Source organism: Coregonus clupeaformis, unplaced genomic scaffold (assembly GCF_020615455.1).
Source record: "Coregonus clupeaformis isolate EN_2021a unplaced genomic scaffold, ASM2061545v1 scaf0128, whole genome shotgun sequence".
NCBI lineage: Eukaryota > Metazoa > Chordata > Actinopteri > Salmoniformes > Salmonidae > Coregonus > Coregonus clupeaformis.
In genome coordinates this window covers 213,651-284,714 of record NW_025533583.1, presented here as the reverse complement: position 1 = coordinate 284,714, position 71,064 = coordinate 213,651, and the positions used below count along the sequence as shown (strand labels likewise).

At 44.4% G+C, this 71,064-nt stretch overlaps 4 protein-coding genes across 7 annotated transcripts; 3 read left to right on the top strand and 1 right to left on the bottom strand.

Moving 5' to 3' along the window:
• Positions 1–25,186: 25,186 nt before the first annotated feature.
• Positions 25,187–26,174, top strand: LOC121576354. Its single transcript, XM_041889437.1, has 4 exons — positions 25,187–25,322; positions 25,534–25,638; positions 25,726–25,817; positions 25,934–26,174. Exons 1-4 carry the CDS (start codon positions 25,191–25,193, stop codon positions 26,034–26,036), a joined length of 432 nt encoding a protein of 143 aa, XP_041745371.1. The 5' UTR covers positions 25,187–25,190; the 3' UTR covers positions 26,037–26,174.
• Positions 26,175–26,273: 99 nt separating this feature from the next.
• LOC121576353 (dnaJ homolog subfamily A member 2-like) lies at positions 26,274–41,024 on the bottom strand. The gene is made up of 9 exons (XM_045213616.1): positions 40,859–41,024; positions 40,055–40,114; positions 39,254–39,489; positions 39,081–39,161; positions 38,811–38,944; positions 38,516–38,712; positions 38,125–38,269; positions 37,916–38,043; positions 26,274–27,865 (listed from the first exon to the last, which is right to left on the bottom strand). The coding sequence occupies exons 1-9, from the start codon at positions 40,934–40,936 to the stop codon at positions 27,677–27,679; spliced, it is 1,248 nt and encodes a 415-aa protein (XP_045069551.1). The 5' UTR covers positions 40,937–41,024; the 3' UTR covers positions 26,274–27,676.
• A 57-nt stretch (positions 41,025–41,081) lies between these two features.
• On the top strand, positions 41,082–57,946 carry LOC121576352 (serine/threonine-protein phosphatase 6 regulatory subunit 2). Of its 4 annotated transcripts, none has more exons than XM_041889434.2 (26): positions 41,082–41,715; positions 41,992–42,107; positions 44,030–44,165; positions 44,295–44,393; positions 46,586–46,772; positions 49,622–49,759; positions 49,857–49,922; positions 50,003–50,115; positions 50,185–50,298; positions 51,428–51,548; positions 51,739–51,930; positions 52,011–52,244; positions 52,333–52,397; positions 52,569–52,684; positions 52,793–52,878; positions 52,976–53,053; positions 53,159–53,256; positions 53,336–53,390; positions 53,536–53,660; positions 54,803–54,990; positions 55,179–55,542; positions 55,625–55,710; positions 55,804–56,029; positions 56,305–56,328; positions 57,063–57,173; positions 57,250–57,946. In XM_041889434.2, exons 3-26 carry the CDS (start codon positions 44,038–44,040, stop codon positions 57,281–57,283), a joined length of 3,048 nt encoding a protein of 1,015 aa, XP_041745368.1. In that variant the 5' UTR covers positions 41,082–41,715; positions 41,992–42,107; positions 44,030–44,037; the 3' UTR covers positions 57,284–57,946. The 4 variants fall into 4 exon arrangements, with proteins under 4 accessions (XP_041745368.1, XP_041745367.1, XP_041745370.1 ...); XM_041889433.2 differs by having other exon boundaries at positions 41,083–41,715; positions 44,027–44,165; XM_041889436.2 differs by having other exon boundaries at positions 41,087–41,715; positions 44,027–44,165; positions 54,803–54,966.
• A 2,158-nt stretch (positions 57,947–60,104) lies between these two features.
• Positions 60,105–67,830, top strand: LOC121576351 (MOB kinase activator 2). Its single transcript, XM_041889432.1, has 5 exons — positions 60,105–60,513; positions 65,667–65,812; positions 66,441–66,537; positions 66,628–66,752; positions 67,022–67,830. The coding sequence occupies exons 1-5, from the start codon at positions 60,440–60,442 to the stop codon at positions 67,264–67,266; spliced, it is 687 nt and encodes a 228-aa protein (XP_041745366.1). The 5' UTR covers positions 60,105–60,439; the 3' UTR covers positions 67,267–67,830.
• Positions 67,831–71,064: the final 3,234 nt, after the last annotated feature.

The following is a 71,064-nucleotide window of genomic DNA, read 5'->3' as shown; positions in this document are numbered from 1 at the left end:
TCTGATGATTTAGGTGACCTACACACATTTTAAAAAAGATATGTCCAGCAACAACATGAAGACAGGGGCAGCATATAAGTCAATACCAGAAGCATTTATTGACTGATCTCAAAAGTGTTGGCTTACCAGGGTTGGTGGAGCCCTCAGTTTCATCTTTGCCTCGCAAAGCTAACTCAAACACTCCGCAAAACTTCACACACTGGATTAGCCGGCTGAGGATGTGGCGGTTCTTGCTAATGTCGTAGTAAATATATTTGTTATAGTGAATATGGAATATGATATGTTGAGTAAAATGTTGTGCTAAGATCTATTTAGGTCAGGAGCTGGTTATAAGTTCTGTTCCTATCCAATAACAATGGACAAAAGGGTCCTATCTTGTCAGCCTTGTCAGCAGGTGGCCAAGGACAACACCCACGCCATAGGCCTCTCAGTTCTTCCAACTCACGAGTTCTTGCTCTGAGGACACACACACACACACACACAAACACACACACACACACATCATCACTGTTAAACACACACACACACACACACACACACACACATCATCACTGTTAAACACACACACACACACACACACACAAAATCCCCTCTCTTAGGCTGAACATTTGAAGACAGAGAACCCGACTCAGAGCCAATGCAACAGTGACAGTAGCCTGGAGGGGACCTCGCCCAACTCATCAGGACCAATCAGAAGATCAGAACTACTAGATTCAACCTACTTCATTTATTGCATAAAATGTCTGCACACAATGTTTCGGGGCTCTCTTCAGATAATAATAATAATAATAATAATAATAATGCCATTTAGCAGACGCTTTTATCCAAAGCGACTTACAGTCATGCGTGCATACATTTTTGTGTATGGGTGGTCCCGGGGATCGAACCCACTACCTTGGCGTTACAAGCGCCGTGCTCTACCAGCTGAGCTACAGAAAGTGGATACTCATGGATGCGCATCGCAATTGTAAAATGTCAACACAATTGGAGACACCACGTCATTTTTGGAGACATGTTATTGACAGTAAACTATTGTAGATGCGACTGCTAACTAAATAAAACATTTTAGCTGGCTAGCTAATCATCTTAGCTAAATGTGGGGCAAACAATTCAGTTATTTACCGTTAATTTGAGGGATTGGGGTGAAAGAAATCGAGTTACATAGTGATACTTTACGATATACTGTATTGACAATATCGCAATATTTTAGCGCTAGTTGGCTGTACCTGCACCAAAACACCATTATTGTTCCTTCATAGCTTGTTCTCAATCTTTTCACATTGGGAGCCAATTTGTTTTCAGCACTTTTATTTCCATGACTGATCAAAACTCGTTCTCATGGCTTTCTGATCCCTCTGCAACAGACATATGGTGCGCAATAAAATCACAGTATCGAATCGCAATACGTATAGAATCATGAGACTCGCAATGCATATATCTTATCGTGAGGTTCCTGGCAATTCCCAGCCCAAGTTCATTTGCCACAACAAATCTCTTCGCTAGCAAACGCGATGTCTTCTCCAAAACGGCAATGTGTCTCCAGCAATGTTTACTTTTTTGACGTTCTATGGCATCTCCACTTTCCAAGCATATATGACCACATGTAATATTTTGGTAAGTGATGCAAATAGTGAACTATGTAGGGCCAGGATGTAAAATATATGTAGCTGCAGCAATTTCTCTTATCTGATATGGTAAGTAATGGGGCTTAATGTATAGCTCCCTAAGAGTTTGACGAATGGGTCCGTGCACGCGATTCCAGATATCTTTACCTCTGAATAAACTGCCTTTATTATACCATATCCACCCTGTCCAAAGTCTCTACTTGGTCTCAGTTCTCCAGTAAACTTGTGATTATCAACACTAACCTCATCGTTGTGGCGGCGGACAGCTAGCCTGTATCCCTCATCCAGTTGAGTGGCAATGTTATTTTTCGTTCGACCAATTTTTGGAAAATCCTCGGGTGTAGGACTTTCCGCCTTTAGTAGAAACCTGTTGAATTATTAAATTTGGTCTGGGAGGTCCTAATTGTTTCGTTGCCAATTTATCTTCATTTGTTCGCCGACAAAAAGGAACTTCTTTCAAAGACACAATCCGCTCTTTTCTTAGTTACGTTCATGGTTACGTTACGTATGACGAAAGCGCGTAAGTGCAAGCCCTCAGACACCCATAGAGATTGTATTGAAAGCTCTGAAATTTGAAAAAAATAGATTTTACATGGGAGTCTATGACAGACTTCTGGGCGATTTTCAACCTGACTGAAATCGCCCCAAAAGGGGGGGGAGCCATTTGAAGCACGACTTTAGCCTGATTGGACATTACAACACTGATAACTACTGTTGCCGTGATATAATTGATTAGAAAAAAAATCCCTTCCTTTTCCCGTTTGGCAGTGCGTCGCCCATATCGCCCTATTGAACACACCGCCCCTGCCAACAACCACTGTGTATCGCCAGAGACATGCCTCAAGATCATACATGGCAAATCCTAACGCACGCACACACACATACATACATTTCTAAGGACTGCATGGACCTCTCCCAGCTCTGACAGTGTGAATGAACTGTCTGAGGAGGAACCTCACTCACTCACCTTGTTGTTGTTTTATTAACATTCTGTGAAGCTGAATGCATTTTTATCAACATTGTAATGCATGCTCTGTATTTTAGGACTGTACTGTAAGTGTTTGTGATGTGACCACTCCCTGCCTCTGTAGCACTCAGGATAGGGCTGCTGGTACACTATGGTGCTCTGCAGGGATGTAGTGGGAAAATAAAAAGGTGGGTTAACATGTTGTTACTCCACTACATCCCAGGAGCTTTTACTGTAGAAACCTCCTCCTCCTCTGGAATATATTTGAATACATTATTTTTCTTTGTCACTTAATGTGTAGAGTCGTGGTCAAAAGTTTTGAGAATGACACAAATATTTATTTTCACAAAGTATGCTGCCTCAGTTTTTATGATGGCAATTTGCATATACTCCAGAATATTATGAAGAGTGATCAGATGAATTGCAATTAATTGCAAAGTCCCTCTTTGCCATGAAAATGAACTTAATCCCCAAAAAACATTTCCACTGCATTTCAGCCTCGTTAACACAGGTGAGAGGGTTGACGAGGACAAGGCTGGAGATCACTCTGTCATGTTGACTGAGTTAGAATAACAGACAGTCTGTTATTCTAACTCGTGTTAACGAGAGAATCACTGACATGATGTCAGCTGGTCCTTTTGCGGCATGGCTGAAATGCAGTGGAAATGTTTTTGGGGGAATAAGTTCCAGTCTTTAAAAGGAGGGTGGTGCTTGAAATCATTGTTCTTCCTCTGTTAACCATGCTTACCTGCAAGAAAACACGTGCCGTCATCATTGCTTTGCACAAAAAGGGCTTCACAGGCAAGGATATTGCTGATAGTAAGATTGCACCTAAATCAACCATGGAGAGAGGTTCAATTGTTGTGAAGAAGGCTTCAGGGCACCCAAGAAAGTCCAGCAAGCGCCAGAACCGTCTCCTAAAGTTGATTAAGCTGCGGGATCGGGGCACCACCAGTGCAGAGCTTGCTCAGGAATGGCAGCAGGCAGGTATGAGTGCATCTGCACGCACAGTGAGATTGGACTGCTGAGGACTGGGGTAAAGTCATTTTCTCTGATGAATCCCCTTTCCGATTGTTTGGGGCATCCGGAAAAAAGCTTGTCCGGAGAAGACAACGTGAGCGCTACCATCAGTCCTGTGTCATGCCAACAGTAATGCATCCTGAGACCATTCATGTGTGGGGTTGCTTCTCAGCCAAGGGAGTGGGCTCACTCACAATTTTGCCTAAGAACACAGCCATGAATAAAGAATGGTACCAACACAGCCTCCGAGAGCAACTTCTCCCAACCATCCAAGAACAGTTTGGTGACGAACAATGCCTTTTTCAGCATGATGGAGCACCTTGCCATAAGGCAAAAGTGATAACTAAGTGGCTCGGGGAACAAAACATCGACATTTTGGGTCCATGGCCAGGAAACTCCCCAGACCTTAATCCCACTGAGAACTTGTGGTCAATCCTCAACAGGCGGGTGGACAAACAAAAACCCACAAATTCTGACAACTCCAAGCATTGATTATGCAAGAATGGGCTGCCATCAGTCAGGATGTGGCCCAGAAGTTAATTGACAGCATGCCAGGGCGGATTGCAGAGGTCTTGAAAAATAAGGGTCAACACTGCAAATATTGACTCTTTGCATAAACTTAATGTAATTGTCAATAAAAGCATTTGATACTTATGGAATGCTTGTAATTATATACCATAGTAACATCTGACAAAAATATCTAAAAACACTGAAACAGCAAACTTTGTGAAGACCAATACTTGTGTCATTCACAAAACTTTTGTCCACGACTGTATGTAACGTGTTATGCCGGACACAGACTGACAATATTGGACACATTCCCTCTGCCATTTCACTTCAAATAAAGATGACTGTCCAACGTGTGGTTTCTGGGCATGTTTTAATACTTTATACAGGCCAGGGGAACTAATTGCTCCTAGGTGAGACCAGTAACATGGTCAGGTGTCACCTGTCTGAGTTAGGCTGACAGACAACTTTCGGTATTGTTGCCTGATAACCTGATCTGGCTGTTGTCAGGGCGACTGATGTAACCATGGCGATAGTGTGTATAATTAATCAGTCTACAGCGTAAACATGGAGCAGGTAAGACACTATAGCTGGCTGATAATATTTATTTCCTTCAGTACTGTCTTATTAGTATTGTGTGTGTGTATCTGTGTGTGTAATGTGTGATGTGTACTGTGTGTGATCTCTCCAGGGTGTGATGGAGCAGTGTGTGGCTGGTCTGTACCAGTCTTTAGGTCATTCTCTGGGAGGACAGCTCTCTCCTCAGGATGTGTGTGTTCTGTTCCACAAAGTGTTCCATCTACACACCGGCTTGGAGGATGCACAAACAGCCATAAAGAAGGTGACACACACAAACAAACACACAGCTATAATGAAGTTAGAACTACACACAAACACGCCCTATCTCTTTCTGTTTCTCCTCCTCTCTAAATTCAAATAGCCTGGTTGACGTCTCTGTTCAGCTATTACATTCTACTCCTTCCCACTCCTGTCTTTGGCAAATTAAAGAAGTGGCAACACACTGGGTACAGACCGTCAATTCAACGTCTATTCTACATCGATTCAACGTAATTTCATTGAAATGACGTGGAAACAATGTTGATTCAACAAGTATGTGACCAGTGGAAAGGAGTGGAATGTTAGCTAAAACGACTGGTACCCAGACAAAAAGTCTATAGGTTTGACAGGCAAACAAGTTAGTATTGCCAAGCTGTATTGTTAAGACCTATTCCCCTCCCTCACTTAGGTTGCAGGGGATGATGAGGGTTGGTCCTGCAGTGATGGAAAGGTTTTAGAAGTTCTCCTGGAGATGGAGAGAGAGAGAGAAAGGAGAGATGAGGTATAGTAGCTATTGCAGCTCTGTGTGTGTGTGTGTGTGTGTGTGTGTGTGTGTGTGTGTGTGTGTGTGTGTGTGTGTGTGTGTGTGTGTGTGTGTGTGTGTGTGTGTGTGTGTGTGTGTGTGTGTGCGTGTGCGTGTGCATGGATATCTGTGTATTACACCTGGGTTCAAATATATTTCAAATTCGTAATGTTTGAGCGTAAAAAAACGTTGAATAAGGTTTGTTTCTGAACCCTGATTCTGCAGATCTACTGGGACCTTCAGTTGCTCAACACAGGAAAACTCAGAGACATGTACCACACATACACACACACAGACACCACAGACACACATACAAGAGACATGCACACCACACACCTCAACCAAGCCCTGTACCACACCACCAGTCACACTCAGTACGAAAGAGACACACAGAACATACCCAAAGAGAATGAAAAGGGAAAGGAGAGAAAAGAGAGAGGAGTGTGTGAGTGGAGACTGAGGAGAGCAGTTAGACAGCGCTGGGCCAGGTAAGCTGTTAGTTTGTAAGTCTCTCTCTGTCTCCCTCCCTCTGTCTTTCTCTCCCTCCCTCTGTCCCTCCTTCTCTCTCTCTCTCCCTCTCATTCACCTCTGATCACACATCACACTGTGTGTGTGTGTGTGTGTGTGTGTGTGTGTGTGTGTGTGTGTGTGTATGTCTGTCCCCAGGCTGGTGCAGGAGGGTGTGTGTGGAGCCCTGCCGTCTTTAAGCGGTGGTCGGGGGTCAGGGGTGGAAGGTCAGGCGTTGGGGTGTGTCTCTCTGTCAGAGCTACTCCTACTGGTCGGAGTGAAGTATGATGCCGTCACACACATACTCTACACAGAGATGCTGCAGGAAAACCACGGTGAGACACACACACACACACACACACACACAGTACATCACATTTGTATACTTAGTACATCCCATCATGTTTATGATATTACAGGGCTGGTTGCCTGGAGGACACTGTTGCCAAGGGAGCGTGAGGAGAGGGAGGCGGAGCTAGGTTTGCTATGGGAGGAGACTCAGGAGTCAGGTGACATGCTGAGTCTGTCTGACCTACCTGGAGCCTTCAGGATATACAGGTAACACACACACTCAGAATAGTTTTAGGCTGTGCATAACAAAGATGCACACTGAGTTTATATAGACGAGTGATCTAATTGATTGGCAACCCTGAGGATGAGCAGGTGTGTGAGCAGCACATGGCTACGCCTCTGACAAGGTGATGACATGATTGACAGGTGCAGTGAGGGTGTGTCCCTGAGGGGCTGTCCTGATTGGGTGAAACCCAGGGAGCAGTCTTGGTCAGCCATCTCTCTCCTCACTGAAATACACACCAGCCTTGAGCACGAGACAAACACACTCACTGCCCTGGCCAAGAGGTACAAACACACACACACACACACACACCAATTCCACAATAGCAGCCCTGACAAGAGGCAAGCACAACATTTTCCAGGTCCTGCAATAAGCCAATTACAACTTTGACTGTCAGAGTGTGTCCTTCTGCCCCTGCAGGCTGGACAGGGAAACCCTGAAGTTGATGGGTCTGTATGCCAGCCTGGCCACTATCAGAGCTCAGAGGGAGACACTGTCCCATGGTGCACTGCTGGCAGCCAGACAGGACTGGGAGACATGGTGAGGCCTTCATGACAACCACAATTGGAATAAGTCTCTGACTTTACTGTGTCAATTATTTCATACATCTGCCTTGTTTCCAGGCCCAGTATTATAGGGTCCTGCAGGAGAGATCAGGCCCTGCTCTGGCTTCAGGAGGAGAAGGAGGAAGAGGAGGAGGAGGAAGAAGAAGACGAATCCTCTGTCTTTCAACAACAGGTTCTGTCTAGTATCTGTCAGTAACACTGCTGTTGCCTCTTTGTTATACTGTTACAGTGCATTCAAAAAGTATTCAGACCCGTTGACTTTTTTTTAAAGTTACAGCCTTATTCTAAAATTGATTAAATTGTTTTTTTCCCCTCATCAATCTACACACAAAGCAAAAACAGGTTTTTAGAAATTTTAGCAATCTTTGTCACATTTACATAAGTATTCAGACCCTTTACTCAGTACTTTGTTGAAGCATCTTTGGCAGCGATTACAGCCTCGAGTCTTCTTGGGTATGACACTACAAGCTTGGCACACCTGTATTTGGGGAGTTTCTCCCATTCTTCTCTGCAGATCCTCTCAAGCTCTCTCAGGTTGGATGGGGAGCGTCTCTCCAGAGATGTTCGACCGAGTTCAAGTCCGGGCTATGGATGGGCCACTCAAGGACATTCAGAGACTTGTCCCGAAGCCACTCCTGCATTGTCTTGGCTGTGTGCTTAGGGTCGTTGTCCTGTTGGAAGATGAACCTTCTCCCCAGTCTGAGGTCCTGAGTGCTCTGGAGTAGGTTTTCATCAAGGATCGTTAATATTTTCCTCTATCCTGACTAGTCTCCCAGTCCCTGCCGCTGAAAAACATCCCCACGGCATGATGCTGCCACCACCATACTTCACCGTAGGGATGGTGTCAGGCTTCCTATAAACGTGACGTTTGGCATTCAGGCCAAAGAGTTCAATCTTGGTTTCATCAGACCAGAGAATCTTGTTTCTCATGGTCTGAGAGTCCTTTAGGTGCCCTTTGGAAAACTCCAAGCAGGCTGTCATGTGTCATTTACTGAGGAGTGGCTTCCATCTGGCCACTCTACCATAAAGGCCTGATTGGTAGAGTGCTGCAGAGATGGTTGTCCTTATGGAAGGTTCTCCCATCTCCACAGAGGAACTCTGGAGCTCTGTCAGAGTGACCATCGGATTCTTGGTCACCTCCCTGACCAAGGCCCTTCTCCCCCGATTGCTCAGTTTGGCCGGGTGGCCAGCTCTAGGAAGAGTCTTGGTGGTTCTAAAATTCTTCCATTTAAGAATGATGGAGGCCACTGCGTTCTTGGGGACCTTCAATGCTACAGACATTTTTTGGTACCCTTCCCCAGATCTGTGCCTCAACACAATCCTATCTCTGAGCTTTACGGACAATTCCTTCAACCTCATGGCTTGGTTTTTGCTCTGACATGCACTGTCAACTGTGGGACCTAGCTGGAGGTAAGCAGGAGGTAAGCTTCTCATTTGGTGCTGAGTAAAGCTTAACCATGTATTAGATCGTAGGTAGGTAGTTAGCTGTAGTTAGGTATTGTATTTATTATAGGTTAGTATTGTTGTTATTGTAGGTTTCCGTTGGTAATTGTAGGTTAGTATCGAAGCACGAGGCTAGCTAGCTAGCGGGTAGCTACTGGTAACGATTAGAAAAGATTAGCAACGGTGGAGAGCTTCTCATATGGTGTTGAGTAAAGCTTAACCATGTATTAGATCGTAGGTAGGTAGTTAGCTGTAGTTAGGTATTGTATTTATTATAGGTTAGTATTGTTGTTATTGTAGATTTCCGTAGGTAATTGTAGGTTAGTATCGAAGCACGAGGCTAGCTAGCTAGCGGGTAGCTACTGGTAACGATTAGCAACGATTAGCAACGGTGGAGAGCTTCTCATATGGTGTTGAGTAAAGCTTAACCATGTATTAGATCGTAGGTTGGTAGTTAGTTGTAGTTAGGTATTGTATTTATCATAGGTTAGTATTGTTGTTATTGTAGGTTTCCGTAGGTAATTGTAGGTTAGTATCGAAGCACGAGGCTAGCTAGCTAGCGGGTAGCTACTGGTAACGATTAGCTGTTTCCAATGTTAATGTGCTGCTAGCCAACGTTTAATTTTTGCTGCGTTATGCGTTATGAAAGGAACTAGACACTAGACACACGCAACTAGACACACGCAAACTAGACACTTATGCGTTATGAAAGGAACTAGACACTTTGTTGTAACCAAGTATTGGTGCTAAATTGTGTGTTAATGGATGCTAGCTTGCTAGTTAGCTACGGCGTCATAGCTAGGTATCGTGGGTAGTTACTGTGTCTTGGCAGTGTCTTCCGCCGTGCCGGCTGTAGCACGAAGCGAGCTAACTAGCCGTTTTTTCGAACAGAGTCAGAGTCAACACAGTAGCCACTGTGTGCCGGGTGTAGCACGAAGCTAGCTAGCTAGCCGTTCTTCAAACAAAGTCAACACAGTGGCCATTGCTAGCTACCCAACACGACCAGCGAACTGTACGGTAGTAGCTAATTACAATATACTTGTCCTAGCTAGCCAACGTTGAATCATTGCTGCGTCATGAAAGGAACTTGACACAGACACGAATGATCTGTTTAGTGTGTTATCACACTATTGGTGGTTTGTTGTGACCAAGTGTTTGTGCTAAACTGTGTGTTACTGGATGCTAGCATGCTAGTTAGCTAGTTAACACACTATTGGTGGTTTGTTGTGACCAAGTGTTGGTGCTTAACTGTGTGTTAAACTGTGTGTTATTGGATGCTAGCATGCTAGTCAGCTATGGTGTCATAGTTAGCTAGCTGAATAAAGTGGGTTGAGTCTATTCCTTTAAACATTGAACAACTGTGGTTCACAACAATTCTGATTTCTAAAGGTGGAAGTTGGGAGAGTTTTTGTTCGGGTGGTTCAGTGAAACAATTTTAGTTTCTGAGGTAGAAGTTTTTGGTGAGGGAGGCCCCCCTCTCTCCTCTCCCAGATGCTTAGCTCATTTCATTCCGATCTCCTCTGCATTTTTGTAGCCATTTGCTACAGCCTGTCAACTATGCCTCTGCCTATCCCTGTTCTCTCCTCTCTGCACAGGCTACACAAACAACGCACCACACCGCGCGGCTGCTGCCTCTCTAACCTGGTGGTCCCTGCACGCACCCCTCACCTGGAGTTCCAGGTCGCAGGCAGCCTCTGGAACTGCCGTTCTGCTGCCAACAAAGCTGACTTCATCCCAGCCTATGCCAACCTCCAGTCCCTCGACTTCCTGGCGCTGACGGAAACATGGATCACCACTGAAAACACGGCTACTCCTACTGCTCTCTCCTCGTCTGACCATGTGTTCTCGCATACCCCGAGAGCATCTGGTCAGAGGGGTGGTGGTACAGGAATCCTCATCTCTCCCAAGTGGACATTCTCAATTTTTCCCCTAACCCATCTGTCTATCTCCTCATTTGAATTCCATGCTGTCACAGTCACTAGCCCATTTAAGCTTAATATCCTTGTCATCTATCGCCCTCCAGGTTCCCTTGGAGAGTTCATCAATGAGCTTGACGCCTTGATAAGTTCCTTTCCTGAGGATGGCTCACCCCTCACAGTTTTGGGGGATTTCAACCTCCCTATGTCCACGTTTGACTCATTTCTCTCTGCCTCCTTCTTTCCACTCCTTACGCTTGACCTCATCTTCACTAGATGCTGCTCCTCTACTAATCTCACTGCAACTCCCCTCCATGTCTCCGACCATTACTTTGTTTCCTTTTCTCTCTCGCTCTCCTCCCACACTACTCACTCTGCCCCTACACAGATGGTAATGCGCCGCCGCAACCTTCGCTCTCTCTCTCCCACTACTCTCTCCTCTTCCATCCTATCATCTCTTCCCTCTGCTCAATCCTTCTCCCTCCAATCTCCTGATTCTGCCTCCTCAACCCTCCTCTCCTCCCCTTTCTGCATCCTTTGACTCTCTGTGTCCCCTATCCTCCCGGCCGGCTCGGTCCTCCCCTCCAGCTCCGTGGCTTGATGACTCACTGCGAGCTCACAGAACAGAGCTCCGGGCAGCGGAGCGGAAATGGAAGAAAACTAAACTCCCTACCGACCTGGCATCTTTTCACTCCCTCCTCTCTACATTTTCTTCATCTGTTTCTGCTGCTAAGGCCACCTTCTACCACTCTAAATTCCAAGCATCTGCCTCTAACCCTAGGAAGCTCTTTGCCACATTTTCCTCCCTCCTGAATCCTCCCCCCCTCCTCTCTCTCTGTGGATGACTTCGTCAACCACTTTGAAAAGAAGGTTGACGACATCCGATCCTCGTTTGTTAAGTCTAATGACACAGCTGGTCCTGCTCACACTGCCCTACCCTATGCTTTGACTTCTTTCTCCCCTCTCTCTCCAGATAAAATCCTGCGACTTGTGACTGCAGGCCGCCCAACAACCTGCCCGCTTGACCCCATCCCCTCCTCCCTTCTCCAGACCATCTCCGGTGACCTTCTCCCCTACCTCACCTCGCTGATCAACTCATCCTTGACCGCCGGCCATGTCCCTTCCGTCTTCAAGAGAGCGAGAGTTGCTCCCCTTCTCAAAAAACCAACACTCGACCCCACTGATGTCAACAACTACAGACCAGTATCCCTTCTCTCTTTTCTTTCCAAAACTATTGAGCGTGCCGTCTTTAGCCAACTCTCTTGCTATCTCTCTCAGAATGACCTTCTTGATCCAAACCAATCAGGTTTCAGGACTGGTCATTCAACTGAGATTGCTCTTCTCTGTGTCACGGAGACTCTCCGCACTGCTAAAGCTAACTCTCTCTCCTCTGCTCTTGTCCTTCTAGACCTGTCTGCTGCCTTTGATACTGTGAACCATCAGATCCTCCTCTCCACCCTCTCCGAGTTGGGCATCTCCGGCGCGGCTCACTCCTGGATTGCGTCCTACCTGACCGGTCGCTCCTACCAAGTGGCGTGGCGAGAAGCTGTCTCCGCACCACGTGCTCTCACCACTGGCGTCCCCCAAGGCTCAGTTCTAGGCCCTCTCCTTTTCTCCCTATACACCAAGTCACTTGGCTCTGTCATATCCTCACATGGTCTCTCCTATCATTGCTACGCTGACGATACACAACTAATCTTCTCCTTTCCCCCTTCTGATAACCAGGTGGCGAATCGCATCTCTGCATGTCTGGCAGACATATCAGTATGGATGACGGATCACCACCTCAAGCTGAACCCTGGCAAGACGGAGCTGCTCTTCCTCCCGGGGAAGGACTGCCCGTTCCATGATCTCGCCATCACGGTTGACAACTCCGCTGTGTCCTCCTCCCAGAGTGCGAAGAGCCTAGGCGTGACCCTGGACAACACCCTGTCGTTCTCCGCCAACATCAAGGCGGTGACCCGCTCCTGCAGGTTCATGCTCTACAACATTCGGAGAGTACGACCCTGCCTTACACAGGAAGCGGCACAGGTCCTAATCCAGGCACTTGTCATCTCCCGTCTGGACTACTGCAACTCGCTGTTGGCTGGCCTCCCTGCCTGTGCCATTAAACCCCCTACAACTCATCCAGAATGCCGCAGCCCGTCTGGTGTTCAACCTTCCCAAGTTCTCTCACGTCACCCCCTCCTCCGCACACTCCACTGGCTTCCAGTTGAAGCTCGCATCCGCTACAAGACCATGGTGCTTGCCTATGGAGCAGTGAGGGGAACGGCACCTCTGTACCTTCAGGCTCTGATCAGTCCCTACACCCAAACGAGGGCATTGCGCTCATCCACCTCTGGCCTGCTGGCTCCCCTTCCTCTGCGGAAGCATAGTTCCCGCTCAGCCCAGTCAAAACTGTTCGCTGCTCTGGCACCCCAATGGTGGAACAAGCTCCCCTCACGACGCCAGGACAGCGGAGTCACTCACCACCTTCCGGAGACATTTGAAACCCCACCTCTTTAAGGAATACCTGGGATAGGATAAAGGAATCCTTCTACCCCCCCAATTGTAAAGTGGTTATCCCACTGGCTATAGGGTGAACGCACCAATTTGTGAGTCGCTCTGGCTAAGAGCGTCTGCTAAATGACGTTAATGTGCCCTTGAGCAAGGCACTTAACCCTAATTGCTCCTGTAAGTCGCTCTGGATAAGAGCGTCTGCTAAATGACTAAAATGTAAATGTAAATGTTATATAGACAGGTGTGAGCCTTTCCAAATCATGTCCATCAATTTAATTTACCACAGGTGGACTCCAATCAAGTTGTAGAAACATCTCAAGGATGATCAATGGAAACAGGATGCACCTGAGCTCAATTTTGAGTCTCATAACAAAGGGTCTGAATACCTATGTAAATAAGGTATTTCTGTTTTATATTTTCTATACATTAGCACACCAAAAAAAATTTGTTTTCGCTTTGTCATTATGGGGTATTGTGTGTAGATTGATGAGGGAAATGTTTTATTTAATCCATTTTAGGATAAGGCTGTAACGTAACAATATGTGGAAAAATTGAAGGGGTCTGAATACTTTCCGAATACACTGTATATGCCTCCCCACCTTTAGCCTCTGACCTCTGACCAGGTGGTGCTGAGGTGTCTGGTACTGAGTCAGGAGCGGGAGAGAAAGTGCCTGCTGAAGCTGCTGCACGGGGACTCCCCAGACAATCTACAGGGGCCAGGAGAGCAGAAGTCACCTACAGAGGGTCAGCCTGTCTATCAAATATAGCTAAATGACTGCTTTTATCTATCTGGATCTCTGCTATTATTTGTAATGTAAACAGTGATGTACAGTAACCAGTAGTGTGACTGTGATCTGTGAGGTGTTGTGTTAGCAGAGTGGGTCCAGCAAAGGGAGGGAGCGCTGAGAGAGGGGTGTATGAGGAGGCTGAGACACACACACACCATCCTACTGACTCAGGCCCGAACACATGCCCAGCTCCAGTCCTGTCTTCAGCCCCAAACCCTGCCAGCACAGGGCCCTGCCCAGCCCCAGTCCCAACCCCAGTCTTCCCTCCAGCACCAGTCCCAGTGGGGAGGCTGTGCTCTGGTCCTGCTGGTTGAGCTGATGGATCTCCAGGAGGCCCAGGTCTCTGCAGTGCTGTCGACTCTACTGGATACGGTCAGTCACAACACTGCGTTAAAATCAAAGCCATGTTCCATTGTGGCTGCACTGGCAGTTCTATTTGGTGCACCACTTGAAGTGTGTGTGTGTGTGTGTGTGTGTGTGTGTGTGTGTGTGTGTGTGTGTGTGTGTGTGTGTGTGCGCGTGTGTGCATCTGTGTCCAGAGTGAACAGAGCCTGCTGACCCTGATAGAGGAGTATGAGTCTGAACTCAGAGAGCCTCGTCTCTCCTGCTTGCTCACACTTCTCACCTCTAACCCCTGCCTGACCTCTGACCCCAACACACTCCTGACTGCTGACCCCTGCCTGGGACCTTCTGAGTCAATCTCAGTCCAGAACAACTCCGCAGCCGCCCTGCCCCCAGACCTGACCAGAGGTGACCCAGAACAACAACACACAGAGGACATCTGCACAGGTAATACACAGACACACAGACACACATATCATTAAAAATGACACTTATCACATTTTGTGTGTATGTGTGTCTCCAGGCTGTGGGATGGCCCTGGCCCCGGAGGACCTGCCCTACCTGGAGATCCTGTGTGTTTCAGACACCATCCACTCCCCCGACACACACCACACACCCACTGCCTCCAATGGATTCTCTGCAGAGCGAGAGGTGTGTGAGGGACAAGAGATGAGGGAGGGCAGCCCCAGAAAGACTCCTCAGAGCTATGAGAAGCAGGGTTCTCTCATCACTCTGGCCTGGAGCAAACCACCGGAAGGAGACACTGAGCAGCAGACAGGAACAGTAAGATATGCTACATTACCTCACACCCAGATCTAGGATCATAAACACTATTTCACACACAGATCTAGGATCAGAAACACTATCTCACACACAGATCTAGGATCAGAAACACTATCTCACACAGATCTAGGATCAGAAACATTATCTCACACAGAGATCTAGGATCAGAAACACTACCTCGGCTCACACAGATCTAGGATCAGAAACACTGCCTCACACACAGATCTAGGATCAGAAACACTAACTCACACACAGATCTAGGATCAGAAACATTACCTCACACACAGATCTAGGATCAGAAACACTACAGCACACCAGACCTGGCATAACTATAGTTTTAACTATGCTTTGTGGAAAGTAACTATTTTTCCACGGGAACAAATAGTTATTTTGGAGGTTACTTCAGCTATTTGAATACAGATCCCAAAGAATGACTACTTTTCAAAACTATTTGAATACATATCTGAGAAAGCAACAACGTTTTCAAAATATCTGAATCCATATCTCAGGAAGTGACTACTTTTCTGAAAGTATTGGATTGATTGCCTTCAACTAATGGCAGGGCTGTATCTGGAACTGCATGTTGAAGATAGAAATATCTGAAAGTCATATTTGATCTACACAATACATTTCTATCTGAACATTCTGTAAATGTCCATTCTCCTGAATGTCCATTGCCCCAGGTGTACATAATCAAGTCAAATAAGTTGTGACGCTCAACTACTGTATGACTCTATCATCATGCCACTGAAACTGTCGAAAGCTGCAATTAATTTTATGATACCAGAAAATACTGCAGAGTAATTCAAAGCCAATTGCAAACAGCAAGTTGGATGCTTACACAGCAAATTCTCCATTGTTAAAAAAATAACATAGTGTTAAATCAACAATTAAAGTGTGGAGTCTGTGGACCCATATAGGCACCGAAACAGTGTTAAATTAACACACTGCTTAGTGTAAAGTCTTATTCAAATATTTCCCAGAGTGCCTTGCCTTTCAAGTAAATTGTAGAGTTACCACCCATGACTGTATTTGTTAGTGACAGAGACAAGGTTGTTGCATTCATTCATTTTCAGTCCTATGGACTTCACCAAGTGAGATCCTAAGTGAATATGTAAAAACATTTTTTTTTTACACAATACCATAAGTATAAGGCCTTATTTTGAGGGATTTACCCTTACACAGGGGCCAGAAACTATACGCATCACTTTGAACCAAAACCACACCCATCATTATCATATTTCCCAACATACTCTATTGCAGGTAGATTTTTAAAAAATGTTTGTTTCAATATCTATGTTTGTGCATTGTACATTTTATGCAACACAAAGATAAATAAAAAACATTTTTCTAAACTAATCCAATCAAGTTAGTTAGATTTTTTTGCACCCGTTACTGAAATGTTCGTTCAAGTTTAAATGCCTTCTGTAATTATAATCCATATATTTGGCTGGTGTGGCTATGAGGTGGGGGACAGGAAAAAAATAGTGATGGGAAGCCGAGGCTTTCTGAAGGCTTCGGCGCTTTCACCAAATTGTGCTGAAAAACGGTTCATTTCTCTGAGTTTAGTTATCTGTTTACAATGCAAATTAGTGACATCTGCTGGTCAGCAATAAATAGCAGCGTGTAATTAAAATATCAATATCTTTTCTCAATTTTTTTCTTTATAACATAGTAGTGCAGCGGTAAGTCGTTGGCTTTAGTAGCCTATAATCAGTTGGAATACCAGGTTCGCATCCTACATTATGCTTCCCTTTTTTGCCTTCAAGATTACTTTTTTTCAAAAACTGAATCTATAGCATTATTTTTGAATTGATTTTTTTTTTTTTTTTGGATATATTTAGGATCCTTAAGACAGAAGCTTATACTATACTAAATAAAAAAAAGATGTGAAAAACAGTGCAGACATTACAATTTTCAAACTAGCGCGCCTTCAACGAGATTCGATCTCATACCCTCACGTCCCTGAATGCTCCATAGTTCCATACTCTACCTGCTATGCTACGGTTCTGGTGAAACTTTTTGTACAAAATCCTAACTATATTTGTTAGTACGGTGTCCAGTAGAGGTCAGTGTTTGAAAGTAGCTTGGAATGGTAAAAAGCAGTGAAACCACGGCGAAATCAGTGGGATCTCGCATTTTGCAACACAAGGTTTGAAAAAGCATGTGATCAAATGAAGCTTCGTATGTAATTGATGACGTACTTCTGATAAAGTGATACCTATCCGCACACTGCTTCGATGTTAGCTGCTTAGCGATTCGACACATGCCTCGGAGCTCCGGTATCAAACGTAACATCACTCAAAAAAAAGGAGAAAAGTGGAACATAGTATAAGTAAATATGGAATGGGGGAATGCACAAGCCTTCTAGAAGATCTGATGAAGGAGAAGATGGCGGACAGGAAAAAAATGAGAAAAGTGGAACATGTTTTGAGTTAATATGGAGTGGTGGATCACACATAACTTTTGGAAGAGCTACATAAGGAAATTGAACGTGACGAGAGTGAGGATGAATTAACTGCGGTGGCAGGTGCGGTGAAGACCGCCAAGTTTGAGCCTTGTCCTTGGCCCAGTGTGAGTGAGATTTTTGGAGAGAATGTATCCTTGCCTTCTGGCAGATCCATATGTGGTGTCAGGTTGGGTGGATGAAAGTGACTCGAAATGTAATCGTGGTGATTTGTTGCGTTTCTGCCGTCCAGAGTGAGCGTGCGCTCCACACCATGCGACTGGGGACAAGAACTGTGACTTGCTTTCCTATCTGGAGCAGAGCGCCATTGAAAGTAGTGAAAACTGGAGTGGCGTTAAGTGTTGAGGAGGATCAATTGTAGTTGAAGCAGGGCACCGTTGGGTGCGACGGAGACCCGGTGGAGAGCGTGGTGAAACAGAGAAGACTGTCTGTACTACTGAGTTTTTCCATTATGGTGTTTTAGTTGTCAAGCTTATGGTCATGTGGCAGCAGTGTGCAGGAGGGAGATTCATAGATGTGAGGAGTGTGCAGGAGGACGAGACAAAGGAATGTGTAGTATCAGTGGAAAAAGTTGTGTGTGTAAACTGTAGGGGTACCCATGGTGCTGGAAATCAGAAGTGTCTGGTGAGAGAATGTCAGGTTGAGGTTACCAGGACCAGAGTAGTGCAGAAGGTGTCTGAAGCAGTGAAGAGAGTAGTAGAGGAAGATGGGTCCAGGGTGAGGAATCCTAAAATATGTGAGTAGGTCGAGGGCAATAGAGAGTGATAGGAATAACATGTGCTTAAGTAAAGTTGTTTTTTTGGCGTTCATGTCCGTGGTTGTCAATTGTACCGCAGAAATGGAATGTAAGTAGTTTGGGTGTACGAGAAGTACTTGGGTGTACGAGATTTTACTGCAGAATACTTATATGATGTTTTGAACAATAGTGTCCCATCCTCCCAGGCTGCTGGCCTGGAGTAGGATCAGATAGGACCAAAGTAGTGGAATAGTGGTGAGGTTTTAATGGGTGCAGGGTTAGTTGGTAGGGCAATTTTTCACAACATGTAATGAATTCATACTACAGAATAGTAGGCTAATACACAGCCAATACAGTAGGTGGCGGAATGCCCCTTTAATATTTGTTTGCAGACCACCATAATACCAAAGAAGAGGAACAATCCATACAATCCATACAATTTATGCAATAACTCCATTATTATGGAATTATAAAGCAATTTCTAGCTAAGTCCTATGTAACAACAATGGCGTTATTGTTATAATCAAAAAGTTACTACACATGTATAAGAACTTGATGTCAAGTGTTACTGTATTACCCTATCTCTCACTTATTATGAAAATATATGTTATGTCATTTTGAAGCTGCAAAGGTGGTCTACTCAAATGCTGAGGTGATTCAATGTCCCTCATGTATTTAATTCTAGCTATAGGCTATATTAAGATTAATATCTAAGAACCCTCCAAACCATGTGCTTTTGATAATATATTTAGACTAATTCAACTACAGTGACTTCAGAAAGTATTCATACCCTTTGACTTATTCCACATTTTGTTGTGTTACAGCCTGAATTCAAAATGGATTCAATTCATATTTTGACTCACCCATCTACACACAATACCCCATAATGACTAAGTGAAAACATGTTTTTAGAAATTGTACTTTACATAAGTATTCACACACCTGAGTCAATACATGTTAGAATCAAATTTGACAGTGATTACAGCTGTGCGTCTTTCTGGGTAAGTCTCTAAGAGCTTTGCACACCTGGATTCAGTGGTGGAAAAAGTACCCAATTGTCATACTTGGGTAAAAGTAAACATACCTTCGTAGAAAATGACTCAAGTAAAAGTGAAAGTCACCCAGTAAAATACTACTTGAGTAAAAGTCTAAAAGTATTTGGTTTTAAATGTACTTAAGTATCAAAAGTAAAAGTATAAATCATTTTCAAATTCCTTATATTTAGCAAACCAGACGGCACAATTTTCTTGTTTTTTATTTATTTATGGAGAGCCAGGGGTAATCCAACACTCAGACATAAATTACAAACAAAGCACCCCCTAAAAAAAGTAATATTTACAGTACCAGTCAAAAGTTTGGACACACCTACTCATTCCAGGATGTTTCTTTATTTTTACTATTTTCTACATTGTAGAATAATAGTGAAGACATCACAACTATGAAATAACACATATGGAATCATATAGTAACCATAAAAGTGTTAAACAAATCAAAATATATTTTATATTTGAAATTCTTCAAATAGCCACCCTTTGCCTTGATGACAGCTTTGCACACTCTTGGCATTCTCTCAACCAGCAGGTAGTCACCTGGAATGCATTTCAATTAACAGGTGTGCCTTGTTAAAAGTTAATTTGTGGAATTTCTTTGCTTCTTAATGTGTTTGAGCCAATCAGTTGTGTTGTGACAAGGTAGGGGTGGTATACAGAAGATAGCCCTATTTGGTAAAAGACCAAGTCCATATTATGACAAGAACAGCTCAAATAAGCAAAGAGGAACGACAGTCCATCATTACTTTAAGACATGAAGGTCAGTAAATCCGGAAGATTTCAAGAACTTTGAACGTTTCTTCAAGTGCAGTTGCTAAAACCATCAAGCGCTATGATGAAACTGGCTCTCATGAGGACCGCCACAGGAAAGGAAGACCCAGAGTTACCTCTGCTGCAGAAGATAAGTTCATTAGAGTTACCAGCCTCAGAAATTGCAGCCCAAATAAATGCTTCACAGAGTTCAAGTAACAGACACATCAGAACATCAACTGTTCAGAGGAGATTGCGTGATCCAGGCTTTCATGGTCAAATTGCTGCAAATAAACCATTACTAAAGGACACCAAATGAGAAGAGGAGACTTGCTTGGGCAAAGAAACACAGCCAATGGACATTAGACTGGTGGAAATCTGTCCTTTGGTCTGATGAGTCAACATTTCAGATTTTGGGTTCCAACCGCTGTGTCTTTGTGAGATGCAGAGTAGGTGAACGGATGATCTCCGCATATGTGGTTCCCACCGTGAAGCATAGAGGATGAGGTGTGATGGTGTGGGGGTGCTTTTCTGGTGACACTGTCAGTGATTTATTTAGAATTCAAGGCACACTTAACCAGCATGGCTACCACAGCATTCTGCAGCGATACGCCATCCCATCTGGTTTGCGCTTAGTGGGACTATCATTTGTTTTTCAACAGGACAATGACCCAAAACACACCTCCAGGCTGTGTAAGGGCTGTTTGACCAAGAAGGAGAGTGATGGAGTGCTGCATCAGATTACCTTGCCTCCACAATCACCGGACCTCAACCCAATTGAGATGGTTTGGGTTAAAGGAAAAGCAGCCAACAAGTGCTCAGCATATGTGGGAACTCCTTCAAGACTGTTGGAAAAGCATTCCTCATGAAGCTGGTTGAGAGAATGCCAAGTGTCATCAAGGCGAAGGATGGCTACTTTGAAGAATCTCAAATATTCACTTTTTTGGTTTCTACATGATTCCATATGTGTTATTTAATAGTTTTGATATCTTCACTATTATTCTACAATGTAGACATTTTTTAAAATAAAGAAAAACCCTTGAATGAGTAGGTGTGTCCAAACTTTTGACTGGTACTGTATCTTTTTTTTAAAATAAAAAATGAAATAAAAATAATTACAAAAGAAAAAAAGCATTTGTGTTTAGTGAGTCCATCAGATCAGAGGCAGTAGGGATGACCAGGGATTTTCTCTTAATACGTGTGTGAATTGGACAATATTCCTGTCCTGCTGAGCATTCAAAATGTAACTAGTACTTTTGGGCGTCAGGGAAAATGTATGGAGTAAAACATACATTATTTTCTTTAGGAATGTAGTGAAATAAAAAGTAAAAGTTGTAAAAAAATATAAATAGTAAAGTAAAGTACAGATACCCCCCAAAAAATACTTAAGTAGTACTTTAAAGTATTTTTACTTAAGTACTTTACACCACTGCCTGGATTGTACAATATTTCCACATTATCATTTTTTTTATTCTTCAAGTTGGTTGTTGATCATTGCTAGACAGCCATGTAGGTTTCGGTTCTGAAATATTTGGCAGCCATCAAATATATACACTGCTCAAAAAAATAAAGGGAACACTAAAATAACACACCCTAGATCTGAATGAATGAAATAATCGTATTAAATACTTTTTTCATTACATAGTTGAATGTGCAGACAACAAAATCACACTAAAATTATCAATGGAAATCAAATGTATCAACCCATGGAGGTCTGGATTTGGAGTCACCCTCAAAATTAAAGTGGAAAACCACACTACAGGCTGATCCAACTTTGATGTAATGTCCTTAAAACAAGTCAAAATGAGGCTCAGTAGTGTGTGTGGCCTCCACGTGCCTGTATGACCTCCCTACAACGCCTGGGCATGCTCCTGATGAGGTGGCGGATGGTCTCCTGAGGGATCTCCTCCCAGACCTGGACTAAAGCATCCGCCAACTCCTGGACAGTCTGTGGTGCAACGTGGCGTTGGTGGATGGAGCGAGACATGATGTCCCAGATGTGCTCAATTGGATTCAGGTCTGGGGAACGGGCGGGCCAGTCCATAGCATCAATGCCTTCCTCTTGCAGGAACTGCTGACACACTCCAGCCACATGAGGTCTAGCATTGTCTTGCATTAGGAGGAACCCAGGGCCAACCGCACCAGCATATGGTCTCACAAGGGGTCTGAGGATCTCATCTCGGTACCTAATGGCAGTCAGGCTACCTCTGGCGAGCACATGGAGGGCTGTGCGGCCCCCAAAGAAATGCCACCCCACACCATGACTGACCCACCGCCAAACCGGTCATGCTGGAGGATGTTGCAGGCAGCAGAACGTTCTCCACGGCGTCTCCAGACTCTGTCACATGTGCTCAGTGTGAACCTGCTTTCATCTGTGAAGAGCACAGGGCGCCAGTAGCGAATTTGCCAATCTTGGTGTTCTCTGGCAAATGCCAAACGTCCTGCACGGTGTTGGGCTGTAAGCACAACCCCCACCTGTGGACGTCGGGCCCCTCATACCACCCTCATGGAGTCTGTTTCTGACCGTTTGAGCAGACACATGCACATTTGTGGCCTGCTGGAGGTCATTTTGCAAGGCTCTGGCAGTGCTCCTCCTGCTCCTCCTTGCACAAAGGCGGAGGTAGCAGTCCTGCTGCTGGGTTGTTGCCCTCCTACGGCCTCCTCCACGTCTCCTGATGTACTGGCCTGTCTCCTGGTAGCGCCTCCATGCTCTGGACACTACGCTGACAGACACAGCAAACCTTCTTGCCACAGCTCGCATTGATGTGCCATCCTGGATGAGCTGCACTACCTGAGCCACTTGTGTGGGTTGTAGACTCCGTCTCATGCTACCACTAGAGTGAAAGCACCACCAGCATTCAAAAGTGACCAAAACATCAGCCAGGAAGCATAGGAACTGAGAAGTGGTCTGTGATCACCACATGCAAAACCAGTCCTTTATTGGGGGTGTCTTGCTAATTGCCTATAATTTCCACCTGTTGTCTATTCCATTTGCACAACAGCATGTGACATTTGTCAATCAGTGTTGCTTCCTAAGTGGACAGTTTGATTTCACAGAAGTGTGATTGAGTTGGAGTTACATTGTGTTGTTTAAGTGTTCCCTTTATTTTTTTGAGCAGTGTACATATATATATATATATATATATATACACACAGTGCATTCAGAAAATATTCAGACCCTTCCCTTCTTACACATTTTGTTACATTACAGCCTTATTCTAAAATTGATTAAATAATTTTTTCCCTCATCAATCTACACACAATACACCAAGCGAAAACAGGTTTTTAGAAATGTTTGCAAATTTATCAAAAAAACAAAACCCGATGGTCACTGACAGAGCTCCAGAGTTCCTCTGTGGAGATGGGAGAAACTTCCGGAAGGACAACCATCTCTTCAGCACTCCACCAATCAGGCCTTTATGGTAGAGTGGCCAGACGGAAGCCACTCCTCAGTAAAAAGGCACATGACAGCCCTCTTGGAGTTTGCCAAAAGGCACCTAAAGGACTCTCAGACCATGAGAAAGAAGATTCTCTGGTCTGATGAAACCAAGATTGAACTCTTTGTCCTGAATGCCAAGCATCACGTCTGGAGGAAACCTGGTGGTGGCATGGTGGTGGCAGCATCATGCTGTGGGGATGTTTTTCAGCGGCAGGGACTGCGACACTAGTCAGGATCGAGGCAAAGATGAACGGAGCAAAGTACAGAGATCTCCTTGATGAAAACCTGCTCCAGAGCGCTCAGGACCTGACTGGGCCGAAGGTTCACCTTCCAACAGGACAACGACCCTAAGCACACAGCCAAGACAATGCAGGAGTGGCTTCGGGACAAGTCTCTGAATATTATTGAGTGGCCCAACCAGAGCCTGGACTTGAACCCCATCGAACATCTCTGGAGAAACCTGAAAATAGCTGTGCAGCAACGCTCCCCATCCAACCTGACAGAGCTTGAGAGGATCTGCAGAGAAGAATGGGAGAAACTCCCCAAATACAGGTGTGCCAAGCTTGTAGCGTCATACCCAAGACTCCATGCTGTAATCGCTGCCAATGGTGCTTCAACAAAGTACTGAGTAAAGGGTCTGAATACTTATGTAAACTTTATTTTATTTTATATAAATTAGCAAAATAATCTAAAAACCTGTTTTTGTTTTGTCATTATGGGGTATTGTGTGTAGATTGATGAGGGAAAAACAAACAATTTACCGGTAATCAATTTTAGAATACGGCTGTAACGTAACAAAATGTGGAAAAAGTCAAGGGGTCTGAATACTTTCCAAATGCAACGTATATATAAACTATATTTGACTACCTTGAGTATTTGAAAAGTTGGCCCAGGTCCATTTCACACACAGATCTAGGGTCAGAAACACTATGTCACACAGAGATCTGAACTGTGTATTATTTGTGTGTGTGTTGTGGGTCTGTAGGTCATGTCTACTGCAACAGAGCAACAAGAGGAAGTGGGTGAGGTGAGTGGGCACTGTGTCACACACAACAGCCCCGGATACACACACTATGACACACCTGGACACATACACTACAATGACACAGCCAGAGACACAGACCAGGTGGAGGTGTTGGACTCGTCTCTGTTCCAGTACAGCTCTGAGGTTGAAAAGCTCTTACCGTCTACAGACCAGCACCCCACCACGGGCCAGGTAGTCTGTCTCTCTAAGATTCCGTCTGGCTCTCAGATTCCATGTGGCACTCTTAAGATTATGTCAGGCTCCCTAAGATTCTGTTTGGCTCGCCAATGTTCCACCTGGCTCTCTAAGGTTCTGATTATAACTGCGATGATGTGTGTGTTGCAGGAGTTGGTGATGGAGCAGTCAGAGAAGATAGAAACACTTCCTAATGTGCCCACACACACCTCTATCACACACACTCTGCCCCCTGAGCACACACACACTGAGGAGCCTCCAACATGGGGCAGAGCCCAGCAGGAGGCTGAGGCTGAGAGGAGGCGCGGAAGTCCACCTGTCGATGAGGAACACACTGATGACCTCACTGCTTTGGGAGCCAATGGAAGTGCTTACTTGGGCTCTGTGGGAGGCAATGAGAGTGCTTACCCGGGCTCTGTGGGAGGGGAGAGGGAGGACATGACAGAGCCCTGGGCCCTGAGTAGACCTGCACCCCTTACATCAGCCCAGGAGACCCTCAACACCCCACACACTACTCTAGAGGGAGACAGAATGATGGAGAGAGAGAACACAATAGGGAGTGTGATGGAGAGAGAGAGGACATTGGAGCCAGTCTCTATGATGGAGAGAGAGAGGACATTGGAGCCAGTCTCTATGATAGAGAGAGAGAGGACATTGGAGCCAGTCTCTATGATGGAGAGAGAGAGAACGATGCGCAGCCTGGTGGACCTGCAGAGGAAGGTGGAGCAGAAACAACAGAGAGACAGAGAGAGACAATTACTGAGGGTGAGACAACTACTGAGAGTGAGTGGAGGGGATCAAGAGACAGAAGAGATAGAATAGACAGGGAGAACTACTGAGGGTATATGTGTGAGAGCGAGCGAGAGAGAGAGAGATGTACTGAGGGTGGGTTTTAGGAAGAAAGGCACAGCACAAAGAAAAAAAATATTATAAAGAGAAATGTCACTGAGGCATGTGACTACTTCCTGTGTATCAGGTCCAGGAGCGGCTGACAATCATGCAGAACAAGAAGTCCCAGGAAGACCTGATGGGCCTCAGACAGACTGACAGACTCAGACACCTCACACATAACCTGCCCCAGGTGACAAACACACACAACCACATGTAATATACCCCGTTGTCAGGCATTGGAGGGGGTGTGTGATTCTGGGCTGTGTGTTTCTGTCAGGCGGATAAGAGCCAGCAGAAGACAGTGGTCAGAGAGAGACTGGAGCAGCTGAGGAGAGAGCGCTCCTATGTCATGCAGTCCAAACGAGACAGGTAACACACACAAGTAATACGTAAGAGATACAGGTAACAAACCAGACTGGTGTCAAGTTCCACCTTTCACTCGTTCTTTATTCTCCCTCCTTCCCTTTTCCTCTCCCTCCTCCCAGGAATACAGCAGGCTTCAAGGAGCTGCTGGGTCCAGTTGGACTCCACAGTGCAGAGACAGACGACACTGCTGACTCACTCAGGCTAGCCACCAACACAAGCTAATTATGCATCTATGTCACTAGAAATTGGATCAGTATTTGCTGGTTAAAGTCCCGCTCCGGCTGTTCCCCCGCAATCTGTCAGTCGCTACACTACTACCCAACCCGTTCACTAGCCATACTGGTTTCAGTTCAGTAATTTTCTGGGTATGCACAAGTCAGCTTTAATTAAACTTTCTGGCTTCTTCTGTCATTGGCTTATACTGTAGCCTGATGGTAAGTGGATGAACACAAAGAGAGCTGATGGTGACAGTTTATTATACAATTTAATTGTCATCCTGACAAACATGAGCATCATCAACAATAATAACATAATTTACTAAATAAAGCCTGTCTGTCTGTAGCATGTCCATCCAGTGGCCTATTTAGCATATATACAGTGACAGTCACATGACTACATCTCTACAGTTTAAAGTATCCTCCTATCCACTCCATCTGTACTGATCTGACAGAACTGGACATGAGAAAGGAAATCCATGTGTGGCCTAGTAACGCTATGCTGCTTTCACCTGGATCATGTTCAATAGGGCACACTAAAGCAAAATGTTGAAACTGGAAATGATTGTTTTTCAGGTAGTGTTCCAAAACATTTGTGCCAACTGACCATGACCATGCTGTCTTGTCCCATCAGTGCAGATGAAGAACAGGAATTTGGATAGGAGGGGAGGAGGCAACTGTAGAGTATTGAGATGTGACCATGCACAGGGGCTGGGGCTGGTATTTACAGAGCTAAGAGAATGGAAGTTGAGATGGCATATGTGATAGTTCTACTGGCATGGAGAGTTGTGTATAATACAGAGGTCAGAGGTTAGGGGGTTAAAGGTTACATGAAGTTCAACACATTCAGATGTTTTTATCTTTAATTGAACATAAACAGGTCTCCACTTACACTGCCGCTACACACAGAACAAACACCGCTATGAGCAGAGAAGCCAGAACATTCTACAGCAGCTCACACACACACCCAGCTACTAAATCAGGTCACACACACACACACTCAGTTTAGAGTATGCTACTCAAGACACAAGCTCTGTGGTCACACGCACGCATGCGCAAAAGCACAATCCTCACACAGAAGAGAAACATGTTCTGACTGAAGGTAAATAAGCCTAAAGATTCAAGCTATTTGATTGGTGGAGAGAAATCTGAACCAGGTAGTCCCGAGGTGCCTCGCGATGGGAGACGTTTGAGCTTACAGGAAGTGATGCAATAGTTTTCTGTGTGGCTCAGCAGGCTGCCGTGAAGACCAGGGGCTATGGTAGGCCTTTGTTAAATGTGTTTTCAGCATGCCCTGGTGTGTGACTAAGACTAGACTACGACACTGAAGCCTGTTAGAAGATAAATTAATAATTTCACCAGACAATATTTTCATTTTATACACAAGGTTCCCAAATGACAACGTTTCCAGACAGATGTAGAGCCTACAAACCTAGGATGTCAAATGGTCACTAAACATCCAGCACAGCCTGCTGACCACACCCAAACACACACACTGATTGGCTGATGGAGGAATGAAGCGGATGGAGGGTCCTGATGGGACCTGGAGGAGGGGCAGTAGAGGGGTGCCCTTCTCTCAGTACTCAACAGATGGGCACACAGACTAGCGAGAGAAGGGTGTGTATGTATGGTGTGTGTGTATTCAGTCTACTGGTGGGCACACTGTACCCCCGGGCCATGTGGTCCCCCCTCCTCATCAGAGCTGTCATTGTAGGCCTCTCTCCTGGCCCCCGCTGACCCCTGACCTCTGACCTCACAGTCCTGGAGGTCAACCTCTTCCGCCTCCGATGAGATGACTGGAACCTCCGCACGTGCAGGCAGCAGATCCTCTAACTCCTAAAAACACAAGCAAAACACACATTCTGTATATCTCAGTACCAGGTTAGCCGGTAATAGCCGGCTTTTGGATGATAAAAACAATGAAAAGTCAATAAATAAAATTGGCGCTGGCCAATTGTCTTGGGGGGAAAAAAAATCCCATTGAAAAACAATGCTATTTAGCCCATTCATTGATGAAAATACCAGTCGATGTAAATACATTTGACCGGTCATGCTTATCGGAAAATCAGTCAGACAATGTGAGAGCTGCTGCTACAGCTCCTGTTGCTGCTGGAGTGAAACATGATTTTATAAGCCCAATCATTGTGCAACAATTCTAAATGAATGAATGTGTTAACTGTTTTGATAGCCACCATTAACAATAGCTACTGTTTTTATTTCTCAACTGGTAATTGAAGTGCACTTCCCATTCAAATGCCTTCAGAAAGTACTCACACGTTGACTTTCTCCACATTTTGTTAATACAGACTGAATTTAAAATGGATTACATTTTAGAAGAAAAAAAATGTGTCACTGGCCAACACACAATTCCCCATCATGTCAAGGTATAATTGTGTTTTTAGACATTTTTACAAATTAAAAATGAAAAGCTGAAATGTCTTGAGTCAATAAGTATTCAACCCCTTTGTTATGGCAAACCAAAATAAGTTCAGGAGTAAAAATTGTAGTAAAAATGGTAGTGGGGTTGGAGTAAAGGGGGGGGGGGGTAGAAGGATTACTTTATCCTATCCCAGGTATTCCTTAAAGAGGTGGGGTTTCAAATGTCTCCGGAAGGTGGTGAGTGACTCCGCTGTCCTGGCGTCGTGAGGGAGCTTGTCCCACCATTGGGGTGCCAGAGCAGCGAACAGTTTTGACTGGGCTGAGCGGGAACTATGCTTCCGCAGAGGTAGGGGAGCCAGCAGGCCAGAGGTGGATGAACGCAGTGCCCTCGTTTGGGTGTAGGGACTGATCAGAGCCTGAAGGCGTTCTGTCTGATGCTGTCTGGTACCAACGAGTATGACATTGTTGCTGCCCGTAGCATTGAAGGCAAGGGAAGTCAGCGAGCATCTGGCCTCCCTTGATAAAAAGTATACAAAAATGTGCCAATCAGCATTGAGTTAAACTGAGCGAGCTCAATTGTGAATAGTGCTGGCGCAACAACAAAAAAGTGTCAGGGGAAGCTAGCTTGGATTTTGGCATCACTTCTATCAAATCCCATTGAGAGCATACGTCATTGACAGAAAAACTTGAATTGTTGCATCTCTTTGTGTTGTTGTCCTCCGGTGGCTGGCTAGCTAGCTAAAATGGGCCCTTTCCTAAATTAGCCATGTATGGAGATAGTGGTTTTACTTAATTCTCCATACTGGCCAATGATTATAACGGCTATTCTGATCCAACCATTATCTCATACATTGTTGTGCCCCTGGCCTGAGAGGATGGAAGTTCAATATGTAGCTAGATGTAGAAGGCCCTGGGAGAGTGGTGCCAGGAAAATAACCTCTCACTCAACGTCAACAAAAGGAGATGATCGTGGACTTCAGGAAACAGCAGAGGGAGCACGCCCCTATCCACATCGACGGTGGAAAGCTTCAAGTTCCTCGGCGTACACATCACTGACTATCTGAAATGGTCCACCCACACAGACAGTGTGGTGAAGAAGGCGCAACAGTGCCTCTTCAACCTCAGAAGGCTGAAGAAATTTGGCTTGGCACCTAAAACCCTCAAACTTTTACAGATGCACAATTGAGAGCATCCTGTCGGACTGTATCACCGCCTGGTACGGCAACTATAAATACAAATAAAAGTATTGCCTATAGATTATTTAATGAAACCCTGGCTGGCTGTTGATGTCCTAGGTCAGGGCACTCCAACCCTGTTCCTGGAGCGCTACAAACCTTCCTGTAGGTTTCTGCTCCAACCCCAGTTGTAACTAACCTGATTGAGCTAGATTAGGGTTGGAATGAAAACCTACAGGATGGTGGCTCTCCACAAACAGGGGTTGGAGAGCCCTGTCCAAGGCAATAGATCGCAAAGCAGTATCCTCGCTAAACTTTTTGGAAATGGCAAGTTCACTTTCTCATCCATAAACACAGTCAAATGCAAATACAGTTCAGCAGCTCAAATCAGCAGGATGTGGGGCATTGTTATTAGGAAGGACATCTACCATGGATGGATCGCTAAAAAAATTATGACCACACTTCATCAATTTAAATATTATGGGGAGACCTATACATTTGGCAGTGTAGAGCATTATCATCTAGACAAGACGTTGAAATTAATGAAATATCTTCACACCTACAATAAAAACCTCCAGGCTTCTGTCATAAGAGTAAAAAATTAAAATTACAGGGGGCAGTTTGGAAAAACTAATCCTGTGTGTATTGTCCTCTGGAATACCACACATGCTTGGATAATAATTACAAAACCAACGTCTCTAGTAATGCCCGTCCAAATAGGGCTATAACATGCCAAAGAACAGGTTTGTCAGAATAGAGTGCGCCGCATCATCCCGTGGGATCCGTCAAGGCTGCACACAGCAGAGATATTACTGAAATATTATAGTTCCTACATATCACCTTCTATAAAAAGAAAAAAAGAAGAAAAAAAAAAAGAGGCATTTTTTAGGCCAAAGGGCAGCATCATGCTCATGTCAGTCCTCTAGAACACAAATGTAGTCTCCCTAGTAGGACTGCAATAATGAGATGGTGTGTATGTGTGTGCGCATCCGTATTAGTGTGTTTTGTGAGTTGAGGAAGAGTCGACTCCTACAACTTGTTGGTGTAATCTTTGCAGATTTTTATTTATTTGGGCTGGTAAAAAGTCTGAGCGTCTGGCAGATTTTTTAAAATCTACCTGCTACAGTGGCTAGTGGACCAAAAAGTTAATTGTATGCCCTGCTCTGTGTGCAATAAGTGTTTAACATGATTTTTTAATGACTACCTCATCTCTTTACCCCACACATACAATTATCTGTAAGGTCCTTCAGTTGAGCAGTGAATTTCAAACACAGATTCAACCACAAAGACCAGGGAGGTTTTTCAATGCCTCGCAAAGAAAGGCACCCATTGGTAGCTGGGTAAAAAATAAAGCAGACATTTAATATCCCTTTGAGCATGGTGAAGTTATTAATTACACGTTGGATGGTGTATCAATGCACCCAGTCACTACAACGATACGGTTGCCGAAAAGGAAGGAAACCGCTCAGGGATTTCACCATGAGGCCAATGGTGACTTTAAAATAGAGTTTAATGGCTGCGATAGGAGAAAACTGAGGACTGATCAACAACATTGTAGTTACTCCACAATACTAACCTAAACGACAGAGTGAAAAGAACAAAGCCTGTACAGACAAAAAAATATTTTTGCAACAAGGCACTAAAGTAATATTGCAAAAAATGTGGCAAAGCAATTAACTTTTTGTCCTGAATAAAAAAAATATATGTTTGGGGCAAATCCAATACAACACATTACGGAGTACCACTCACCATATTTTCAAGCATAGTGTTGGCTGCATCATGTTATGGGTATGATTGTAATTGTTAAGGACTGGGGAGCTTTTCAGGATAAAAAATAAACTGAATGGAGCTAAGCACAGGCAAAATCCTTGAGGAAAACCTGGTTAAGTCTGCTTTCCACCAGACACTGGGAGATTCATTCACCTTTCAGCAGGACAATAACCTAAAACACAAGGCCAAATCTACACTGGACACTACATTTGACAGTGCTTGAAAATTTTTGAAAAGAATAATGGCAAATGTTGCACAATCCAGGTGTGTTAAGCTCTTAGAGACTTACCCAGAAAGTCACAGCTGTAATAGCTGCCAAAGGTGCTTCTACAAAGTATTGACTCAGGGGTGTGAATACTTATGTAAATGAATATCAGTTTTTCATTTTCAATAACATTTGCTAACATTTTTAAAAACATGTTTTCACTGTCATTATGGGGTATTTTGTGTAGTTGGGTGAGATTATTTTTTACTCCTGAACTTATTTAGGCTTGCAATAACATAGGGGGTGAATACTTATTGACTCAAGACATTTCATCTTTTCATTATGGGGTATTGTGGGTAGGCCAGTGACACAAAATCTAAAATTGAATCATTTTTAAATTCAGGCTGTAACACAACAAAATGTAGAATAAGTCAAGGGGTACGAATACTTTCTGAAGGCACTGTAACGGTAAACTGCCTAGAACGCGTCACACACCACTTTGCAATGAGCTGGAGGTAGTATGCATTTTGAAAACATATACTTAATGGTTTGAAACCTTAACATTTTACTACATATTATGAGGCATGTTTACCTTGCTTCAAAGTAGCCTAGCCCCTCTGTGTCTCACTCACTCACTCACTCACTCAACTGCGTTCCGACTGCTCCCTCTATACACGCGTGTTGAATGCGCCTACAGAAATAAATGCCTATAAAAACGCATCTAACTGATGGGATAAACAAGCTACGTTCCTTGCCAAATGATGACAGTTAAATCACAAATTCAAAATGGACTGGTTGACTGAAGTAGGGAAATATGTGTTCCAATAATGAGCTGCAATTCTGGAACAATTGCGTCATTTTCGACTTACACGCCGACTACACCTGGCACGCGCGTGCGCCATCCGCGCCGCATGTTGATTTTGTCCATCCACACCAGACGCGATCAGGAACAAGCAGGTTGAAATATCAAAACGAACTCTGAACCAATTATATTAATTTGGGAAGAGATCGAAACACATGAACCATTCATGGACATTTAGCTAGCTAATTTGTCATGGGATATAAACATTGGGTTGTTATTTTACCTGAAATGCACAAGGTCCTTTTTTTCTGGATCTTTGTAGAATTTTGACCCATTTTGAGTGACACACACAATCGTGGGGGGAATGTAGTTTCTAGTAAATGGGGAAATGTAGTTTCTAGTAATCTCTCCTCCTTCGGTTGTCGTCTTCTTCTTCGTCTGTGGACTTTATATGGCGGTTGGCAACCAACTTCAAGGTGCATTACCACCACCAACTGAACTGGAGTGTGGACCTCAGTTCATCTTTCAATCACCCACGTGGGTATATGCTCCTAAAAACCAATGAGGAGATGGGAGAGGCGGGACTTGCAGCGCATCAAGAGTCAAAACTAGAACCAAGTTCTATTTTAGCACCTGGCTACGCAGACGCTCGTTAACGCGCGCGAGCAGTTTGGGTTAAATGATTGAATAACGTGTACATTTATTTTGCAACGCTCAAGCACGCAACACCGGCGGTGTGGTCAGCATGTTAGGCTACTTTGCGGTTGTCACTAGTTACCACAGCCACAAAGTCAAAATCGATATAAGGTAAAAACTCGTGAAAACAAAAATGTGCTTTTTGGTCTTAATTTAAGGTTAGGGTTTGGCATAAGGTTAAGAGTTGTTTAAAAATCAGATTTTAAGAAGAGAAATTGTAGAAACCGGTGGGGTTTATTACTTTGTGGCTGTAGTAACTAGTGACGACCCTACTTTGCAAACTGCTAGCGCAATCTAAAATTGGTTAGCCTATAACCCCACTAAATATAGACAGGTTCCAGACTAAAAATATCCTAAAACAAAGATAGTATTTTCCATCAGAATCATTAAGCATAGGCCTACTCATCAAGCAGATGTCATGGCCATAATTCATCCCCATGCAGTGTTCAATGTGGAATTGTTAATCCATTTAGAAAATTCCAAAATAACATAATAAATTAAATGTCTGTATCTCGAAAAGAAGACCGATTTCGGATGTAACCCTGACAAATGTGTCTTTCAACTCGACAAATTGTGCCCCATTTCAAATTATCACTCTTTGAGAATAACTGTTCCAGACAGGAGATGTGCATCACTTCTGTTCCATTTTATTTGGTTATATTACATCATGGTTTTTTAAAACTATAAAATAGGTCTGTCTTGACTGTGATAATGGCTAGGGAAATAAGAGCTTCTACAAGCAAGTGCCACACTGCTGAGGTTAGTACCTTTTTGAAGATTGTGTTCCACTATATAATATAAAAACTTGATATGAGGGCCTTCCAAGTGGCAAAGCAGTCTAAGGCACTGCATCGCAGTGCTTGAGGCGTCACTACAGACCCGGTTTCGATCCCAGGCTGTGTCACAACAGGCTGGGCGGCGCATAATTGGCCCAGCGTCGTCCAGGTTAGGGGAGATGGGGGGAAAAGGTCCAGTTTTACTAAGCAACAAGTAGGAATGGTTGGTGAGCTGCTCAGGATACGGTAAAGGAACTGGGTAGCCAACATAGTATGTCTCTGTGAATAATTCTGCCTTCAATTATCATAACACACTGACCTATGTTCAAAGTTGTCTTCTAGCCTACTCTTCTTCATCAGGAGTTCATCAGGTGACTAGTTAACTTTAGCTTGGCTCTCTCTGTGTGTTCGTGCCGTGGGAGGAGGGGTTTCTTCTTTGTCTGAAAGCAATGGCTAGCTAGTATGCTAACTATTCTAGCTAACTAACTGGCTGAATAAGTTGACGACGGACTCGCTCAAGCTGTCGGGACTAACCCACAACGTTAGACACGGACACGAATGATCTGCTTGGCGTGTTGACACACTGGTGGTTTGTTGTGGACGAGTATTGGTGCTAAACCGTGTTGTTGGAGTCCGACATGCTAGTTGGCTGTGGTGTCATATGACTAGGTGCCCTGGACGATTTTCACGGAAGAATACTGTACCAAGTTAGCTAGCTGAATAAACTAAGTTAGTCTATTCCTAGAAAACATTGAACCGCAGTAGTTTACAACAATTATAGTTTCTGAGGTGGAAGTTGGGAGAGTTATAATTGGGTGTTTCAGTGAAACGTAAGTGAGGGAGGCCCCGCTCTCTCCTTTCCCAGATGTTTAGTTCATTTCATTCCGATCTCCTTTGCATTATTGTAGCCATTTTCTGTAGCCTGTCAACTATGCCTCTTTCTATCCCTGTTCTCTCCTCTCCGCACAGGCTATACAAACGCCTCACACCGCGTGGCTGCTGCCTCTCTAACCTGGTGGTCCCTGCACGCACCACCCACGTGGAGTTCCAGGTCTCAGGCAGCCTCTGGAACTGCCGTTCTGCTGCCAACAAGGCAGAGTTCATCTCAGCCTATGCTACCCTCCAGTCCCTCGACTTCTTGGCGCTGACGGAAACATGGATTACCACTGAAAACACTGCTACTCCTACTGCTCTCTCCTCATCTGACCATGTGTTCTCGCATACCCCGAGAGCATCTGGTCAGCGAGGTGGTGGCACAGGAATCCTCATCTCCCTTTTTCCCCTGACCCATCTGTCTATCTCCTCATTTGAATTCCATGCTGTCACAGTCACTAGCCCATTCAAGCTTAACATCCTTGTCATTTATCGCCCTCCAGGTTCCCTTGGAGAGTTCATCAATGAGCTTGACGCCTTGATAAGTTCCTTTCTTGAGGATGGCTCACCCCTCACAGTTCTGGGTGTCTTCAACCTCCCTACGTCTACCTTTGACTCATTTCTCTCTGCCTCCTTCTTTCCACTCCTCTCCTCTTTTGACATCACCCTCTCACCGTCCCCCCCTACTCACAAGGCAGGCAATACGCTTGACCTCATCTTTACTAGATGCTGTTCTTCTACTAATCTCACTGCAACTCCCCTCCATGTCTCCGACCACTACTTTGTATCCTTTTCCCTCTCGCTCTCCTCCAACACTACTCACTCTGCCCTTACTCAGATGGTAATGCGCCGTCGCAACCTTCGCTCTCTCTCTCCCGCTACTCTCTCCTCTTCCATCCTATCATCTCTTCCCTCTGCTCAATCCTTCTCCCTCCAATCTCCTGATTCTGCCTCCTCAACCCTCCTCTCCTCCCTTTCTGCATCCTTTGACTCTCTATGTCCCCTATCCTCCCGGCCGGCTCGGTCCTCCCCTCCTGCTCCGTGGCTTGATGACTCATTGCGAGCTCACAGAACAGGGCTCCGGGCAGCCGAGCGGAAATGGAGGAAAACTAGACTCCCTGCGGACCTGGCATCTTTTCACTCCCTCCTCTCTACATTTTCTTCATCTGTTTCTGCTGCTAAAGCCACTTTCTACCACTTTAAATTCCAAGCATCTGCCTCTAACCCTAGGAAGCTCTTTGCCACCTTCTCCTTCCTGCTGAATCCTCCCCCCCCCTCTCTGTGGATGACTTCGTCAACCATTTTGAAAAGAAGGTTGACGACATCCGATCCTCGTTTGTTAAGTCAAATGACACTGCTGGTCCTGCTCACACTGCCCTACCCTATGCTTTGACTTCTTTCTCCCCTCTCTCTCTCCAGATAAAATCTTGCGACTTGTGACGGCCGGCTGCCAAACAACCTGCCCGCTTGACCCTATCCCCTCCTCTTCTCCAGACCATCTCCGGTGACCTTCTCCCTTACCTCACCTCGCTCATCAACTCATCCTTGACCGCTGGCTATGTCCCTTCCGTCTTCAAGAGAGCGAGAGTTGCACCCCTTCTCAAAAAACCAACACTCGATCCCTCTGATGTCAACAACTACAGACCAGTATCCCTTCTTTCTTTTCTCTCCAAAACTCTTGAACGTGCCGTCTTTAGCCAACTCTCTTGCTATCTCTCTCAGAATGACCTTCTTGATCCAAACCAGTCAGGTTTCAAGACTGGTCATTCAACTGAGACTGCTTTTCTCTGTGTCACGGAGGCTCTCCGCACTGCTAAAGCTAACTCTCTCTCCTCTGCTCTTGTCCTTCTAGACCTGTCTGCTGCCTTTGATACTGTGAACCATCAGATCCTCCTCTCCACCCTCTCAGAGCTGGGCATCTCCGGCGCGGCTCACTCTTGGATTGCGTCCTACCTGACCGGTCGCTCCTACCAAGTGGCGTGGCGAGAATCTGTCTCCGCACCACCTGCTCTCACCACTGGTGTCCCCCAGGGCTCAGTTCTAGGCCCTCTCCTATTCGCGCTATACACCAAGTCACTTGGCTCTGTCATATCCTCACATGGCCTCTCCTATCATTGCTACGCAGACGACAAACAACTAATCTTCTCCTTTCCCCCTTCTGATAACCAGGTGGCGAATTGCATCTCTGCATGTCTGGCAGACATATCAGTGTGGATGACGGATCACCACCTCAAGCTGAACCTCGGCAAGACGGAGCTGCTCTTCCTCCCGGGGAAGGACTGCCCGTTCCATGATCTCGCCATCACGGTTGACAACTCCGTTGTGTCCTCCTCCCAGGGTGCGAAGAGCCTTGGCGTGACCCTGGACAACACCCTGTCGTTCTCCGCTAACATCAAGGCGGTGACCCGATCCTGTAGGTTCATGCTCTACAACATTCGGAGAGTACGACCCTGCCTTACACAGGAAGCGGCACAGGTCCTAATCCAGGCACTTGTCATCTCCCGTCTGGATTACTGCAACTCGCTGCTGGCTGGGCTCCCTGCCTGTGCCATTAAACCCCTACAACTCATCCAGAATGCCGCAGCCCGTCTGGTGTTCAACCTTCCCAAGTTCTCTCACGTCACCCCGCTCCTCCGCACACTCCACTGGCTTCCAGTTGAAGCTCGCATCTGCTACAAGACCATGGTGCTTGCCTACGGAGCTGTGAGGGGAACGGCACCTCCGTATCTTCAGGCTCTGATCAGGCTATTTCTTTCTTGCACAGAATGACAAGCTGACCAATAGATTAAGTAAATGGTTCTACTATGGGGGATAGTACATTGACATAGACTAGTAATTTTGCTGTTCATTTCTCATCTTATTGTGCATCGGAATTCGGTAAGAAGGACGCACGTAGTTGCATCCTCGACTTGTTCTGTTAAGATGAATTACCATAATCTAAATGTGATTTCTGTCATTCTGAGCACTGTGGGTTGACGCCCTAATTAGGTTATGCACCCAATGCATATGGGACCGGTAACTTCTTAGAATGTACGGTAAATTAAAATGCTACCAGTCAAATGTCCGGCGGCTCTTCATTTTCCTAATGGAAACCCTGCTCAGTACAATCATGTAGACAAAGTGATGGTTGAGACAATGAGTAATGTCTTGGACTGTGAACTAAGTGGTTGGGCACCTTAGGCAGGCCATTTGGTTCTTAGAGGTACTCACGGAGAGTTTCTCAGGGCTGATCCAGTTGTTTTCAGGGAACTGGACGTCAAACTTGATGAACAGATCTCCCTTCTCAAAGGGGTTCCTGTACTGAGGCATCCCCTCTCCCTTCACCACCCGGATACAACCTGACACAAACACACACAATCATCAATTTAATGATACAGGTCGGACCAAATAGATATATACTTGTGGTGGTGTGTGTGTACCTGGCTCTATAACCTTGCCGGGGGGATATTTGACAGCGAGCTGGCGTCCGTCGAGGTGTGTGACTGCCAGCTGGAAGCCACACAGAGCTTCCACCAGGCCGATACGCTGCGTCATGTGGAGGTCATGGCCATCACGACGGAACCCCTGCAGAACACACACACACAATGAACACTTTCTCAGTACTTTGATCTAACCTCTCTGAATGACAAGTGGGCGAGAGTTTCAGGAATGTCTCAAACTCAGGAGATGTGAATTGAGGGCCACCTTCATGGAGGAACCTAAGGAATTTCCAAACACTTCACTAGTAGAGGTTTCCAGTAGTTTGTTTAAGTCTTCAAGTACTCTCTGCTACAGTGTGTGAGTGAGTGAGTGAATGAGAGAGATTATTACCTCATGCTCCTTCTCCTGTAGGACCAGTAGTATGTCTCCAGGCTCAGTGCCTGGGGCCTGGTCAGCCTCTCCTGTGAAGCTGATCTTCTGGCCGTGTTTCATGCCTTTATCAACATGGACCTCCAACAGCTTGGTCTCCTTGTTCACCTTACGACCCTCACACTTCTTACAGCGGTCCTTCTCACTGATCACCTCCCCTACACAAAAACATCAGACGGATTAGTTTCCTATCAAAAAATGTGTTTCAATAGTGTATTCATAAAATTGCAGACTATGTGAATGTCTGTTGTCCTACCCTCTCCGTTGCAGTCTGTGCAGACTGACTGCATCTGTTGGACCATGCCAGGAGCCAGCTGTCTGATCATGATCCTCATGCCTCTCCCTCTGCAGGCCACACACTTCTGCACCGCCCCCGCTTTACCCCCCGCACTGGAGACGGACCAAAGACAGGAGTAAAGTATCACATTAATCAATATAGCTCATGTTAAAGATGTGATTTATTTAAAAAAGTGGAGTAGCCCGGTACTTCACATGAAATACATTCTTTAAAAGTGTGTAGACTCACCCATTGCAGGAAGCACACAGGACATTCTTGCTGAGCTGTAGTTTGGTTGTTTTACCATTGTAGAGGTCTTCCAGTGAAACTCTGTTAGACAGGTAGGCAGGGTTAGGTAAGGCATAACCAACAATGTCTGGATGGAAGACTAGAGAAGTGAAGGGAGAGTAACTGTCACTCACTTGAGGGGGTGCACCATGTCCTCTCCTCTCCTGCGTCCCCCGTTGCGTCCTCCCCCTCCACGTCCCTGCCCCCCCATAAAGCCAAACAGCCCCCCTCCAAAGATGTGGGAGAAGATGTCGTCCATACCAGCCCCTCCACCACCTCCCTCCCGCAGTCCCTGCTCACCATAGCGGTCATACAGCTCCTTCTTCTCTGGATTGGTCAGCACCTCATAAGCAAAACTGATCTCCTTAAACTGGGAGAGAAGGGGTGAACCATTAGGGACCTGCCATTCTTTATCATAACTACCTCCCACAGACATTCTAAAACCTCAGGTGACATTTTCCCACTGTTTACTTTAAATCTGCATGAACAATCACCACATGCAGTTGTCTCACAGATACTCCCCTCCCATCTCAATAGTCTAATGTGGTTTACTTTCCTCTCCTCGTCCATCTGCACTGATGTTACACAGGACAGTTGAGAGATGCAGAGCATGCCGGTTGGGAATTGGCTTTCACCTGCCAGTTCTCTCAAGTCAGTGCTGTAGATGAATCAGATGAGACCAGGAGAGAGAAGGAGCCTGTACAGACTAGCCAGGTGCACTCCTGCTCTGGACAGGAGGCCATTTGAGTAATACCAAAGTCAATTAATACCCGTCTTGGTTACTGCTCAATACAGATAGGCCTGTGTAATGGTACTACCATGGCTGGTGATCGTGATGTGGCGTGTTTAGTGTGTTGCATGTGTGGTGTTGTGATTCGTTGTGTGCTGTGTCACATGTTGTGATTGTGTTGTGTGTATAACCACCTGCCTCTTACCTTGTCCCCGGCATCTGGGTTCTTATCAGGGTGGTACTCTTTGGCCAACTTTCGGTATGCCTGCACACACAAAAGAGACATAACTACATCAGTTACTGTCTCTGGGCTGTTATAGGGCCAACATTTTTCTAACTGCGTAGCTTTACACTGCTGCTGCGGCAAGAGCAACACTTGGTGAATCTGAAAATCTTCCAGCTAGCTAATAGGCTAACCAGACAAATAAGATACATTCTAATCGTATGTACTAACCGGCTATAGCTAACTACTGTAGCTAGCTAGCTAACACATAGCCGAACTAGTACCGCTATGTTTCTACTCTGACAGCTTTGTTTTCCTCACGCTAACGTTAAACCAGCTAGCTAGTGCAGCTAACGTTGCAGTTTTGTTTTCCTTACGCTGTACTGCAGCTAACTTCGAGCAGCAGTCTCTAGTGTACCGTCTAGCAACGATCGGTCTCTGCCTGGGATAACGAACGTTACTTTTCTATGCATTAAGGAAGGCCTAACATTAGTTTCCCAGGTATAAAATAAATCTAACCAAATTCCTAACAGCTAACTAGTTAGCTAGCTACCTTAGATCGAGTTGTCAATAAGAGAAAGACACAGCTAGCTTTTCATTATATATTTGCTCCAGAAATATGCACTGTCTAACTCGCAAGGCTAGTTAGCTTAGCATCTGAACAGTGTTGGCAAGGCCACATCAACCCTGTTTTGCTGTCTAATTATTCACAAACATGTCTGTGTGTGTGTGTGTAGGCACTGTGGTGGTGTTATTTTGTTAACCATAATAACACAAGTCACGTACCTTCTTTAGCTCGTTCTCGGAGGCGGAGGGTGAAACTCCGAGGATGTCGTATAGCTTGGTATCCACAACGTTGGCCATAATGCTCGCTAGCTAGTAGGGCTACACAGAAAGACCTGCCGAATTACTGATGAAAGAAAACGAGAGAAGACAAGCCGGGTGGAAACGTCATACGCAATGCGTCAATTTGAGTCAGCGCGCTGTCAGTCAGCTGATATGCTCCAGAGAGATAGCAGAGATGATGGGGTGTCATGTACTGTTAGCTACAAACATAAATATTTACCCGTGTAACATTATCTCTAGGCTAACAGTTCTAGCTTTGGATAACGCCGGCTTGTCAATTTTGGAAGTATCCTTCTGACTGTGTCACCTAGTTAGCATTTTTACTAATCTCCTATTGTAAATAATCCGTCAGGTCGGGGGCATGCATATAGCTGTTTGAGAGCTATGGTTTAATGGTGCTACCCATACTGTTGGGAATTGTAATATTCAGCGGTCTCTCTACTCTATGCCACAACGATAAGCCACACGTGCCCTTAGCTACCTTCTTTTAATTGTGCGCGTTCCCGCAATAGTGTCCGCCATTTTGATAAAAAAAAGATGACCGCATCCTTGTCTGTCTTGCTCCAATCTTGAGGGTAAAAGCGACAATTCATTTACTGGCGCTGGGATTAATTGTACTATACACGGGTGGAAGGGTCAGGCAGCCTCTGGTGAGCTGTCAAAGAAACACTCGCCAGATTACTGACAGATTTGGTTGATGGGACGTGCAGCTCCAGTTGACTGGTTGGAACATAAACAAACTGCTCAACTAGCTACTTTAGCAGACTGACACTGACGCCCTGGAGCTAAATTACAAGGTAGGTGCTTGTCGTAGCTGTGACATGGAAACATTGCAATAATCAGCCTGGCTAGCTATACAAGTAGTCTAATTAGCTAGCTAGCTAGCTAGCTAGCTAACAATATCTTACTAGCTAATATGGTCAGACATCTTTGACGGTAATTGACAGCTAGCTAGCCACCTTGCTACGCAGCACAGCTTCCTAATCTTGAAGATTAGGAGAGTCAGAGTTGTGTGTATGTGCTGGAACACACTGATTCTCTCTCCCTTTCTCTCTCCCTTTTTCGGGTTGCAGACAGTTTGTCGGTGTGTGCCAATGGTGTGAGTAATCGTCCATGCAGATGACCATTCCTTCCTTGGTCTTTAAGACAAATGACTGAAGAGGTCTGACCAAGGACACACATTACTTAGGTAAGAACTCACACACATTCTCACTTAAAGGTGCAATCTAACCTATACAGTGAGCACCATAATTCATTGGACAGTGACATTTTATTTGTTATTTTGATTCTGTACTCTAGCACTTTGAGTTTGAAAGTATACAGTGACAATGAGGGTGCAGTGCAGACTGTCAGCTTTAATTTGAGGGTATTTTCATACATATCGGATGAACCGTTTAGAAATTATAGAAGCTTTTGTACATGGTCCCCCCCATTTTCGGGCATAAAAAAACATTGGACAGTTTAACATAATGTAGAATAAAGTAATTTTTGTTAATATTTGGTCGCATATCCTTTGCATGCAATGACTGCTTGAAGTCTGCGATGCATCGACATCACCAGACGCTGGGTATCTTCCCTGGTGATGCTCTGCCAGGCCTGTACTGCAGCCATCTTCAGTTCCTGCTTGTTTCGGGGACTTATTGCCTTCAGTCTCCTCTTCAGCATGTAAAATGCATGTCCAATTGGATTCAGATCCGGTGATTGACTCGGCCAGTCAAGGATTTTCCACTTTTTGGCCATCAAAAACCCCTTCGTTGCTCTAGCAGTATGTTTAGGGTCATTGTCTTGTTGCATGATGAAGTGCCGTCCAATGAGTTTGGAGGCATTTGGTTTTATCTGAGCAGATCAAATATTTCTGTAGACTTCAGAATTCATTGTTCTACTTCTGTCTGCAGTCACATCATCGATGAAGACAAGTGAGCCTGTTCTACTGGCAGCCATACAGGCCCAAGCCATAACACCCACTCCACCATGTTTCACGGATGAGGTGGTATGCTTTGGATCATGGGCATTTCTTTTTTTTCTCCACACTTTCCTCTTTCCATCACTCTGGTACATGTTAATCTTTGTCTCATCTGTCCACAATACTTTTTTCCAGAACTCTTGGGGCTCCTTTAGGTGCTTTTTAGCAAACTGTAATCTCGCCTTTCTGTTCTTCAGGCTTATCAGTGGTTTGCATCTTGTAGTGTACCCTCTGTAGTCCTGCTGGTGTAGTCTTCTACGTATGGTAGACTTTGACACATCTACACCTGCATCCAGGAGAGGGTTTTTGATCTGTTGGGCTGTTGTCAGGGGGGTTTTCTTCACCATAGAGAGTATTCTCCGGTCATCCACTACAGTGGTCTTCCTCGGTCTACCGGGTCTTTTGACATAATTGAGTTCACCGGTTGTTTTTTTCTTGTTAATGATGTACCAAACTGTTGACTTGGGCATGGCCAGGGTTTTTGCAATGTTCCTGATTGATTGATTTTCATTTCTGAGCCTTATGACGGCCAGCTTCATTTGCATCGACACTGCTGTCTTCCTCATGTTGTCACATCCCAACAACAACCTCCAAAGACAATAGCAAAGTCTAGAATCAATACTATTCATCAACAGCTCTCCTGCATTCACTAACGACACAAATGAATACACCTGCCTAACGACACAAATCTGTGAAGCCAATTGAACAAATACTTGTAGTACCTTAAAATGGGGGGACCATGTACAAAAACTTCCATAATTTCTAAACGGTTCATCCGATATGTATGAAAATACCCTCAAATTAAAGCTGACAGTCTGCACTTCACCCTCATTGTCATTGTATCGCAAAGTGCTAGAGTACAGAATCAAAATAACAAAAAAAATGGTCACTGTCCAATGAATTATGGTGCTCACTGTATCTGTTTTACTTCGGGTTTAAAGTGCTTCCTCTGTAAACTGGGGGGGGTCTGGCTGTCCCCCCTTCCCCTGCTCAAGCAACCCCCCTCCTCCCATCTTCCCTGAGTAAGACCATGGGAAACTAACCTCATCACACTCAAGACCAAACAGGAAATGTAAAGTTGCAAAACCTTTGATACACAGTAAAGTTGGTGAGGATGACTTTCTATTCACTGTTTCTCCTCCTAGCAGCAGCAGCTATGTTCTGGAAGTTTGACCTGCACACGTCGTCCCAGCTAGAGGCCCTGCTGGAGAAGGATGATGTCACACTCACTGAGCTCATGGAGGAGGAGGACGTACTGCAGGAGTGCAAGGCCCAGAACCGCAGGTTAGCCTTTAGCATTAACACCTGCCATAGAAAGCACACTGTTTATTAGCATAAGTTTTAGCATTTCCAATAGGAAATGGTGTCATGCTAATGCTAACGAGTGTCTCTTGGCTCCTCTCTGGGCCCAAGGCTGCTGGTCTTCCTGTCCCAGGACACCTGCATGCAGGAGCTGCTGCACCTCATCACCACAGAGCCCCCTGCTGGCCTGGAAGAAACAAGACGTTTTAAGTGAGTACATTTACATTTTAGTCATTTAGCAGACGCTCTTATCCAGAGCGACTTACAGGAGCAATTAGGGTTAAGTGCCTTGCTCAAGGGCACATCGACAGATTTTTCACCTAGTCGGCTCGGGGATTAGAACCAGAGACCTTTCGGTTACTGGCACAACGCTCTTAACCACTAAGCTACCTGCCACCCTAACAAGACACTAGTGATCACCCTTGTGCAGAAAATATAATTGACTTATTCAAATAATATTCGCTGAGGCTGATTTTTTTTTCCATCACTCACAGCCAAAGATGTTAACATTTTATATTAATTCAATGTCAGCCATGTTTTCACCTCCACAATTGCAGCATTCATCAAAGAACAGTAGCATTGATGAAGTGAATTTCGTTTCTCCATCCAACATACAGGTCAGACGTGCACCAACCACTCCATCGATGTCTTCAGTAATATCCTCTGCCTTTATTTCTTGCGCCACCCCAGAAATAACCCCCTTGATATGCGCCCGGTTACGAAAACCCATGCAGGAAACATTCCACTCCGATATCTTTGAATCTTAAAACACGCTTCTTCTGCTCCGCAGACACACACATCTAAATAAAACCACTTCTTGTGACTCACGGACTCCACACTTTCCTCCAACACATTCCAGATTTTCCTCGAGACATTAAACGGATTTCCCAAATAGCATTGATCCAAAACCCTCACTGCGACTAAACGAATCGTGGTTTGATATTTTCCACCACAGCTTTACTTCTCCTTTCCTTTGTTCTTCACCCCTGTAACCCACTCATTCTCACTTTCTGTACTATTAGCTTCACCCGACTGACTAGACCAGGGATCATCAACTAGATTCAGTCGCGGGCAGATTTTTTTCTTGAGTGGGTGTTTGGGAGGCCGGAACATAATTATAAATAATTTATAGACCACAAGAAACCCAAACAGATATAATATTTCACTAAAAGTTAACCATTTCAAACCTTGCTTACATTTACAGTGAGGGAAAAAAGTATTTGATCCCCTGCTGATTTTGTACGTTTTCCCACTGACAAAGACATGATCAGTCTATAATTTTAATGGTAGGTTTATTTGAACAGTGAGAGACAGAATAACAACAACAAAAATCCAGAAAAATGCATGTAAAAAATGTTATAAATTGATTTGCATTTTAATGCGGGAAATAAGTATTTGACCCCTCTGCAAAACATGACTTAGTACTTGGTGATAAAACCCTTGTTGGCAATCACAGAGGTCAGACGTTTCTTGTAGTTGGCCACCAGGTTTGCACACATCTCAGGAGGGATTTTGTCCCACTCCTCTTTGCAGATCTTCTACAAGTCTTTAAGGTTTCGAGGCTGACGTTTGGCAACTCGAACCTTCAGCTCCCTCCACAGATTTTCTATGGGATTAAGGTCTGGAGACTGGCTAGGCCACTCCAGGACCTTAATGTGCCTCTTCTTGAGCCACTCCTTTGTTGCCTTGGCCATGTGTTTTGGGTCATTGTCATGCTGGAATACCCATCCACGACCCATTTTTAATGCCCTGGCTGAGGGAAGGAGGTTCTCAGCCAAGATTTGACGGTACATGGCCCCGTCCATCGTCCCTTTGATGCAGTGAAGTTGTCCTGTCCCCTTAGCAGAAAAACACCCCCAAAGCATAATGTTTCCACCTCCGTGTTTGACAGTGGGGATGATGTTCTTGGGGTCATAGGAAGCTGGAGACTAACTCCCTCACTAACTTTAAGCATCAGTTGTCAGAGCACCTTACCGATCACTGCACCTGTACACAGCCCATCTGAAATTAGCCCACCCAACTACCTCATCCCTATATTGTTATTTATTTTGCTCATTTGCACCCCAGTATCTCTATTTGCACATAATCTCTTGCACATCTATCATTCCAGTGTTAATACGAAATTGTAATTATTTTGTACTATGGCCTATTTATTGCCTTACCTCCATAACTTGCACACACTGTATATATATTTTCTGTTGTATTTTTTGACTTTATGTTTTGTTTTACCCCATATGTAACTCTGTGTTGTTGTTTTTATCGCACTGCTTTGCTTTATCTTGGCCAGGTCGCAGTTGTAAATGAGAACTTGTTCTCAACCAGAAATAAAGGTGAAATAATTTTTTTTATAAAAACACACAGTCAGTCAGTCAGTGGGAAACTTTGCTGAGTGTGTGTTCCAGGCACCCTAACATAGCGTGTGAGCTGCTGACGAGTGATGTGGGAGTGATAAATGATAAGCTGGGTGGAGAGAAGCCCCTGCTGGATACCCTGTACTCTTTCCTGGAGCAGCCACCTCCCCTCAACCCCCTTCTCGCGTCCTTCTTCAGCAAGACCATCGGAAACCTCATCACACGCAAGACCGAACAGGTACAGTAACACCAACTCTCACACACAGTTGATCGTTTTATTCTGGTTGTGTTGTAGTTTCATTGTGGCTGTGATTCATTTTCTGCAGAAGAAGGAATGTTTCCTCTCTTTAGTGTAGAGCCCTATAAAATCTGCGTTGTGGAAACACGCACGGAATCACGGAATCCAGACATTAAAACAGAATTCAACAATATTCCAAATGTATTGCACTTAGTAGGAAATCAACTAAATGTATTGAACTTATTAGAAAATGCATCAGTGATTCGTATTTTCCTGCAACTTTCTGAAACGGCACAGGTGTGTTTGTGTGTGTGCTGCGGTGCACTGCGCTGCGCACCAGGGCTTCTGGCCGCTAGCCGGTAATAGCAGGCTTCTGGCCGTAAAGAAAGTAATAGATAAGCCAATAAATAGAATTGGTACCGGCCAATTGACCGGGAGAAGAATAAATAATCCTATTGCGAAATAATGCTCATTCATATGTAGCCTAGGCCTACAGGTTGTATGAATTTGGGAAATACCGTCCCACAACTGTCCCAGAGTCTGTTTGGGCTATTTCTTTCTCGACAAGCTGACCAATAGAATAGGTAAACTTTTCTACTATGGTGGATAGTAGATTGACATAGGCTCACAAGCAGCACCTCCATAAGGCTAGGGGAAGCTTTCCTTAAGTAAATTGAATTAAATTGCCAAAATTATATAGGCTAACTAGCCTACTCCTGTGTCTACAGAAATATATAAAATCATTCAAAATAAGCTACTAAAGCATGATTTGGCCAAAGAGGATCATTAGCTTCCCTAGCCTTAAAAAAATATTATAATTGTGGATTGTTTAAATCGCATTGCCTACAGTCGGCAGGAAAGACAGCTCGCGCAATTTGGGCAGCACACGGGCAAATACCAAATAGATGATTGTTGAATTGCGACTGTCAGTGAAAAGTAGAGGCCCAGCCAGGCATATCGCAATATTTCAAAATTCAATCGCGGGAAAACATCGTTTGGAAAGCAAATGGCTATTGCTGTAAAGGGAAGACAATGAAAATACTAATCTGTCTTTTAGTTATCAAAATTCTTAACTTAATTGAGCGAACAACAGTAGGCCTATAGCTTATCTTATTGGCACCAGCGGAGAGCGGCCATATCCCCGGTGAGTGTGCACTGCTCATATTCACTCTTTATTATTGTTGGGTCAGTGCCACTTAAAAGTTTGTTTTTGGACAATCATTTCCTCCTCCAGTTTAGATGGACGTCATATTCTATTTGTTTCTCCCCTTCTCGTAGGCCTATTATATGGACAACGTTGTTTTTATTGATTTGTTTGTCAGTGTCTGCAGAGTAGGCTACCCTGTAATTTGTCGTATTAAAAAAGATTCTGCTAATGTCTCCAGTCATATAAAGTGTAGTAGAATTGCATGAAATGTGTTTTTCCCATGCAAAGAAAGAAGAACCATAGCTGATATCGCCCAGGCCTCTACGCTATACGCGCTCAGCCATGCATTAAATACTATTTAATGCGAACAGTGATTGAGTTATATTATCAGCCTAAATTATGACTATCCAATATACTCATCACATTACGAATAGTAGACTATCTTACATAAGTCTGCAAATGCAATAATGCATGCAATGCTTTATTATAAAGGTTAATTACTTCCCCAAACTTGAAACTCACGCGCCGCCTATGCATAGGCTAGTGATTTTGCTGTTCGTTACTTGTCTTGTTGGCTGAGAAAAGTAAATGTGGACAGTTATTCTAACTTCTTCAAAGTGTGCGGTAAGAACACACGTCATTTCATCCTCGACTTGCATGTTCTGTTAAGATTAATTACCATAATCTAAATGTGATTTCTGTCATTCTGAGCACCCTAATCAGGTTACGCACCCAATGCATATGGGTTCGGTAAATTTCTCAAAAGTTCGGCAAATTTAAAATGTTGCTGGTCAAATGTCCGGCGCCACATTTTCATAATGGAAACCCTGCTTATGTCTACACTATGTGTAGCCGTTAGTGATGATGCTAATGTAACTTTCTTCTGGTAGAAATGGAAAGGCTTTCTCAAAAACCTTCTCAATTAAATATGAATTACAAAGTAGCCTATGCCTACCTGGCAGAATTATATAATGATTAATTGCATCAATCCAGTGGCCATTTGTTTTCCAATCTCTGCAATCACATGAATCTGTTTTATTTTTTGCCTGATTCCGTTTTGTTTTTCCAGGTTTCCGTTATTCCCAGTTTTCACTCTCAAAATCAAAGTCTACAATAATGCTTAAAATGCATCAGGAGACCAGTTTAGAGGTGTAACAAAAAAAAAAATGTATTTTAGGGTGTAGTTACACTTTAATGCAAGTGCAAACCAGCAAGAGACTGTTGTTTGGTTGTTCTCTACCAGAAGAAAGTTCTCATTAGCATCATCACTAACGGCTACACAAAGCTACAGAAAATTGCTAACCAAACAACCATCTCTTGCTGGTGTGCACTTGCATTAAAGTGTAACTACACCCCAAAATACACATTTAATTTTTTCCCCCCAGACCTAAAGTGATCTCCAGATGCCTTTTAAGCATTGTTGTGGACTTCGAACATCCGGTTTAGTTTTTTTTCTATAAAAAGTTTGATTTTGAGAGTGAAAACTAGGAAAAAAGGAAACCTGGAAAAACTAAACAGAATTTGGGAAAAACTAAATGGAATCAGGCAAAAAATTAAACAAATTTTATAGGGCCCTACTTGGGTAGATAATATTGGTTGTAATAATTTTGTTGTATGATGTAATAGCCTATATTGTTGTATGATCATTGAATTTTGGTCTTTAGATGATCTGGTTGACAGGTAGTTGTGTTGTGGTCTCTAGGTGATCTCCTTTCTGCGGGGAAAGGAGGGTTTCCTGGGTCTGGTCCTGAATCACATCAACACATCAGCCATGATGGACCTCCTGCTACGCCTCATCAGCTGTGTAGAACCTGCTCCTCTCAGACAGGACACACTCAACGTACGACACACACACACACACACACACACACACACACACACACACACCCTCAGTGTGTGGTAAAGTATGTAATAGTGTTTTTGTGTTCCCTCTGCAGTGGTTAAATGAAGAGCGGCTGGCCCAGAGGCTTATAGAGCTAATCCACCCTGGGAAAGACGAGGAGGTAAGACCGACACACACCCACTCTACTGATGACTAGAGAGTGCTGTCAGAGGTGTAACGCCAGCCGTGTGTGTGTTTCAGAAACAGTCAAATGCATCCCAGACTGTGTGTGACATCATCCGTCTGAGCAGAGACCAGGCCAATCAGCTCCAAGAGAACTCTGAGGCTGACCCTCTGCTCGCCGTGCTGGAGTCGTAAGTCACACTTACACACACACACATACACACACACACCTACCTATAATGTCCTGTGTGTTCCTGCAGGCAGGAGTGTGTGGGTCAGCTGCTGGACAACATGTTTGTGGGCGAGAGGACAGAGAGCTGCATCATCTACGGAACTCAAGTCCTTCTCACCTTACTGGAAATCAGGAGGCCAGGGTGGGTGTTCTATTCTCGCATACCTAAAAAGCCCCTAGAGCTCGCCAGCTTGCAGTCCTAGAAAAGGGAAATGAGTTAGCATTTTCTACCTCTGTTTCTGGTTCATTCCTTTGGGGGAAATTAATGGGGTTTTTGGATATGCGCTGAAAGTAAGGTCCGAGGTAACTCAGGCTTAGGAGATCTTATACGTTTTGTTCTATGAGATAATATCAGTCAGTTAACATGACCTTTATGAATTATGAAGTCTTTATGTGCTTGTTTTGATTACATAAATGCTTCAAAATCCACATAAAGTGATGTTGGCTGATGATGATTTCATAGAACAAGACGTATAAGATCTCTTAAAGGGTAGGTAGCATAAGCGTAACCACATGTGACATGGATTTCCAGTAGTCCTAATGCGAAGTTACACCTCACTTTTCAATTTTTCGAGTTATTACATAAAACCGATCAGAATGCCGAAGTAATGTCGGAAAATGTTTTTGGAGGATGTGACGTAATATGGAGGACCCGGCAAGCCAGCCTATTCCCTATCATGTAAACTCCCAACAGAAATAACGTCAAATGTATAACTTCAAATTATTTGCACTCATGACTACTTGATTCAATGTAATTGTCTGCCATTTTACAAGCAAATACTTAATTACTGTATTGTTACAAGTATGAAAATGTATGCACTCACTAACTGTAAGTCGCTCTGGATAAGAGCATCTGCTAAATGACGTAAATGTAAACTAAGTTACTAAGTCTTTGACCACACCGTGTTGTTACATTGGCGAGTAAAAACTCATGCTTCCTACCCTTTAAGCCTGTGTTTACCACAGACCTTATTTTCTGAGTTTATTCAAAAACCACCTTAATTTCCTAATAGGCTTTGGCCAACGAGCCATGGCGGAGTTAGCCTCTGTTATTGCCTACAAAAAGACACCATTACTATTGCTCTGTATTAGATAGGATGCATAGGAATGTGGTCACAGCCCCTCTTTGGTTCCACTGCACACACACCTCTTATGACAGGAAGTCATTTCTCAAAAGCTACTGCCCATGGATAGGGGGTGTAAATGGAAAAGTTGTGACTGATCTAGATGCGTATCTAAAGATGCCCATCTTACCTGTGTGTGTGTTTCAGGGTGGAGGGTGTGTTGGATGTGTGTGTTCAGGGACATGAGAGGTGTGTCAACAGCAGCATCCTGCAGGCCATCCAACCCCACCTCACACACTACCACCAACTACTGCTGGATCCACCCAGGGTAAACTCGCACACGCACGCACACACACACACACACCTTCAACAAACATACATCCTGTATTCTCTGACTTAATCACCCATACAGTCTTGCGCTGTTATGCCATGTATAGTTTCAGAGCTGTAATGTCAGCTATTCAACACATCCTAAAACTCAATGATGTGTGTGTGTGTGTGTGTGTGTGTGTGTGTAGGTGACCCCCATGCTTACCAGTCTAGGTGTGTTGGAGGTGCCACTGGGTAACTGTCGTCTCCATGTGGCCAGACTGATGGCCTCGCTGCTACAGACCACTAACACCAGTTATTACACCTGTTGTAACAACACCATTTATAACAACACCGTCACACTGGAGCTCTGCAGACTCAACACCATAAACATTCTACTGGTCAGTACACGCACACCATGTCCTGGTTTGTATACACCTTTACATCTTTTATCCGTTAACTTGTTTTTGTTGTGTTGCAGGACCTGTTCTTTAAGTACACCTGGAACAACTTCCTGCACTTCCAAGTGGAGCTGTGTGTGGCAGCCATCCTCAGCCACTCTGCCCAGGAGCAGAGGCCCCTGGTCGCCCTGGTTACCCAGGAAAAGCCCAGGCTTCAGCAGGAGCCCCAGGAGAAGCAGGCCTCGCCTGGCCCCACCCCCCCACTGCCCTCTGTTCCTCCTGACATCTCCACACATAACCCACTGGTGACCCATGTACGTGTCTGTCTGTCTGTCTGTCTCTCTATCTCTGCCTGCCTGTGTGTCTCTGTAACATTCTCTCTCTCTTTCTCTCCATCTGTAGTTGTTTCAGGACTGTCGTCTGGTTCAGAGGATATTGGAGGCCTGGGAGGAGAATGATAAGATTCAGTAAGACACAAAAAACTGTTAAACAGATAAACAATTCAGCTATTTTTGCACCTGTTTTGTCATCTGTGATTGGTGTGTTATAGTGTCACGAGTGTAGTGTGTTAACGTTTATAAATGTAATTGTGTGTGTTACATATTGGCACAAACGTGTGTGTGTGTGTGTGTTCTCAGGGCGGAGGGGGGTATGAGGAGAGGCTACATGGGTCACCTGACTAGGATCGCCAATACTGTAGTCTGTAACATGGAGAAAGGACCGGTACACACCCAGATCAGCAGCCTCATTACAGGTAGGGCTGTGTGAGTTACTTAGGGTTACGGACATAAAAAGCCTAGTGTAGAATAACTGTCTGTGTATGTGTAAAGATGTCTCTACTGTGAATGTCTGTGTGTTGCAGAGCTGCTTGAGGATTGCAAGGGGCGCTGGGAGACCTTTGTAGACCAGGACCTGACAGAGATCAACAGGAAGAACACTGTAGACCTGGTACACACACCTGCTCACACACACACACCTGCTCACACACACACACACACCATCAAATACATACACACGTAAAACCCCTGGCCTCTGTGTGTTCCAGGTGTCTCACAACCTGCGCTCCTCCAGTGAAGACGATGACAGACAGAGTCCCTTCCCCAAAGAGCTGTCACTGCAACAAGTACACACACACACGCATGTATTTACAGATAGTCATCTACTGCTCCTACTCTGTCCTGGTAACTACCATAATCCAGTTCTGTTTTCTATGGCTGCTATCTTCCAGACATTCTCAGACTATCAGATCCAGCAGATGACTGCTAACTTTGTGGATCAGTTTGGCTTCAATGACGACGAGTTCTCAGAACACGGCGACAACATCAAGTAAGACACACCTACAGCATCAAGTAAGTCCTCTAAGTGGTTCTGACTTGATTGTGACTGTGTATGTTATGTGCTGCAGCGCCACCTTTGACCGGATCGCAGAGATTAACTTCAATGTGGACACAGAGGACACCGTAAGTGACTGAGTCCATAGCCTCTATCTCCTAGGAGCTTCCATTTAAAATTAATTGTCTGAGTCATTACCTAAACTGGTCAATGAGTACAGTAATGCAGGGAATCTATATGCCTACATTGTGGTGTGTGTGCGTGCATGTGCAGGCTAAGACTGTGGCGTTTGAGGCCTGCACTAAGGAGAAGATCCAGTCGTTTGATGACAACGAAGAGGAAGATATCTGGGAGGAGAGAGAGATCAACTATACTACACACACCAGGTCCAGGACCAGGTATACAAACACACTTAGATTAACAATACAACACACCAGGTCTAGGACCAGGTATACAAACACACTTAGATTAACAATACAACACACCAGGTCTAGGACCAGGTATACAAACACACTTAGATTAACAATACAACACACCAGGTCTAGGACCAGGTATACAAACACACTTAGATTAACAATACAACACACCAGGTCTAGGACCAGGTATACAAACACACTTAGATTAACAATACAACACACCAAGTCCAGGTCCAGGACCAGGTATACAAACACACTTAGATTAACAATACAACACACCAGGTCCAGGACCAGGTATACAAACACACTTAGATTAACAATACAACACACCAGGTCTAGGACCAGGTATACAAACACACTTAGATTAACAATACAACACACCAGGTCTAGGACCAGGTATACAAACACACTTAGATTAACAATACAACACACCAGGTCTAGGACCAGGTATACAAACACACTTAGATTAACAATACAACACACCAGGTCTAGGACCAGGTATACAAACACACTTAGATTAACAATACAACACACCAGGTCTAGGACCAGGTATACAAACACACTTAGATTAACAATACAACACACCAGGTCTAGGACCAGGTATACAAACACACTTAGATTAACAATACAACACACCAGGTCTAGGACCAGGTATACAAACACACTTAGATTAACAATACAACACACCAGGTCTAGGACCAGGTATACAAACACACTTAGATTAACAATACAACACACCAGGTCTAGGACCAGGTATACAAACACACTTAGATTAACAATACAACACACCAAGTCCAGGTCCAGGACCAGGTATACAAACACACTTAGATTAACAATACAACACACCAGGTCCAGGACCAGGTATACAAACACACTTAGATTAACAATACAACACACCAAGTCCAGGTCCAGGACCAGGTATACAAACACACTTAGATTAACAATACAACACACCAGGTCCAGGACCAGGTATACAAACACACTTAGATTAACAATACAACACACCAGGTCCAGGACCAGGTATACAAACACACTTAGATTAACAATACAACACACCAGGTCCAGGACCAGGTACACACACACACACACACACACACATAACGCTCTCTCTCTTGCTCTCTCAGGTTTGGGGGGTCGCGGACGTCTGTTGGATCGGCTCAGAGTGATGGGGTGAGCGATACTCCTGATAGGTCAACAGGTTCTGACACTGAGGAGTGGGAGGTGCCTAATGAGTTCACAGGTCAGACAGAACACAGCAAGAACATCAGCCAGACTGAGACTGCACAGAGTAAGGACGACTATTTGAACCCAGGTCTGCTTGTGTGTGGGTATTTCATGTTTGCTGTGAGCTGTTTTTGTTTGTGGGATGTTTTTGTGGTTGTATGTGGTTAGTTTTCTTTGGTTGTGTGTTGCTGTGGTAGTCGATGCTTATGTTTCTGGTTCTGCTTGTTTTGTTTCTGTGTGTCTGGTCCTCAGCTCTGAGTTGTAATTTTTCCTCAGGCCCTGGCTGGGCGGCTAGTTTCGGGGAGGTGAACTCTAAGGCCCCCTCTCCTGGAGTGGGCGTGGATCCATGGGCTAATCCCACCCCCAAGCCTGGAGTGGGTGTAGACCCATGGGGTAGCCCTGCCCCCACACCTGGAGTGGGCGTAGACCCATGGGGTAGCCCCGCTTCTAAGTCCGGAGTGGGCATGGATCCATGGACTAGCCCCACTCCCAAGTCTGAAGTGGGCGTAGACTCATGGGACACCCCTGCCCCCAAGTCAGGAGTTGGCGTGGACGCATGGGGCAGCCCCACCCCCCAGCCCGTAACCACAGAGGCAGAGAAGGGCTGGGCCAAGTTCACTGACTTTCAGCCCTTCTGCTGGTGAGTGTAGTCATGTGTCAGTCTGTCTTTATGAACATTCTGCTGCTCATCTATACGTTTATATTCGTGTGTGTGTATTCAGTTCAGAGACAGGTCCGAGGTGCACTTCTCCAGTAGACTCAGAGATCTGTGGGTCAGACAAAACAAAACCCAGCCAGGACAAGAACTGTAAGTCTGTGTGTTCTCCCTGCATTGTGTGTGTGTGTATATAACCGTGTGTGTGTGTGTGTGTGAATAACCGTGTGTGTGTTTTCTCTGCAGCGTGTGTGTGGAGTGTGTGTGTGGCGAGGAAGGCTCCCCTGGTAGCATCAGACAGCTCTTCATCAGGAGGCTCAGAAAGTGATGAAGAGGAGGACAAGACTGAATCTGTTACTATGGAGACGGTATCCAAGGAAATGGTCACTACAGAGACCGTTGTCACAACCGCCGGACGGGAGACCATCAGACTTAGCATGGACGCCAAGAACGAGAGAGCTGTCTTCACCAGGTACACACACACAAACACACTCTTCTCAGTAGTGCAGTATATTCCACTCCCTGCCTTACTGTCCACACCACTCCTCTCATCTTACCTTCTCTCTTTTCCTCTCTCCTTCCCTCCCACTTTCCAAATCTGTCCTCCCACCTCGTTTCCTCTCCTCCTCCTCTTCCTCCTCTTTTCCCCATTTCCTGTCCTGTCCTTCTGTTCCTCTTCTCTTTCCTCCACTCCCACATTCCCTTCCATCTTCTCTCCTCCACTTCTGAATTTCCTCTCCTCTCCAGAGTGTTTCATCCTGCAGTCAGAGGGTATGTAGTGTATGAGGTCTCTAGCCATCGAGTGTGTTACCTGTGGAGTTTTGTTGCCTTGGGAGTGTGTTACAGAGTGTACAGCACTTTGCAGAGCAAAACCCAATGGAAACATAGCCACAGGTGACATCTGCTAACATAAAAAAAGTTAATATAAAAATGTTTTTATTGACACATACGCCGGATAGGTGCAGTGAAATGTGTTGTTTTACAGGTTCAGGCATAGTAGTACGGCGCCCCTGGAGCAAATTAGGGTTAACTGCCTTGCTCAAGGGAACATCGACCAATTTTTCACCTTGTTGGCTCAGGTATTCGAACCAGCGACCTTTCGGTTATTGGCCCAACGCTCTAATCGCTAGGCTACCTGCCACCCTATTAGCAGTGAATGGACTGCAGTTCTGCTGTTGATAACGTCAAACCAAGGCATTGAGCGTTGTGTTCAGCTGCATGATAACTAACTGTATGTTTTTGACCTTCGACCTTTGGCTGGCCATCCCTACATTCCTCTCTGACCCTATGACTATGCCTCTCTACTCTAGGTCTATGCTGAGTTCTGATGGGTCTACTAGGGGCAAATCCAAAAGCGCTTAAATCCTATATAGTGCACTACTTTTGGCCAGAACCACATAGGGCTGCCACATAGGGCTCTGGACAATAATAGTGCCCTATACAGGGAATAGGGTACAATTTGAGACAACCAATATGTTATTAGTTATGTCTTTCTACTCTTACAGTGAGGCTGACATGAGAGAGAAAGAGAAGATGAAAGAGAGGGTGTTGGGTGGAGGAGACCCTCTCAATGCCACCGCTGCTCCCCTCAAAATTCGGCCTGCTACCGTCACAAAGTAAGTGTGCGTATCTGTGTGTCTGTGTTGTGTACCTGCTTTTTCACTGACACCACCCCCTCCACTCTCCCCACAGAGACACACCATCCTCGGCAAACGGACCGGCCTAGTACTACGGTACCACAACACACACATACACTCCATTCCCTAGCAAACACTAACACACTCCACTTCCCAACAACACTCCATGCCATGCAATGTCCTGTATTCGTGAGCAGTGCTGCCCTGCCATAGGTCTGTGTCTAGGACATCTACGGTGGCTGAGAGGGTCAACAAGCAGAAGAGAAAAGCGATTGCGGAAGCCAGACCACAGCTCCTAAACACAACAGCTTATAAACAGATTAATGTGATGTTTGTCCCTGCCCTTCTGCTGTAGTCTGTCCTACACACCTATCACATCACCACACTGCGACATGTGTGTGTGTGCGATCAAGCTTTATGTAGTCTTGTTGTTAGTTCTTGGCTCAGCTCTCCAGCTGGCCGTGTTTTTTACACTCTTTGTTAAGTAGAGAGACGACACTCCATTCTCGCCGTAGTCACATCCTCAGCCCAGAGTAAAGTCTGAGACCAGGGGATGAGGGGAATGTGTAGTCTGTACTGACAGTAAGATCCTCAAAGACTAAATGTGTTCTAAAAATGTGTTCCTAGTTTAAATTATTTGACTCAATCATTTCATCATAGAAAATCCAGACTGATTATGAAAATCCACCACTATCTTTCTCCCTCTCTTTGTGTGGACTATTACAGGTAATTAAAATAGTCTGTTCTTTCTCTTTGCGTGTATGTATGTGTGGGAGATTTGGGATATATATTCTCAGGTTAAAAGAACAGTTCTGTGGATGTGATGAAAGCACACCTGTGTGACGTCACACACAGCATGAGTACACACACATACGGTGTGATTATTCACACACACACACACACACACACACACAGTGTGATTATTCACACACACAAGACACACACATGACACACACAAGACACACAAAGCGTGGTCCTCTGTAGCTCAATTGGTAGAGCATGGCGCTTGTAACGCCAGGGTAGTGGGTTCGATCCCCGGGACCACCCATACGTAAAAATGTATGCACACATGACTAAGTCGCTTTGGATAAAAGCGTCTGCTAAATAGCATATTATTATTATTATTATTATTATTATTATTATTATTATTATTATTATTATTAAAGCGTGAGGCATACACACACACATACACAAACACAGTGTTCGCATAGACAGAAACACTCACACCCTTCCGCATCACCCCTCCACAGAGCTGTGTAAATGTAATATTGTGACATTTGAACCTTTATTAGGTTGTGGTATAATGTAAACGTATTATAATATAAACAGTATATATATATAAACACTTATCTATTTTTGGTATCAATTCAGATGTATCGGAAAGCGGTTGCTTAAGCGGGTTGCTGTGTGTGTGTGCGTGCGTGGGTGTGCGTGTGTGTGTGTTATAATGTTGAAATGAGGCAATAATGACGTCTGGTGTTATGGTTTTTACCCCAGCATCAGACCCTGTGTGTGTGTGTGTGTGTGCACATGTTTGTTTGGTATATTGGACATCTTCATATACATTTCCTCATGCTCTATCATCTTATCAGTATCAAAAGACCTCTCTCCCTTCTTTCTCTCTTTTAGAGCATGTCCTTCATGTATGACTTAGTGAAGTTAGTTCATGTTATGATGTTTAAAGCACTTTGTGATGGTGGGCAGAACCACCAAGGTGTTTTACTCACAGCTGAGGAAGATATGTTTGACTTAAAGGAATCAGTGAGTTATTTAAAAATCTTAATAATATTGTTATTTTTATGTGATATGATGGGATTTTATCCACATATCATGATGCCAAAGTGTATCTTCCAGAGTGGGCTAGAGACTAATGAAATTGGCTAGATTTGGGACAGGGAGAGGGATCCATCCTGATTCAGGGTCTGATAAAGCTAACCAGGGTTGTGTACAGAGTTATGTCATACCTTCACCCCAACACCACACACTGCATCTGACCCATACGTGTGTGTGTGTGCTCACTGTAGTCAGAAGCCTTTTATAAAGGGTTCTGATGCTGGCGGTTCCGTTCTGTATAGGTAATCGTGTGTGTTATTGTTGTCAAACCTAGTCTGTAAATTCCGATATCAAACTAATAAATATGTCAACCATCAACACTGGGCTCTGAATGTCATTGATTCGTGTGCTGAAATGACGCACACGTAGCCAGCACAAATACAGTATGTTTACCTTTAGGTCAGGTGAGTAGAGAGGTTGGGTTCCACTTGCAGTCCCACATACAAACACAAAAACATTACACACACAAACCATCTACAATAACCCCCCCCCCCCCTTCTCTTGTTACATACACACCTGCTTTGTAGTTACTGGGGCGGAGGGGGGAGTTATTATTTAGGTTAAAAAGGGTAAATATAACCTATCTACATCCACAGTCACTCAAAAAACAAACACCTGCATTCTTTCTGATAGGTCTCCCTCATCCTCTCTCTGTAATATGAGACACACCGTACAGACACTGCTGCTCTCAAATCTTCATTCCTGATGAGACTTTGAGGCTAAACACACACCGTCTCACAACTACACACGGTCTAAAACAGACAAATAGCCTGTCTCTCTTTCTGTGACTCCTCTTCTCTGTTTCTCACACTCAGTGCTGCTCTGCTCTGTCTTGTGCGACTGGTCTTTGGTGAGTGCATGTGTAGCCCTGAGTGTGCGGAGAGGTGAGAGGGACGAAAGAGGAAGGGGTAGGATGTAGAGAAGGGAGAGCAATAGAGGGGTGGGGTAGAACTGCCGGGAGGGGTGGAGTTGATATGGAGGGAGGGGGAGGAGTAGAGAGCTCTTGGCTCAGTAAATATGTTTGTGGAGAAACCTGCCAGTCCACTTCACAGAGGAGGAGGAGTCTAGGGGCGTGGGACACAGACAAAGAACACACACACACACACACACTAACGGACACACACACACTAACACGGGGAGAGAGCAGAGGACTTTTCTGTACACACAGTGGATTTTACACATGTGGAATATATTTCTTACTTGGAGCTTTGCTGGAGGAGGCCTGTGTGTTCGTGTGTCAGTTAGTGTGTAGTATAGTGTGCTTACATTAGTGTGTTTGTATGAGTGAGTGTCTGTGTGAGAGCATGTGTGAGTGTGTTATGTTGAGTGTGTAGAAGCATATGTGTGCGTAACAGCCTGGCCCCGGATGGAAAGGGGTGTAGCTGGCTACCCAGAGGTCTTAGCTCCCAGCCATGGGGGGCTGCCAGAGTCACCCCTCTGCTGCGGAGACACACAAAGTACCCCAGCCCTCTGACATCACCAAACTGTAAGTATCTCTCCCCTTCCCCTCTCTCAATCTATCCATTCCCTCCTCTCTCTCCATCTCCTCCACTCTCTTTTTTCCCCCTTCCCTCTTCTCTCTCCTCATCCCTCTCTCTAGTTATTCTATGCTAGTTCAGATTAGACTGGATTTGTTTGTAGGGAGATTGAACTCAGTTAGTTAGTTAGTTAGAACGCTCAAGATCTGAACTGAGGTGGAGAGAGAAAAGCGGGGGATAGAGCAAGAGACTTAGGGACTGACAAAAAGAGAGAGACGGCTACTGGACATGGTAAACTGAGGAATGTTCTCTTTATAAGGACGTGTGTGTGGCACATATTTGTCTGATAACATCAACGGATATGGATTCCTTTACTGAGGCAAGAAGCAGGGACGACGGGATTGTGGTTTAAAAAGTGTTTAAGAAGAGATGGTGTGTGCTTTAAAAAATGTCATGAATAGATAGATGGCTTGTGTGTCTGTGTTTGAACAAATAGCCAGTTATGCTGGGCTTACTGTTTGCTTCGTCCACAGAGCTTAGTGAAACGTTAACAAACACACAAGTGAGAGAGCAGGCTCACAGTGGAGTTTGTTTACCTATAAACACACCACCTACTTTGGGTTCATTTGCGTGTGTGTGTACAGGTGGTTGGTAGAGAGGGTGGTCTAAATGAAGGGACAATTGTGCAGAGTAGAATAGGGAGGAAGTTTAGTTAACAGTTCCCTCAGCGTGGTGAAACCAGCCTGATTGCTGTATTCACCGCTAGTTCATTGATTCCCAGTGTGACCTCCCCTCTATCTGTACCATCCCCAGATGCTGTTTAAAAGCAATTATGAAGATTCCTACATACTTTGTCCTGACCTTAACCCTAACCTCCCTCTGTCATCGTTCATTCGCTCACTCTTTCTTGCGCTCTCTGTCTCTCTCTCTCTCTCTCTCTCATTCTCCTGTGGACAAAGACCATTCTGTTTTGCCAATAGGACACAGGCAAACCAAAGCAACCCCAGCAGGGACTGAAACTCCTCATAGAGAACAGAATGTTTCTGTTATCAGTGTAACAAAGTCACACACACACTTTCTCAAATACACACACATATCAAGGTTGAAAGTATTAGTTGCTTTCACTTCACTGACGGTGTGGTGATATAGTCAGTGGAAAACATTGACAGTGTGGCGTAATGTAGTACAGTGGAAAACTGGGACCTGCTTTGCATGAAGTCAAATCTCCAGTCCCTGGTTTAGACTCTCTAGGACAGACACACCAACAGACATACTGACCAATATCACAATACATTTCATGTGTCTGTGGTTATAATGCATTATAACAAAGTATTACCCCTCTCACTTTATCATCTCCGCAGCCCGCCCCTCATTTCTGATTTGTTATGCTGAACAGGCACTTCCGTAACGACCAGACACATAGCTTTTTAACCTCATTACACAGGCACATAATTCATTTGCTTTATCACCCATGAGCACCGGAGATAACCCAGCTAGCACATTTACACTGAACAAAAATATAAATGCAACATGCACCAATTTCAAAGATTTTACTGAGCTACAGTTCACATAAGGAAATCATACAATTTAAATGAATTCATTAGGCCCTAATCTATGGATTTCATATGACTAGGAATACAGATATGCATCTGTTGGTCACAGACACCTTAAAAAAAAGGTATGGGCGTGGATCAGAAAACCAGTCAGTATCTGGTGTGACCACCACACCTCGTTCGCATAGAGTTGATCAGGCTGTTGATTGTGGCCTGTGGAATGTTGTCCCACTCCTCTTTAATGGCTGTGCAAAGTTGCTGGATATTAGCGGGAACTGGAACACGTTGTCGTACACGTTGATCCAGAGCATCCTAAACATGCTCAATGAGTGACATGTCTGAACTAGGACATTTTCAGCTTCCAGGAATTGTGTACAGATCCTTGCGACATGGGGCTGTGCATTATCATGCTGAAACATGAGGTGATGGCGGCGGATGAATGGCACGACAATAGGCCTCAGGATCTCGTCACGGTATCTCTGTGCATTGAAATTGCCATCAATAAAATACAATTGTGTTCGTTGTTTGTAGCTTATGCCTGCCCATACCATAACACCACCACCACCATGGGGCAGTCTGTTCACAATGTTGACATCAGCAAACCGCTCGCCTACACGACGCCACGTCTGTCATCTGCCCAGTACAGTTGAAACCGGGATTCATCCGTGAAAGAGCACACTTCTCCAGTGTGCCAGTGGCCATTGAAGGTGAGCATTTAACCTAAGCTAGCAGTGTTATTAAACGTGTTATTGAAATCTTCAGTGAAAGTTAAGGAAGTTATTTAAAAACCTTCAAATAACCAATCATTTCCATTCTCTGAAGTCGGTTACGACGGCAAACTGCAATCAGGTCAAGACCCTGGTGAGGACGACAAGCACGCAGATGAGCTTCCCTGGGACAGTTTCTGACAGTTTGTGCAGAAATTCTTCGGTTGTGCAAACCCACAGTTTCATCAGCTGTCCGGGTGACTGCTCTCAGACGATCCCGCAGGGGGAAAAGTTGGATGTGGAGGTCCTGGGCTGGTGTGGTTACACGTGGTCTGCAGTTGTGAGACAGATTGGACATACTGCCAAAATCTCTAAAAGGATATTGGAGGTGGCTTATGGTAGAGAAATTAACATTAAATTATCTGGCAACAGCTCTGGTGGACATTCCTGCAGTCAGCATGCCAATTGTACGCTTCCTCAAAACTTGAGACATCTGTGTTTGATCATGCTGTTTAATCAGCTCATTGATATGCCATACCTGTCAGGTGGATGGGTTATCTTGGCAAAGGAGAAATGCTCACTAACAGGGCTGTAAACAAAATTTGAGAGAAATATGCTTTTTGTGCGTATGGAACATCTCTGGGATGTTTTATTGCAGCTCATGAAACATGGGACCAACACTTTACATGCGTCTATATTTTTGGTCAGTGTAGTTCCTTGTAAGTTGTGAGAACACACGTTTTTGGTTTACCATTGGTTCTGGTAACAAAGCCATACGTTTCCTGACCGGTAAAACAAACGTTTTTTTTAACGTTCTGAGAACGGAAGTGAACATTTTGCCTGTTCTGGGAGTACCTTTTTTTAGGTTGCAGGTAGGTTCTGAGAATGTTTTACTACGGTAAACTGGGAGGTTTTATGAACATTCTGAGAATGGAAATCATTGGTTATTTGAAGGTTTTTAGATAACTTCCTTAACTTTCACTGAAGGTTTCAATAAGACTTTTAATAACACTGCTAGCTTAGGTTAACTGTTTTAAACTCCAAGCACAGAATAGGACACATTGAAATTAATTTGCTTAGGCATTTTATTGTGGCATCGTGTCAGTGAGATTCACACCTATGATCTTCTATTCTCTATCCATTGAACTGGTCCACCGTGCCACTGAGATGGAGCTAGTGTTATTTTAATTTTTATATTCATTCAAAGCTTTATTTACACCAGAACAAGATAGAGAATAGAGAGACACTGAGAACGGAATGTATATGTTTTTAAATAACATTCTTAGAACATTCTTTGAACGTTACTAATGTTTTGTTGTTTTTTATGGAACGTTTTCTTAATGTTCTGAGAACATTACTTTAAATAGAACTATGAGGAAACCTGTAGGAAATGTTATGCTGAAGTACTGAAATTCCCACAGAAGAACGTTGTTTCTTAACGTTCTCTGAACTATTTGAGAACATTTCCAATGTCAAACCAGTTGGAGAACGTCCCTAGAACATTGCTAAAATTGACAAATCTAACCATGTTTGAACTTTTAGGAGACATTCTGTTAAATTTAATGAAATACCAAAAAAATAATGTTTTTTTTTGTCAAGTTCCTTAAATGTGCTGAGAATGTTCCATAGCCAAGCAACTATCCTGCACCATTCCCAGAAAGTTGTGTAAAGGTTGTATGCAAAATAACCATAGGACAACCACGCTCTCACCAAGCTCTAAGAAACATGTGGTTCTCAGAACGTTATATACTAGCTGGGCTCATTGTACTACCACATGCATGAATATATACCAAATGTGGGAATGTGTATTTCATACATACTGATACACACACTGGCTGAGATAGAATATTCCCAAAGTTCTGTATGATATTCCTCACCTCAAAACCTCCAGTTTACAGTGTGGACTCCCTAGTCCACCAGAGAGCAGCTGTACTCCTAAATCCTGCAGTTCATTGTTACTCAGATCCAGCTCTATCAGGTGTGAGAGATTTGACCTCAGAGCTGAAGCCAGAGAAGCAAAGCCTTCCGCTGTGACATCACAACTCTTCAGCCTGCAGTGGGAGAGAAAAGTTTACATCTCAGCTCTACACGCAACTGGACATATGAAGGATCCATTTATATTTTCGAACCTATTAGTTTTAATGGCATATTTGAACGATGTCATTACTTCAGTGTCTTCGGTTTACAGTGTGGATTCCCCAGTTGAACAGAGAGCAGCTCCAGTCCTGCATCCTGCAGTTTAATATCACTCAGGCACAGCTCTCTCAGAGTTTGAGCTGAGAACTGAACTCAACATATCACAGCATCTCTGTGAGATTACATCCTTTCTGCCTGAATAATGAACAAAGAAGTGACAGATTGGGTCAAAAATATATTATTACTGATGAAATGGGAGAGAACAACCATTAAAATATAAAATAAAGACAAAGTTACAAATATTAATCATAAATCGGATAGCTTGGTCACACCTAAATATTGTGTAGATTATTCTGAAACAGTTAAGTGTACTAACAAATGAGTTAATACATACTGTAAGGTAGTGTACACTTATTACCGGGACACCAGTCCAGTTATTGGACAAACTGGTTTTCTAAGAAGACCTGACTCATGAGTTATTTTAGTTATAACTCTATAAGACTACAATTAGAAAAATAATCGTAAATGTATTAATCTGAAGGTATGAAGTAGTTGAGAATCAATTGGAGTTCTGTACCAGAATATGTTATGTGCTACCTGGGAAGAGACTGCAGCAAAAGCTGTGTGTGTGTGTGTGCAGTAAACCAGAGAGTCCAGACTACGAACTGTGCAATCTGATGACTGCAGCTGGAGCAGTGAAACATGCACACTTAAATACTGACACACACACACACACACTTTAACTGTGTGTGTTATATTGTTTAGGGGAGATAATAACAATGAGCTGGTGATGGAGGAGCGTCCCTACCTGCAGCAGCAGTATGTCTCTGAGAGGATCACACACACCGATATGACCGCCCTCACCGCCCTGCCACCCGGACTGGACCAGGCTGAGTGGCTCGCCAGCAACAGTCAGTACACAAACACACACACATAAACACATGTAAGCGTGCTCTCACACACAAAAATCACACAAAGACCAAACATTGGGAATTCAGAAATGGGGGAGCCCTATTTTGGAGGGTTAGGATTAGGGTTAAACGAGGGTTAAACATAAAGCGAGTTAGGTTTATGCCAAGATTAGGGTTTGGGTCATGCCAAGATTAAAGTTGTGGTTGAGGTTAGGGTTGAACCAGGATGTGGACATGAAGCTAGGGTTAGGGTTGAGGTTAGGGTTGAACCAGGATGTGGACATGAAGCTAGGGTTAGGGTTGAGGTTAGGGTTGAACCAGGATGTGGACATGAAGCTAGGGTTACTTTACGGTTACGCCAAGATAAGAGTTAGGGTTAATTTGGTATATCCCTAATCCCAATATTGCATGTGTAGATTAATTGGTAGAGCATGGCGCTTGTAACGCCAGGGTAGTGGGTTCGATCCCCGGGACCACCCATACGTAAAAATGTATGCACACCTGACTGTAAGTCGCTTTGGATAAAAGCGTCTGCTACATGGCATATTATTATTATTATTATTATTATGACTATAACCTAAACGGCTTCTCTCTCTCTCTCTCTCTCTCTCTCTCTCTCTCTCTCTAGCGGTAGCGTTCTTTAAGCATATTAACCTGTTCTCCAGTGCTCTTTCTGAGTTATGTACTCCTACCACCTGTCCTACAGCCTGTGGACCAGATAACACGTAAGTCACACTCAAACACACACACACACATGTTAATATTCGCACTCATGCAGACACACCCTTCTGCTCCCTCAATGTGTGTATGTGTAGGGTGTATACATGGACAGATGATCAGGGGAAGAAGTTAAAGTGTTCCGCTCCTCTCTACTTTGACTATGCCATGTCCTACATCCAGGACCTACTGACAGATGAAGACGTCTTCCCCACCAGAGCAGGTACACACACACACAATGTATAGTAAATGAACACAAGTGCTGCAGACATTCACTGCCCTACTGATCATCAACCAATGACTACAACATAACAAACCAACTAATCTATCAGTCAATAAAATACTCAACCCTTCTCCCCTTTCATTCCCTCTCCCCACAACCTTACACATCATGCTCTGCCTCCTCACTCTTCCCCCTCCCTCTCTTATCCCCAACACCTCTCTCCATCCTATCCTCCCATTCTTTCTCTCCTCCCCTCCTTCCGTCACCAGGGTCAGTTTTCCCAGCAGGCTTTGTGTTCTTGGTCCAGAAGGTGTTTCTGTTGTTGTTCCGTGTTCTGGCTCATATCTACTGGAGTCACTACAGAGAGGCCCTAGTTCTGGGACTCCACCCCCACCTCAACACGCTGTTCACACACCTCACACACTTCAGCCTGCAACACGACCTGCTGGAGGCAGAACACACACAACCTCTACAGGACCTGATCATCGCTCTGGGACAGCACAGCCTCACCTGACACACATACACACACACACCTTCATAGATGTACACGCACGCATGTACGTACATACAAACACACACACACACACACAGCTTCATTGCATTTAGAGAGACAGACTCAGCGACTCTGTGTATAAACTGTGAGTTAACCTTTTACTGCAGTGGGCTAAATCAGGGTCACAGAGTGTTTCTTGGTAGTCTTAAAATAATCTTCTTTGAAACAAAAGTATACACCTCACACACATGGTTATGGGCTTTTAAAAAATAAGACACCTGTACCATGGCAGACATAGAGTTGAAATGTATTCAATTTTGAGTTTGCATCCCAATATTACACTTTATATACTGTACATCACAGAAGACTGAAATATAACAAAACTGTTTGACATAGAATCACCGGATCTTCAACGTTTAAAAAAATCATGTTTATTAATTATGAAATTATGAAAAATATTAAAAACATTCCACCAATGAGGCCACTAGGTCATTTGACTGCAGGAAAGGGCTACGTAAGAAGAGCATGTGTGTATTGCTCTTTATGCTGTTGCATGTGATATGTATAATATATGTTATGAAGATGTTTTTGTTGTGGTATGTTATAAAAAAAAAAAACTGAGGTCAAATGAATTTCCAAAGGTCATGTATACTGTAGGTCATCTATTATGCTCTCCTTAACCCTACCCTTATGTTCAGTTTGGCTATACACGAGTTATGTTCCAGGTTAGTACAGTAAGTACAGTAAACACAGAAAGTACAGTAAAGTTTCCCTTATCTAAATGTTGCTGAGAATGTCCTCTTCAGATGCTCTTTTCCCTGGGTTGATAGCCCCAACCGTTCAAAAGTTAGAGCCAAATGTTTGACGCATGTCAAAGTCATAAATCCGTCAGATCGTCGGTGATCCGACTTCGTACATTTAGTCAAAACTCAGTTTTATCTTCAAATCAAATCACATTTTATTTGCCACATGCGCCGAATACAACAGGTGTAGACCTTACAGTGAAATGCTTACTTACATGCCCTTAACCAACAATGCAGTTAAGAAAAAAAAGTGATAAGTAAAAAAATATAAATAATTAAAGAGCAGCAGTAAAATAAAATAACAGTAGGGAGGCTATATACAGGGGGTACCGGTACAGAGTCAATGTGCGGGGGCACTGGTTAGTCGAGGTAATTGAGGTAATATGTACATGTGGGTAGAGTTAAAGTGACTATGCATAGATAATAAACAGAGTAGTAGCAGCGTGGGGTGGGATGGGGGGGACAATGCAAATAGTCCGGGTAGCCATGATTAGCTGTTCAGGAGTCTTATGGCTTGGGGGTAGAAGCTGTTAAGAAGCCTTTTGGACCTAGATTTGGCACTCCAGTACCGCTTGCCGTGCGGTAGTAGAGAGAACAGTCTATGACTAGGGTGGCTGGAGTCTTTGACCATTTTTAGGGCCTTCCTCTGACACCGCCTGGTATAGAGGTCCTGGATGGCAGGAAGCTTGGCCCTAGTGATGTACTGGGCCGTACGCACTACCCTCTGTAGTGCCTTGCGGCCGAGCAGTTGCCATACATTCTGTGTATTAAAACACTTACATTGGGTTTACATTCAAACACTCTCCAAACACCAAATTTCAGCTTAGGTTTCATTAAACAATCTTAATGTTTTGATCATCTTTTTGATCATTTTCATCTGTGGACCTGTTGGGGCGGTATGCAAATTGTAGTGGGTCTAGGGTTTCTGGGATAATGATGTTGATGTGAGCCATGTCCAGCCTTTCAAAGCACTTCATGGCTACAGACATGAGTGCTACCGGTCGGTAGTCATTTAGGCAGGTTATCTTAGTGTTCTTGGAAACAGGGACTATGGTGGTCTGCTTGAAACATGGTAGTATTACAGACTCAGTCAGGGACATGTTGAAAATGTCAGTGAAGACACTTGCCAGTTGGTCAGCACATGCTCGGAGTACACGTCCTGGTAATCCGTCTGGCTCTGCGGCCTTGTGAATGTTGACCTGCTTAAAAGTCTTACTCACATTGGCTACGGAGAGCGTGATCACTTAGTCATCCGGATCAGCTGACGCTCTCATGCATGCTTCAGTGTTGCTTGCCTCGAAGCGAGCATAGAAGTGATTTAGCTCGTCTGGTATGCTTGTGTCACTGGTCAGCTCGCGCCTGTGCTTCCCTTTGTAGTCTGTAATAGTTTGCAAGCCCTGCCACATCCGACGAGCGTCAGAGCCGGTGTAGTACGATTCCATCTTAATCCTGTATTGACTCTTTGCCTGTTTGATGGTTCGTCAGAGGGCATAGCAGGATTTCTTATAAGCGTCCGGGTTAGAGTCCCGCTCCTTGAAAGCGGCAGCTCTACCCTTTAGCTCAGTGCGGATGTTGCCTGTAATTCCCATTGGCTTCTGGTTGGGGTATGTACATACGGTCACTGTGGGGACGACATCATCGATGCACTTATTGATGAAGCCAGTGACTGATGTGGTGTACTCCTCAATGCCATCGGAAGAATCCCGGAACATATTCCAGTCTGTGCTAGAAAAACAGTTCTGTAGCTTAGCATCTGCCTCATCTGACCACTTCCTTATTAACCAAGTCACTGGTGCTTCCTGCTTTAGTTTTTGCTTATAAGCATGGAATCAGGATGATAGAATTATGGTCAGATTTGCCAAATGGATGGCGAGGGACGCGTCTCTGTGTGTGGCGTTAAGGTGGTCTAGAGTTTTCTTTCCTCTGGTTGCACATTTAACATGCTGGTAGAAATGAGGTAGAACGGATTTAAGTTTCCCTGCATTAAAGTCCCCGGCCACTATGAGCGCTGCCTCTGGAAGAGCTCAACTTCAGATCAGTGTTGCTCATCCTCTGAACATCATAGAGAAATCATACTCATATCTATGTGATCGTCATGGTCGCACCATTCCTGTGCCGCTTGATTCTAGGACACGCCGGTCAAGAGTTAGAAAAGGTCAAGTTCAAGGGTCAAATTGCAGGTCAATTTGAATTCAGATCAGTGTTGCTCAGCCTCTGAGTATCATAGGGATATAATTCCTGTGCAGAAAGCAGCTTGTTTCTAGGACATCATTCAAAAGTTATATAGACTAAGGTCAAGGTCAAATTGTGTGGGTCAAATTGCACATTTTATTATGTGTTTTAGAAGTTTGAGACCAGTAGCTAAGAGAGTAGATGAAGGGTCATGGTGAAATAATTAAGTAAAACTGTAGGCCTATTTGAGTTATTATTATTATTTTTTAAAGTTAAATTGACCTGGAACATAAGGGAAGAGACTTTACTCAAAAAAGTTATATGAACACAACTCTTTAAGGGGGCAATTCAGAACCAAGATATGCGCACATAAATGGAACTTTTTCATGCACTTTCCTGTCTGTGCACATTCTGACCTTGAACTTAAGCATGGGGAAATGCATGTGCCAGCCAGCTATTCGTTTGGGTTGGAGATCGCAGAAATTGACGTGTGGCAGAGGTGTGTCTACAGATACGCGTATTCTGACCTTGACTTAATTCCACACATAATTCCACCAGCTTTATGTGCGAGAAAACCATGAATGAGGTTGAGCAACCTTTTGGTTCCAAGTGGGAAAATATGTACTTTATTTTTTCCACTATAAATAACTAGCCTTGTAATTACCAGACTGATTACTGCTGTTTAACCTTTGTGCACTCTCAAATGTTGTAATTATATGCCCCGACTTTCTCTGTTTCATATTTGTAGCCTATCATGTTAAATATTATCCACTATCATTAGCCACCATCAGTAATAGAAGTTTTGAGTTGTAATACCCACATACATTTATAACTGTCACTTTAG

What these genes read in the sequence shown, in the direction of transcription:
- LOC121576354 (XM_041889437.1), top strand. Translation starts at nt 25,191, where the DNA reads ATGATAGAGAGAGAGAGGACATTGGAGCCAGTCTCTATGATGGAGAGA. An exon ending in GAGAGAGACAATTACTGAGG is followed by an intron (nt 25,323 to 25,533) that starts GTGAGACAACTA and finishes CCTGTGTATCAG; the next exon opens with GTCCAGGAGCGGCTGACAAT. An exon ending in ATGCAGTCCAAACGAGACAG is followed by an intron (nt 25,818 to 25,933) that starts GTAACACACACA and finishes CCCTCCTCCCAG; the next exon opens with GAATACAGCAGGCTTCAAGG.
- LOC121576353 (XM_045213616.1), bottom strand. Translation starts at nt 40,936, where the DNA reads ATGGCCAACGTTGTGGATACCAAGCTATACGACATCCTCGGAGTTTCA. An exon ending in CTGTGTGCTTCCTGCAATGG is followed by an intron (nt 38,945 to 39,080) that starts GTGAGTCTACAC and finishes GTCCGTCTCCAG; the next exon opens with TGCGGGGGGTAAAGCGGGGG. An exon ending in TACAGGAGAAGGAGCATGAG is followed by an intron (nt 38,270 to 38,515) that starts GTAATAATCTCT and finishes TGTGTTCTGCAG; the next exon opens with GGGTTCCGTCGTGATGGCCA.
- LOC121576352 (XM_041889434.2), top strand. Translation starts at nt 44,038, where the DNA reads ATGTTCTGGAAGTTTGACCTGCACACGTCGTCCCAGCTAGAGGCCCTG. An exon ending in TGCAAGGCCCAGAACCGCAG is followed by an intron (nt 44,166 to 44,294) that starts GTTAGCCTTTAG and finishes TCTGGGCCCAAG; the next exon opens with GCTGCTGGTCTTCCTGTCCC. An exon ending in GAAGAAACAAGACGTTTTAA is followed by an intron (nt 44,394 to 46,585) that starts GTGAGTACATTT and finishes TGTGTGTTCCAG; the next exon opens with GCACCCTAACATAGCGTGTG.
- LOC121576351 (XM_041889432.1), top strand. Translation starts at nt 60,440, where the DNA reads ATGGGGGGCTGCCAGAGTCACCCCTCTGCTGCGGAGACACACAAAGTA. An exon ending in GCCTGTGGACCAGATAACAC is followed by an intron (nt 66,538 to 66,627) that starts GTAAGTCACACT and finishes GTGTATGTGTAG; the next exon opens with GGTGTATACATGGACAGATG. An exon ending in CGTCTTCCCCACCAGAGCAG is followed by an intron (nt 66,753 to 67,021) that starts GTACACACACAC and finishes TTCCGTCACCAG; the next exon opens with GGTCAGTTTTCCCAGCAGGC.